Source organism: Pristiophorus japonicus, chromosome 5, assembly GCF_044704955.1.
Source record: "Pristiophorus japonicus isolate sPriJap1 chromosome 5, sPriJap1.hap1, whole genome shotgun sequence".
NCBI lineage: Eukaryota > Metazoa > Chordata > Chondrichthyes > Pristiophoridae > Pristiophorus > Pristiophorus japonicus.
In genome coordinates, this window is record NC_091981.1 from 210687531 (window position 1) to 210759619 (window position 72089).

At 45.2% G+C, this 72089-nt stretch overlaps 1 protein-coding gene across 2 annotated transcripts; it reads right to left on the reverse strand.

Moving 5' to 3' along the window:
* Nucleotides 1–9129: 9129 nt before the first annotated feature.
* Nucleotides 9130–54891, reverse strand: LOC139263953 (protein phosphatase 2C-like domain-containing protein 1). 2 transcript variants are annotated; one of them, XM_070880043.1, is made up of 3 exons: nt 54188–54891; nt 33264–34357; nt 9130–10590 (listed from the first exon to the last, which is right to left on the reverse strand). In XM_070880043.1, exons 2-3 carry the CDS (start codon nt 34261–34263, stop codon nt 9308–9310), a joined length of 2283 nt encoding a protein of 760 aa, XP_070736144.1. In that variant the 5' UTR covers nt 34264–34357; nt 54188–54891; the 3' UTR covers nt 9130–9307. The 2 variants fall into 2 exon arrangements, with proteins under 2 accessions (XP_070736144.1, XP_070736143.1); XM_070880042.1 differs by lacking the exon at nt 54188–54891 and having other exon boundaries at nt 33264–34411.
* Between the last annotated feature and the right edge of the window lie 17198 nt (nt 54892–72089).

Genomic DNA, 72089 nt, shown 5'->3' on the forward strand with positions numbered 1-72089 from the left:
GCCGTACGCGATGCGGGAAAAGATAGAATGCGAATTGGACCACCTGCTGAGGGAAGGCATCATCTCGCCAGTCGAATTCAGTGACTGGGCGAACCCGATCGTGCCGGTGGTCAAGGCGGATGGGTCGGTCAGGATATGTGGCGATTACAAGGCCACCATCAATTGGGTGTCACTCCAAGACCAGTACCCGCTACCGAGAGCGGGGGACCTCTTTGCGACGCTATCCATTGGCAAACTTTTTTCAAAATTGGACCTGACCTCCGCTTACATGACCCAGGAGCTGGCGAGTGAGTTGAAGAAGCTGGCCACCATCATGACACACAAGGGGTTGTTTGAGTATAACAGATGTCCGTTCAGGATTCGTTCGGCCGCCACGATCTTTCAGCGAAATATGAAAAGCCTCCTCAAGTCGATTCCAAGGACGGTGGTTTTTCAAGACGACATCCTCATCACAGGTCACGATACTGAAGAACACCTCCACAACCTGGAGGAGGTGCTACGCAGACTGGACCGGGTAGGGCTGCGATTGAAAAAGGCGAAGTGCGTCGTCTTAGCTCCAGAGGTAGAATTCCTGGGGAGGAGGGTAGCAGCAGACAGGATCAGACCTACTGCATCCAAAACAGAAGCGATCCAGAGAGCACCCAGACCCCATAACACGACAGAGCTGCGTTCATTCCTGGGGCTCCTGAACTATTTTGGTAACTTTCTTCCCAAATTGAGCACGCTGTTAGAGCCACTACACGTGCTCCTACGCAAAGGTTGCGATTGGGTCTGGGGGGACAGCCAGGAAAGGGCTTTTGATGGATCATAACAAATTGCGTGCCCTAACAAACTGTTAACGTTATATGACCCGTGTAAGAAACTAGTTTTAACGTGTGATGCGTCGTCCTATGGGTTCGGGTGTGTGTTGCAGCATGTGAATGCCAATGGTCAGTTACAGCCGGTAGCTTATGCCTCCAGAAGTCTGTCCCGGGCAGAAAGTGGCTACGGAATGGTAGAAAAGGAAGCGCTTGCATGTGTATATGCAGTAAAAAAAATGCACCTGTACCTGTTTGGCAGGAAAATTGAGCTGAAGACAGATCACAAACCCCTAACGTCCCTTTTGGCCGACAACAAGGCCATAAATGCAAATGTATCGGCCCGCATACAGAGGTGGTCACTTACGTTAGCCGCCTATGACTACACTATTCGGCACAGACCGGGCACTGAAAACTGCGCCGATGCACTCAGCAGGCTCCCACTAGCCACCACTGAGGGGGCAACTGAGCATGATGCTGAGATGGTCATGGCTGTTGAAGCTTTTGAAAGCGAAGGCTCACCTGTGACAGCCCGTCAGATTAAAGTCTGGACAAATAAAGACCCGCTACTGTCTTTAGTTAAGAAATGTGTCCTGAATGGGGACTGGGCAGCCACGTACGGGGCATGCCCTGAGGAATTTAAACCATTTCATAGGCGCAAGGATGAACTCTCGATTCAGGCCGATTGCCTACTGTGGGGAAACCGAGCAGTCATGCCCCAGAAGGGCAGAGAGATGTTTATCAGAGAACTTCACAATGAGCACCCGGGCATTGTCATGATGAAGGCAATTGGCAGGTCACACGTTTGGTGGCCATGGATAGATGCAGACCTGAAACTTTGTGTTCGCAGGTGCAACGCATGTGCTCAGCTGAGCAACGCACCCAGGGAAGCCCCCCTTAGCCCCTGGTCCTGGCCCGCCAAGCCATGGTCATGCATCCATGTGGACTACGCAGATCCTTTCATGGGAAAAATGTTTTTGGTTGTAGTCGACGTCTACTCCAAATGGATTGAGTGTGCCATTTTAAATTCAAGCACATCTTCTGCCACGGTAGAAAGTCTACGGGCAATGTTCGCTGCCCATGGTCTACTGGATTTCTTGGCCAGCGACAATGGCCCGTGCTTCACAAGCACTGAATTCCAGAACTTCATGGTAGGCAGTGGAATCAACCATGTCAGAACGGCACCGTTCAACCCGGCCTCAAACGGCCAGGCGGAATGAGCAATGCAGATAATCAAACAGGGGATGCTCAGAATCCAAGGTGTTCCCTACAAGCCACTTATCACGCCTCCTGTTGGTCAATAGATCCCGACCACACTCGCTCACAGGGGTTCCACCCGCAGAGCTGGTAATGAAAAGGACGCTCAAAACCAGGTTATCCCTTCTACACTCTCCTATGAAAGAAATTATTGAGAGCAGGCATCAGTCACAATGTGACTACCATGACAGGAATGCGAGGGCGCGATGTATTGATGTCAATGATCCCGTTTTTGTCCTTAATTACGCTGCAGGGACCAAATGGCTTGCAGGCACTGTGATTGCCAAGGAGGGGAATAGGGTTTTGGTAGTTAAACTTACCAATGGACAAATCTGCCGCAAACACGTGGATCAAACTAAAAGGAGGTTCAGCAACCCCATAGAAGAAGCAGAGGAAGAACACGACATAGCGTTTACTCCACCACAGGTGACCGAACACTGGAACCAAGTGGAGGAGAGCCCAGTCACTGTGGGCAGTCCGGACAGGCCTGAGGCACCACAAACAGCAGACACTCAGGCCAGCCCAACAACCGGAGCCCCAACTCAGGTGCTCTACAAGGGAGCGTAAACCACCAGAGAGACTTAACCTGTGATCCCAATAAGACTTTGAAGGTGACCAGTTAGCTTTATTACCAAGGCCTCAAGTGATGAAGGTGTGTGGAGCTTCCCCTTTTACACCTGAGAGTCCAGGTTAGGAGTGTCTCCCACAAGTTTGCCTCTTGTGGTCAATGTTCTCAAGGTGTACAACTTAGGTCAGCTTATACATGGGTTACAATGATAATTGAATACATGACACTCCCCATCAGTCTCTCTCTCTCTCTCCGTGCCATCTCTTCCTCCCCCCCAGTCTCTCTCCCCCCTACAAGATTCTTTGTCTCTCTCCCCAGTTTCTCACCCATCCAGTCTCTCTCTCTCTCCATCTCTCTCTCTCCCCACCCAGCCACTCATCCATCTGTGTCTCTCTCGCTCACCCCTCCCTCTCCATTCTCTTTCCACCCCCAGTCTCTCTCTCTCCCTTCCCCACCAGTCTCTCTCACCCCCCCCCAGTCTCACACCCTCTTTCCCCCCCCCTGTCTCGCTCCCCTCCCCAAGCCTCTCCCCGCCCCCAAGTCTCTCTCTCCCCCCCCTCTCCAAGTCTCTCTCTCTCCCCCCTCTCCAGTCTCTCGCTCTCTCCCCCCCAGTCTCTCTCTCTCCCCTACCATAGTCTTTCTCGCTCTCCTACCCCAGTCTCTCTCTCTCCCCCTCCCCCCAGTCTCTCTCCCTCCCCTACCATAGTCTTTCTCTCTCCTACCCCAGTCTCTCTCTCTCCTACCCCAGTCTCTCTCCCCCTCCCCCCAGTCTCTCTCTCTCCCCCTCCCCCCAGTCTCTCTCTCTCCCCCTCCCCCCCAGTCTCTCTCTCTCCCCCCCAGTCTCTCTTCCCCCCCCAGTCTCTCTTCCCCCCCCCAGTCTCTCTTCCCCCCCCCCCCAAGTCTCTCTTCCCCCCCCAGTCTCTTCCCCCCAGTCTTTCTCGCTCCCCGTCTCTCTCTCTTCCCCCCTAGTCTCTCTCTCTCTCTCCCCAGTCTCTCTCGCTCTCTCCCTCCAGTCTCTCTCGCTCTCTCTCCCCAGTCTCTCTCTCACTCTCCCTCCTCAGTCTCTCTCTCTCCCCAGTCTCTCTCGCTCTCTCCCTCCAGTCTCTCTCGCTCTCTCTCCCCAGTCTCTCTCTCTCTCCCTCCTCAGTCTCTCTCTCTCTCACTCCCGCTCCCCAGTCTCTCACTCTTGCTCCCCAGTCTCTCACTCTCGCTCTCTCCCCAGTCTCTCGCTCTCGCTCCAGTCTCTCGCTCTCGCTCTCTCCCCAGTCTCGCGGTCTCGCTCTCGCTCCCCAGTCTCTCGCTCTCGCTCCCCGCCTGCCCCAGTCTCTCTCCAACCCCCCTCTCCGTCTCTCTCGTTCACCCCAGTCTCTCTCTCCCCAGTCTATCCAATCCCCCAATCTCTCCCCTCCCACAGTCTCTCTCTTCCTCCTCCCCAGTCTCTCTTCCCCCCCCAGTCTGTTTCCACCCTCCTCTACCCCACGGTCTCTCCAACCCCCCCGCCCCCCAGTCTCTCTCTCTCTCTCCCTTCCCACCCCCGCGGCCTCGCTCTCCGTTTCTCTCTCCCCCCCACCAGTCTCTCTTTCTCTCCCCACTCTCTCTCACTCCCCAGTCTATTCCCCCGTCTCTCTCTCCCCTCCCCCTCTCTTCCATCCCTCTCTCTCCAGCACACCCCCAATCTCTCTCTCTAACCCCCTTCTCTCTCTCCCCAGTCTCGCTCCTCCCCCATCTCTCAAACCCCCCAGTTTCTCTTCCCCCCCCCCCCACCACAGTCTCTCTCCCCAGAGTTTTCTCTCGCCCCCCCCCCCCCACCACTCCAGACTTTCTCTCCACCTCCCCCCCTCCCCCCCCCCAGTCTCTTCTCTCACCCCAGTTTTTCTCTCCCCTCACCCCCGGTCTCTCTCTTCCCCACCCCGTCTCTCTCTCTCTCCCTCACCCTCCAGGCTCTCTCTCTCCCCCTCCCACTCTCTCCCTCCAGGCTCTCTCTCTCCCCCTCCCACTCTCTCCCCGCCAAGTCTCTCTCTTCCCCCCCACCACCAAGTCTCTCTCTCTTCTCCCCCCTCAAACTCTCTCCCCCCCCCCTCCCCGCCATCTCTCTCCTCCCCATCTCTCTCTCTTCACCCCTCCCATCTCTTTCTCTCCCCCGTCTCTCTCTCATTCTCCCATCTGTTTCTCTCTCTGTCTCCTCAGTCTCTCTCTCCCGTTTATTCCCCCCCCCCAATCTCTCTCTCCCCCTCCATCCCTCTCCCCTCCCCTAGTCCCCCTCTCCCACCCCCCCAGTTTGTCTATCCCCCGTCTGTCTGTCCCCCACCCCTCTCTCTCTCCACCCCTCCCAGTCTCTCTCTCTTTTCTCCCTCCCAATCTTTCTCCCCTCCCACCCAATCTCTCTCCCCTCCCACCCAATCTCTCTCCCCTCCCAGTTTCTCTCTCCCCTCCCACTCTCTCTCTCTCTCTCTCTCCCCCAGTCTCTCTCTCTCTCTCCCCAGTCTCTCCCTGCAAGTCTCTCTCTTCCCCCCCCCACCCCCAGTCTCTTTCTCTCCCCCACCTCCCCCACCCCCCCCAGTTGGAGAAACTAGGGGAATGGAATGGATGCAGGATGCGGGGTGGGAGGAAGTGTAGTCCAGGTAGCTGTGGGAGTCAGTAGGCTTATAGTGGATGCTGGTTGAAAGTTTATCCCCAGAAATTGGGACAGAGAAATCGAGGAAGGGAAGAGTTGGAGATGGACCATGTGAAGGTGAGGGAAGGGTGGAAATTGGATGCAAATTGAATGAAATTTTCCAGTTCAGGACGAGAGCAGGAAACGGCATATATCATATTTTTAAAAGGATACATAATCAGGGCAATACATTAGAAATCCAATGCTACATAATTGGTTTCTTCTCCCAAGCAAGCCAAAGGGTTTCATTCCTCTTCCATAATCATTCTCCATTCGTATCTTTGGGAGGGAAAAGGAGAGCAGCTTTCTTCTTATTCAATATCTTAAGGGCACAATACTGTTTTATCAAATGAGAAACATCCATAATGCTGTCCCTGGGAAACATAGAATGTTATAGTTTAGAAATAGACTATTTAGTCCATGAAGTCTGCTCGTATTTTTCTCCACATGTGCCACCTAGTCTGATCCCACTATGCTACTCACTCCCAGCACCTTTTAATATTCCTCATTTTCAAGCAACTATCCAATTCTATTTAAAATAAATATGGACTGTGCTTCTGAAGTATTGAAAGAACATAACCAATTCCTATGAGGGTGGAACATTCAAATAAAAGGCAGTTCAAACAGGACATCATACTTAATACTACAACATTTTGAACTTGTGTAGCACAACCTCATAAGACATTTCACAAGAGGAATCAGACACCCAGATGTTGGGAGAAAAGTTAAGGAAGGTGACTGAAGGCAAGGTTAAAGGGGTAGGTCTTTGAAACTGATAAGGGGTGAATGAAGCAAGGCAGACTCAGTTAGACGAAGAGTTCCAGAGTGTTGAGGCATTATGGCTGAAGGCTCTCCCACTGATGATAGGGTGAGGTGTGAGAACTTAGTACCTAAGTCTAAGGGGGTAATTTTCACATTTGGTGCAGTTACAGATTGGCCGTCCATTAAATAGCACACCTGATGTTCCTTCTCATTGACATCACTGGAACTGATAATCAGGCGGGGCATGTAATGATCAACTGCTTGTTTACCACCTATGCAGCAATTCCTTTAATATCTTCTATCCATCAACTGCTCCTTTTAAAGAAAACATTACAATTTTAAAATTAATATTTGAAGCAGAGTTCTAAATATTGAAGTATTTCGAATAACTTAACTGCTTGTGAGTTACACAGTTCGTTTCATATGGAGAATAAATTACTATTCCCTACTTTATATCCATTCCACTTTTTCCGATCATCTTCTCCGACCCTTTCTCAAGACAGTGACTCACAGCAGATTTCCACAGGTGGCAGCAATCCTCCAGTACCTCACTCAAGCAGCCAATCTTCACATGGATTTAACACTCGATTTTAAACTCTCCACCCCCACCCCCGACAGGCGGGACAGGGTGCTGGGGGTTTAAAATATCAGGATTGAACAACCCGACCCCATCCCCATCACTTTCAATTTTAACATACGGAAATCAGGCCATTGATGAGGCTCCCGCAAAAGGCTTGATGACATCATCGGCACCACAGCTTAAATTTATCTGGAAGTGATGGGGAATTGTAGGCTGCACGGCAGCTGATCCAAGGTAGGAACAGCCAATTCCCGAAGGCAAGTGCTAAAGATCTGCTCTTTTAGCACGCCATGTGGGCCAGGAGTAGCAGGAGTGCACACCCCAGGCCTCACAAGAAAGCCTTCGGCCTCCCCAATCCAGATCACTGCCTGAAGACTCTCCTCACCCCCCATCCGCCCCACCTAAATCTCAGCTTCCCCTCCACCCCCTGCTCCCAATCACAGTCTTGACCTGATGCAACCTTCCGAGTGCCGAGGATAGTCCCCATGGGTCCCCAGCTGCGGCCCCCTAATGCTAGTTTTCCCTCCTACCCGCCGGCCAGGCTGTCAATTTGTCTGCTACCGAAAGAGAGGCGGCCCAGCAATTTTTAAATAAAGCCATGCTGTTAAGATCATCAGGGCCTTCACGTCCCTGGTTTTGCCGGATTCTTTGTCTGATTATGGGCTTCCCCCGCACCTTGCCCTACTCCCTGTTAATATCAGGGCCTATATGTGAACTATTTTATCAGGAGGTTATCACAGCCAACTCAGATCTGCACTTAGACACATTTGTCATAGATGCACTTTGTGTGATTAATGCGTAACAATAAAAAGCAGAAATCCTGCCTGAATTGTTTATCTCTCGATGCTAAAGACACTGAGGTCTGCTACTAAGCCAGACGGAATCAGCCCATTTAACAAAGACTTGGATTGAATTTGCTGAACCTTTACTGGCCAGAATTGCAATAATTGGAACACAGCCCAGAGTGTCAGCCAATGAGATGGAGGCCAGGCGGTACTTACATCAAACAATGTAGTTTACAGTAAACAAAGTCTATTCACAGAGTCTAAACAGCGCACTGCAGCAAACAGTCTACAGAGTCTATTTAAAGTGAGTTTCTACCAACAACAGCAAACAGAACTCATGACCGAAACTACAGCAATGTCTCCTGATAAAAGCAAAATGATTCCTGCAATAAATTTCAGAGAGAGGAGGATAGTTACATATAAATTATGTGCGTAAAGTCAATCCTAGTCACTTACAGCAGTGCGATCTCCAGGCGTGATCGACAGAGGAATTACCCGATCATCTCCATTCTGGTCAGGAATAATGCCAGCCCACTTACCCACTGATCCATCAACATATGTTCCCTGTATTTTACAGGGCTTTTGGTAAACTATTCCTCCTCATCCTTCTAGGTAAATTATCCCTCCTTGTCCTTTTTTACTTGTCTGCAGCCTGACACAGTTGACCACTCCATCCTCCTCCAAAGCCTCTCTGCCATCAGACTGCACTTGCCTGGTTCCATTCTTATCTATCTAATTGTAGCCAGAGAATCACCTGCAATGGCTTCTCTTCCTGCTCCCGTGTCGTTACCTCTGGTGTCCCCCAAGGATCTATCCTTGGCCCCCTCCTATTTCTCATCTACATGTTGCCCCTTGGCGACATCATCCGAAAACACAGCATCAGTTTCCACATGTACGCTGACGACACCCAGCTCTACCTCACCACCATTTCAGTCCCCGCCACAAACTCCGTTCCTTAGCCACTGATTCCATCCCTCTCCCCAACTTGTCTGAGGCTGAACCAGACTGCTCGCAACCTTGGTGTCATATTTGACCCTGAAATGAGCTTTCGACCTCATATCCGCAGCATAACTAAGACCACCTATTTCCACATCCGTAACATCGCCCAACTCTGTCCTTGCCTCAGCTCATCCACTGCTGAGGCCCTCATCCATGCCTTTGTTACCTCTAGACTTGACTATTCAAATGCACTCCTGGCTGGCCTCCCACGTTCTACTTGAGGTCATCCAAAACTCAGCTGCCCATGTCCTAACTTGCACCAAGTTCTGTTCCCCCATCATCCCTGTGCTTGCTGACCTTCACTGGCTCCCGGTTAAGCAACAACTCGATTTTAAAATTCTCATCCTTGTTTTCAAATCCCATGGCCTCGTCCCTCCCTATCTCTGTAATCTCCTCAAACCCCACAATACCCCCCACTACCTCTAATTCTTCTCTCCTGAGCATCCCTGATTATAATCGCTCAACCATTGATGGCCGTGCCTTCTGGTGCCTAGGCCCTAAGCTCTGGAATTCCCTCCCTAAACCTCTTCGCCTCTCTAGCTCTCTCTTCTCCTGTAAGACGCTCCTTAAAACCTACCTCTTTGACCAAGCTTTTGGTCATCGGTCCTAAATTCTCCTTATGTGGCTATATGTAACATTTTTTGTTTTATAATACTTATGTGAAGTGCCTTGGGATGTTTTACTACATTAAAGGTGCCATATAAATACAAGTTGTTGTTGTATTTTGGGTAACATTTACATTGTGGATTGAACAAACAATTTTTTGTGTACAGTGGTATACTTAGCCAATAGCTTTCTTTGAAATTAACAAATGTATCACAGCTGGCAATGACCAGTTTAATGTTTAGATAGACTTGAAGTCGAAGTTTCTTTCAACGTACCATTTCTGGACTGAATGAGCTTACATCATTTCTGCTCTTTTAGAGACTGTGATTTAGCACAACCTGGAAGCAACAATATGAGCACTGTTATGTTATCACAAGCTCCTGCTTGTTTAGCAGTTTCGACTAATCTTTTGCTGATGGTATTTGCTAACATTTCATACTGATTTTCTTGCGGCACTGCAGTGGTTTCCTGAGTTGTTGCTTCTATGTTTTCTCCCAGATTCATAATATAAGTTTCATCATATGGTATTTCAGTGGAAACCCTTTCTGGCAAAGATGTTCCACTTTGCTCAAAATTCAAGGACACTGATATTTGATTCTTTGATTCTTTGGTTATATTCTCTTGGCTATAATGACCATTTAGTCCCTCAGTCCGTGAAAGCTCCTCAGCAACATGAGTCACTAATATTCTGTCATCATTATATTCCTCCTTTGTTAAATATTCCTCAGAAATGTATTCTTTGGAAGTCCTGTTGTCATTCGCTACATTTTCTGGTAGAGGTTTCTCAGAAAAACTGACCACAGATGTCCTATTCTTGCTGTCCCTCACATTTAAAGAATCTTCAAGAAAACTTTGCACAGATGTGTTGGTGTCATGTTTCTTGTTCGAAAAAAAATCATCATGAACAACTTCAATTTGATTTTTGGATTCCTCCTTTTCTGCAACGTTCTCAAGTAAACGATGCATGAGTTGCCAAACAGAATTGTGGTCCTTCTTTGCTGAATAATAATCGAGTATAATTTTCACAAACTCCTTTTTTCTACTGCGTTCCTTACTTATTACAAGCTCCTCAAATAAACGTCCAACAGACTTTTTAACATCTTTATGCCCCTGCTGTGAAAACTCCTCCAGCAAATGCATTATAGAGGACCGCCTGTCAATCCTTCGCTCATCTGAATCCACAGCATGTATTGAATGAAATATTGAGCTAATCACTCTGGAGTCTGTGTCAGCAGGTGTAAAATATAAAGAAAGCATTTCCAATGAGATTGAAACTACTTCATGTCTTTTCAGCACGTTCCAAAATCCACTTGAAGCTAGAACAAGAAACTGGCATGTGGAGTCAATAGGGACAGAGACAGTATGTGGTATTGGTACAATAGATCTTTTAAGCTTGGGGTCTCCATGGTATCCAAGCCCTCGTGTTGATTGAATGAATCCTTCTACAAGCCCATGTCGTTCATTTTTACTGATTGTTCCACCAGTCTGCAGAATACGTTTACATTCATTACGGTTCGAGGTGCTGTGGTTTCCAGTTAAACAGTAACCTCTTCCATTTTTACACAAGACAACATGTATATCACCTGCAGAAAGACACATTTACAGTTTAAGCAATACTAAGTTATTGATTGTGACTGAACTTAAAAATATCTAGCCACTAATACTTTTTTTTAATCATGTGCAGTAAACAACTGTGAATTAATTCTTTGTACACACTTTAAAAAAATGATCAAGGTTTTTTTTTAAATCATGATACAATAATTAACAGCATTTCATGTTCAATTCTGATCGGTTACTTGAGCAGTAATTTTTATGAAATCACACTCCCAGTGGGAAGCCTCTTTCATTCTTAGGAATTCAGACACACGTCATCACAATTTTCCATCCATTAAGGCTGCATATTACATTTACAAATTACCTGCGAGGGTTAGTTAACTGTAAATGAACTGAAGTTGATATGACCTGGGGATAGGGGGAGCAGAACATTTGCCTTAAAAGATGAGTTGGAATTACCTTATCTTAAATGGGGAGATGAGAAAAGAAGCAGGTAATTTCTTCTGGGACTAAGATCACACTGATAACAGTCCCTTGTGGTGGGGGTAAATGATTGGCACTGCTGATGCCAGACCCAATGTCCATTCAACTGTGGGAGCTGGGTTTGAATCCAGCCTGTCTGATCTTTCATTTCAGCTGTTAAGAATGTAGACGCCCTTCAGCTAGTCAAGGAAGAGGGGTGCAGCCTTCTGGAAAATGCACCATCACTCGATCTGACTTTCGCAGGCACCAGCTCAGATAGTCACACCACACAGACTTTAGAGGCTAGGGTAGCTGAAAGACTGGAGTTTGTAGAGAGACTAGAGAAACTTGGTTTGTTCTCTTTAAAGCAGAGAAATTTAAGGGAATATTTGACAGAGGTGTACAAAACCATGAAGGGTTTTGATAGCATAAATAAGGAGAAACTGTTTCTAGTGATAGAAGATTTGTGAGGAAACAAAATTTATACAGCAAGTTGTTATGATCTGGAATGCACAGCCTGAAAAGATGGTGGAAGTAGATTTAATAATAACTTTCAAAAGGGAATTGGATAAATACTTGAAGGGGGAGAATTTGCTATGGGGAAAGAGTAGGGGCATGGACTAATTGGATAGAAAGGCTGAAAGAAGGGCAGTAATTGCAGCTCAACATTCCTGGTTACAGGGTTTTCAGATGAGATAGAGAGGCGGATAAAAAGGGGGGGGGTCACAGTATTGATTAAAGAAACAATTACAGTTGTGAGGAGGGTTGATATATTGGAAGGATCATCAAATGAGGCCATACGGGTTGAGCTGAAGAACAACAAAGGGGCAATCACACTGCCGGGAGTGTATTATAGATCCCTTAACAGTCAGAGGGAGATAGAAGGGCAAAAATGTAGGAACATTTCTGAAAAGTGCAAAGATAATAGGACATTAATAGTAGGGGTTTTCAACTACCCTAATATTAACTTGGATAGAATTAATGTGAAAGGTATAGAGGGAGCAGAATTCTTAAAATACATTCAGGAGAACTTATTTAGCTGGTACGTAGCAAGCCCAAAAAGGGAGGGGGCAGTTCTGGACTTAGTTTTAGGGAATGAAGCTGGGCAGGTGGAAAGGGTATCAGTGGGAAGGCATTTTGGTGGTAGTGATCATAATTCAGTTAGATTTAGGGTAGTTATGGAAAAGAATGATAGACCAGGAACAAAAGTACTCAATTGGGAAAAAGCCAATTTTACTAAGCTGAGATATGATTTTGCAAAGTGGACTGGAAACAGCTACTGGAAGGTAAATCAGTGTCAGAGCAGTGGGAGGCATTCAAGGAGGAGATAGTAAGGGTTCAAAACAACTATGTTCCCTTAAAGAAAAAAGGTAGAACTAACAAATCTAGAGCCCCCCAGATGTCAACTGGCATACAGGATAGGATAAAGAAGAAAAGGGAAGCTTATGACAGATACCGAGAGCTCAATACTGCAGAAGAGTATACAGAGGAGTATAGAAAGTGCAGGGGTGAAATTAAAAAGGAAATTAGGAAAGCAAAGAGAGAGCATGAAAAAATATTGGCAAGTAAAATCAAGGAAAACCCAAAGATGTTTTAAAAATACATTAAGAGCATGAGATTAACTAAAGAAAGAGTAAGGCCTATTAGAGACCATAAAGGTAACCTGTGCGTGGAGGCGGAAGATGTGGGTATGGTTCTTAATGAATACTTTCTGTCTGTTTTCACAAAAGAGAGGGACGATGCAGACATTGCAATCAGAGAGGAGGAGTGTAAAATATTGGATGAAATAAACATAGTGAGAAAGGAAGTATTAAGGGGTTTAGCAGCTGTGAAATTGGATAAATCCCCAGGGCCGGATGAAATGTATCCCAGGCTGTTAAAAGAAGCGAGAGAGGAAATGGCAGAGGCTCTGACCATCATTTTCCAATCCTCTCTGGTGACAGGTGTGGTGCCGGAGGACTGCTAATGTTGTACCGTTGTTTAAAAAGAGAGAAAGGGATAGACCAAGTATATACAAGCCAGTCAGCCAAACTCGGTGGTGGGAAAATTATTGGAAAATATTGTGAGGGACAGGATAAATCTTCATTTAGAAAGACACGGATTAATCAAGGAAAGTCAGCATAGATTTGTTAAGGGAAAGTCATGTCTGACTAACTTGATTGGATTTTTTGTGGAGGTAACAAGGAGGGTCAATGAGGGTAGTGCATTTGATGTGTTGGACATGGATTTTAGCAAGGCTTTTGATACGGTCCACATGGCAGACTGGTCACGAGGCAGTGACAAGTTGGGTCTAAAATTGGCTCAGTGGCAGGTAGCAAAAGGTAGTGGTCGATGGGTGTTTTTGTGACTGGCAGGCTGTTTTCCGTGGGGTTCCGCAGGGCTCAGTACTAGGTCCCTTGCTTTTTGTGGTATATATCAATGATTTAGACTTGAATGCAGGGGGTGTGATTCAGAAGTTTGCAGATGATACAAAAATTAGCCGTGTGATTGATAATGAAGAAGAAAGCTGTAGACTGCAGGAAAATATCAATGCACTGGTCAGGTGGGCAAAACTCAATTCAATCCGGAGAAGTGTGAGGTAATGAGCCTGAAATTCCAATGTCCCGGGTCCATACGAAGTTTCTACGGACCCGGGAAGGCATCGGAAAAGTCGGTTTTCAGCGTGCAATGCGCATGCGCTGAAAACAGGCTGTTCCGATCTGTCAAGTTTCTGGCTTGACAGATCTCGCGCATATCGGGAGCGAGGACACTTCAGGGCAAGTTGCGATATTTACGCATATCTTGCCCAGCAAATGTCCTCAAAAATCTTGCGCCTGAAAAAGCAGGCTTATAGCTTACAGTTACAGGCGCAAGTGTTTAAAAACATACATAAACATTAAAATTAAATTAAATAAACACATATGAAAACATATTTTATTGTTAAAAACCCTCCCCACTTTGGTAAGTTTATTTTAAGGCATAATTAAAAAAACTTATAAAAAAATATATTTTCCCGACTTTAAAAAAAAAAGAACTTTAATTTAAATGAATCTTAAATATGTAGTGTAGTTTTAGAAACATAGAAACATAGAAAATAGGTGCAGGAGCAGGCCATTCAGCCCTTCTAGCCTGCACCACCATTCAATGAGTTCATGGCTGAACATGAAACTTCAGTACCCCCTTCCTGCTTTCTCGCCATAACCCTTGATCCCCCGAGTAGTAAGGACTTCATCTAACTCCCTTTTGAATATATTTAGTGAATTGGCCTCAACTACTTTCTGTGGTAGAGAATTCCACAGGTTCACCACTCTCTGGGTGAAGAAGTTTCTCCTCATCTCGGTCCTAAATGGCTTACCCCTTATCCTTAGACTGTGACCCGTGGTTCTGGACTTCCCCAACATTGGGAACATTCTTCCTGCATCTAACCTGTCTAAACCCGTCAGAATTTTAAACGTTTCTATGAGGTCCCCTCTCATTCTTCTGAACTCCAGTGAATACAAGCCCAGTTGATCCAGTCTTTCTTGATAGGTCAGTCCCGCCATCCCGGGAATCAGTCTGGTGAATCTTCGCTGCACTCCCTCAATAGCAAGAATGTCCTTCCTCAAGTTAGGAGACCAAAACTGTACACAATACTCCAGGTGTGGCCTCACCAAGGCCCTGTACAACTGTAGCAACACCTCCCTGCCCCTGTATTCAAATCCCCTCGCTATGAAGGCCAACATGCCATTTGCTTTCTTAACCGCCTGCTGTACCTGCATGCTAACCTTCAATGACTGATGTACCATGACACCCAGGTCTCATTGCACCTTCCCTTTTCCTAATCTGTCACCATTCAGATAATAGTCTGTCTCTCTGTTTTTACCACCAAAGTGGATAATCTCACATTTATCCACATTATACTTCATCTGCCATGCATTTGCCCACTCACCTAACCTATCCAAGTCACTCTGCAGCCTCATAGCATCCTCCTCGCAGCTCACACTGCCACCCAACTTAGTGTCATCCGCAAATTTGGAGATACTGCATTTAATCTCCTCGTCTAAATCATTAATGTACAATGTAAACAGCTGGGGCCCCAGCACAGAACCTTGCGGCACCCCACTAGTCACTGCCTGCCATTCTGAAAAGTACCCGTTTACTCCTACTCTTTGCTTCCTGTCTGACAACCAGTTCTCAATCCACGTCAGCACACTACCCCCAATCCCATGTGCTTTAACTTTGCACATTAATCTCTTGTGTGGGACCTTGTCGAAAGCCTTCTGAAAGTCCAAATATACCACATCAACTGGTTCTCCTTTGTCCACTTTACTGGAAACATCCTCAAAAAATTCCAGAAGATTTGTCAAGCATGATTTCCCTTTCACAAATCCATGCTGACTTGGACCTATCATGTCACCATTTTCCAGATGCACTGCTATGACATCCTTAATAATTGATTCCATCATTTTACCCACTACTGAGGTCAGGCTGACCGATCTATAATTCCCTGTTTTCTCTCTCCCTCCTTTTTTAAAAAGTGGGGTTACATTGGCTACCCTCCATTCCATAGGAACTGATCCAGAGTCAATTGAATGTTGGAAAATGACTGTCAATGCATCCGCTATTTCCAAGGCCACCTCCTTAAGTACTCTGGGATGCAGTCCATCAGGCCCTGGGGATTTATCGGCCTTCAATCCCATCAATTTCCCCAACACAATTTCCTGACTAATAAAGATTTCCCTCAGTTCCCCCTCCTTACTAGACCCTCTGACCCCTTTTATATCCGGAAGGTTGTTTGTATCCTCCTTAGTGAATACCGAACCAAAGTACTTGTTCAATTGGTCTGCCATTTCTTTGTTCCCCGTTATGACTTCCCCTGATTCTGACTGCAGGGGACCTATGTTTGTCTTTACTAACCTTTTTCTCTTTACATACCTATAGAAACTTTTGCAATCCACCTTAATGTTCCCTGCAAGCTTCTTCTCGTACTCCATTTTCCCTGCCCTAATCAAACCCTTTGTCCTCCTCTGCTGAGTTCTAAATTTCTCCCAGTCCCCAGGTTCGCTGCTATTTCTGGCCAATTTGTATGCCACTTCCTTGCCTTTAATACTATCCCTGATTTCCCTAGATAGCCACGGTTGAGCCACCTTCCCTTTTTTATTTTTACGCCAGACAGGAATGTACAATTGTTGTAATTCATCCATGCGGTCTCTAAATGTCTGCCATTGCCCATCCACAGTCAACCCCCTAAGTATCATTCGCCAATCTATCCTAGCCAATTCACGCCTCATACCTTCAAAGTTACCCTTTTTTAAGTTCTGGACCATGGTCTCTGAATTTACTGTTTCATTCTCCATCCTAATGCAGAATTCCACCATATTATGGTCACTCTTCCCCAAGGGGCCTCGCACAATGAGATTGCTAATTAATCCTCTCTCATTACACAACACCCAGTCTAAGATGGCCTCCCCCCTAGTTGGTTCCTCAACATATTGGTCTAGAAAACCATCCCTTATGCACTCCAGGAAATCCTCCTCCACCGTATTGCTTCCAGTTTGGCTAGCCCAATCTATGTGCATATTAAAGTCACCTATTATAACTGCTACACCTTTATTGCATGCACCCCTAATTTCCTGTTTGATGCCCTCCCCAACATCCCTATTACTGTTTGGAGGTCTATACACAACTCCTACTAACGTTTTTTGCCCTTTGGTGTTCTGCAGCTCTACCCATATAGATTCCACATCATCCAAGCTAATGTCTTTCCTAACTATTGCATTAATCTCCTCTTTAACCAACAATGCTACCCCACCTCCTTTTCCTTTTATTCTATCCTTCCTGAATGTTGAATACCCCTGAATGTTGAGTTCCCAGCCCTGATCATCCTGGAGCTACGTCTCCGTAATCCCAATCACATCATATTTATTAACATCTATTTGCACAATTAATTCATCCACCTTATTGTTTTCTATTTTTTATTAGTGTTTTGTGTGTTACGGGGGGGGGGGGGGGGAGGGAGTTCTCATAATAATGGGAACTTCAACTTACGGAATTTCCATTATTATGAATGAGAAAATACTGTCCCTTGATTGGCTGCCCAGAGCCATGCGACTCCAGCTCCAGCATACGGACATCCCAACGTGCACGCGCTCCAATGCGCAGTGAGTGAAGGCCTCAGGATCGGAAGTTCGAGCGAGCGCAGCACCTTCAAGTAAGTGCACATTTTTTTTCCTTTTTTCAGTAGTTTGCCCATGGGAAGACCTCGATCGGAATTTCTGGGCGAATACATTTGTGGAGGGCTAACAAGGCAAGGAAATACACAATAAATGGAAGTGTAGAGGAACGGCGGGACCTTGGAGTGCATGTCCACAGATCCCTGAATGTAGCAGGGGAGGTAGATAAGGCATTTGGGATACTTGCCTTTATTAGCCGAGACACAGAATATAAGAGTATAAAGCACTAGTTAGGCCACAGCTAGAGTACTGCATGCAGTTCTGGTCACCACATTACAGGAAAGATGGGATTAAACTAGAGAGGGTACAGAGGAGATTTACGAGGATATTGCCAGGACTGGAGAATTTTAGCTATGAAGAATGATTGGATAGGCTGGGGTTGTTTTCTTTGGAACAATGGAGGCTGAAAGGAGACCTAACTGAGATGTATAAAATTATGAGAGACCTAGAGTGGATAGGAAGGAGCTGTTTCTCTTAACAGAGGGGTCATCAACCAGGGGACATAGATTTAATGTAATTGGTACAAGGTTTAGAGTGGATTTGAGGAGACATTTTTACACCCAGATGGTAGTGGGGATCTGGAACTCACTGCCCGAAAGGGTAATAGAGGCAGAAACCCTCATAGCATTTAAAAAGTACTTGGATGTGCACTTGAATTGCCGTAACCTACAAGGCTATGGATGACAAGCTGGAAAGTGCGATAGCTTTTTGTCGGCCAGCACAGACATGATGGGCCGAATGGCCTCCTTCTGTGTTGTCAATTTCTATGATAGCTCTTTCAAAGAGTCTGCACAGGCACGATGGGCTGAATGGCTTCCTTCTGTGCTGTAACATTCAATGATTCTAAATGCAGAGGAGCTCGGACAAGGGGGTAGGATGCTACAGGTACAGCTCGCGAGAGTACGAAGTCGCATACCAGTTCTGCTGCAGAGGACTCAGATGCAGAATTCGAGGAGTCAGGCTACTGAAGAAGGCTGATGAGCATTTTCCAGCAAATGTTAGGTGCACTGGGCAGCCTGCCAGAGAGCTGGCGCACAATGCCGCGGGGCATAGAGGAGTCCAACTCCAAATTGTCTCAAGGCTTTGCACAGAGCATGGAGACCATTCTTTCTAACATGAACCGAGTGGTCAGATCCATCAACACCACTCTGGTACCCACCATGATAGAGTCTATTATGACAATTCTGACAAGGCTCAGATGGCTACTCTGGCAGCACAGACTGCTGTCATGGAAGCTCATAGGGCTACAATGGCAGCTCTCACTGCTGGCTTGGAAATTCATCGACTGCCACCTTTGCTTTAGGGGCCACTGTTGCAATGGGCTTCCAGCGGCATTGGCTCCACAGCAGATGCACCGACTGTCCTTTCTCAGGGCACGTGTACGCCTGCTCCCCCACCAGCCAATCCGCCAGTACCCTTGATAGTGCCATACAGCCAGCCAGCTCAGACTGATGCAGCCCATGACAAGATGCTAGAGTCTGGAGCAGAGCCGTCCAGGCCTAGAACTGTTCACAATCGTCCTTCAACGCCATCTGAAGTGTCCTCAATGGGAGCTCAGTAGCCTTCCACCTCACCAAGCTGTAACCATCAGGGAAACACTTCGTAGGAGCAGTAGGCTAGGAAAACAAGCACACAAGACAGGAACAAAGAGCTTGCACAAGAGTGAGTTGTGGTTTCTTTTGGGAACATTGTCAGAATACTTGTTTGATACATTTAGTTTTTGTTCTGAATTTGCTGCTGGTGTTTATCCTTGTAGTGAAGTGAGGGCAAGACCCATAAGTGTGGAGTGAAGGAAGATGATTGTAAGCAAAGTGGTAAGGATTGTGCAGCTGTTGCTGTCTGAGGAATGGAAGGTGAATATTTAGTTGAAACGCTCCTCAATGAGCTGGTTTCTGAGAGCTCGGGCAGCTAGGAGCACTGCTGGCCGCTTCCTCTCCTCCTCTTTCTCCTCCTGCATTTGTTGCTGCCTAGATGGTGGAAAAGTTTGGGCCCTCATGATGGCTAAGCAGGTGACATCAAATCCAGATAACCACTCAGGATAATACTGCAAATCTCCTCTGGAACAGTCCAGACAGTAGAAACATTGCTTGAACATGCAGATTGGCTGTTTGATAATGTTCCTTATTATGGCTCTTGTCGGCATGATCTGCCAGCTGTGGCAGGCTACTAACAGGAATCATGAGCCATGTCTGAATGGCATGGCGCTTGACGCCCAATATCCAGCCTTTTTTGGTGGCCTGGTTGGAATACAGGTGGCACAGAGGACTGGCATAGGATGAAAGAGTCGAGAGCTGAACAGACAGTGGGCACAGACCTTGCATGATGCGCTGCCTGTGATGGCAAACCAGCTGTATGTTGAGGGAGTGGAACCCCTTTCAATCGCTAAAAGCTGGTGATAAGGAGCACGCATGGCAGTATGTGTGCAGTCTATGGCACCTTAAACACTGAGGAAGCCTCACATAAGAACATAAGAAATAGGAGCAGGAGTAGGCCTTATGGCCCATCGAGCCTGCTCCACCATTTAATAAAATCATGGCTGATCTGATCTTGGGCTCAGCTCCATTTCCCTGCCCACTCCCTATAACCCTTCACTTGCTTATCATTCAAAAATCTGTCTATTTCCACCTTAAATATATTCAATGACCCAGCCTCCACAGCTCTCTGGGGCTGAGAATTCCACAAATTTATAACTCTCAGAGAAGAAAGTCCTCCTCATCTCCGTTCTAATGGGCGACCCCTTATTCTTAAATATGCCCCCCCCTAGTTCTAGGTTCCCCCACGAGGTGAAACATCCTCTCAGCATCTACCCTGTCGAGCTCCCTCAGTATCTTATATGTTTCAATAAGATCACCTCTCATTCTTCGAAACTCCAACGAGTATAGGCCCAACTTGCTCAACCTTTCTTCATAAGTCAACACCTTCATCTCAGAAATCAACCTAGTTAACCTTTTCTGAACTGACTCCAATGCAAGTATATCCCTCCTTAAATAAGGAGACCAAAATTACATGCAATACTCCAGGTGTGGTCTCACCAATACCCTGTATAGTTGTAGCAGGACTTCCCTGCTTTTATACTCCATCCCCTATATTGACAGAATCAAAAGCTGTAGCTCTCTCGTCCTGCTTTGCTCTGTCCATTGGGAAAGAGATGTAGGTTTTCCCCCTGACTTTTCGAGCCTAGGAGACCTCCCTGATACATTAGTGTACTCAAAAGTATTTACAGCACAGAAACAGGCCATTCGGCCCAACCGATCCATTCTCCACATGAGCCTCCGTCCACCTTTCTTCATCTAACCCCATCAATATATCCTTTTATTCCTTTCTCCCTCAAGTGCTCATCAAGCTTCCCCTTAAATGCATCTATGCTATTCACTTCAATTATTTATGGCCCGCAAGTGGAAATTGCTTCTCTTTGTCTATCCTTTCATAATCTAAAAGATCTCTATCAGGTCACCTTTCAGTCTTCTCTTTTTGCGAGAGTCCCAGCCAATCATTCCTAATAGGTATAACCTCTCAGTTCTAGATTCATTCTAGTAAATCCTTTTTGCACTTCTCCAGAGCCTCTATATCCTTTTTAGAATATGGAAACCAGAACTGTGCACAATACTCCATGTGGTCTAACCAAGGTTCTATATAAGTTTAACATAACTTCTCTGCGTCTCAATTCTATCCCTCTAGAAATGAACCCCAGTGCTTGGTTTGCTTTTTTATGGCCTTATTAACCTCCATCGCTACTTTTAGTGATTTGTGTATCTGTAACCCCAACTGTACTACCATCTGAGCGATGTGGCTGATATCACCTGGTGCAGCCTGAAAGGAACTCGTGGGATAAAAGCTAAGGGCCACGTTGGCCTCAACAGCCACAGGCACACTGTCCATCAGCTGATTTGAGGCTCGCATTGTGGCTGCAGCAAGTAACATAGCTTGGTGCCAGATTCTTTGGTAAAGGGAAGGCATATCATACATTACTCCTCGATAAAGTTAATGTAGGAGAAACATTCCCTGAAGACACTCTGTGGAATTGGCCTCCTGTGCAGTGTCTTCCGCCTCCTCCTTTTGGCTGCCGCTCCTTCTCTATGGTGTCTTCTCCTCATCTTCCAGTCCTGAAGGCAGCCCTATGAGAGCACCCGTGTCTGCAGGCAGATTATTTCTGAGGCAAACAACAACAGTGCAACACCTGCCAAATCATTCTGTTTAGACAAAGCACTCTTTCTTGAGTGATAAAATATACAAAAGAATACCCAGAAGTCAACCAGCAGTCTAAAGTGATAAACCAGCAACTACCCGTTAAGTACAGCATTTTCCCTTTAAATAGCGCTGGTTAGAAGGGCCTTCACATTATGCTGTGCAAGTTCAGCAAGTGGCGAGTGACGCGCAAGAAAATCGAAAACAGGTTCTCCAGGAAGCACAAGATTCTAATTTGAATCATTATTGTGAGTTTTAAATGTTCCCAATGTGCGCTCATACCGCCATCGCATCTACATTATCCAATATGGCAGAAGGCGGACTTCCGACTGAATGTGTGCATGCACTTCAGCCTGCAATATTTGGAGCTTAGTGGGCCCGTTAATCAGATTGTCTTGAAATCTACTAATGTTGTACTATATTAATTCCTCTTTATATTGTATTAATGTTAACCTTTAGTCTTTGCTGTTAAGCAGAGAAGTATAAGCCAATTTAAAGTACGACTGGACTTTTGGGCCAGGGCTGATCATGCAGCAATGATCACTTTCAGAATTATCTAATAAGAGACTTAATAAAAGAGGTGAATATTGCATACTGGTTCCTAAAGTTTAGAGAAATTAATCATTTGATAACAGTGTTAATATTGCAAAGGAAAACATCTGGGCATACATACACCATCCTTTTTAATTGATACCAATGATACAGAAATAAAGACAACATAATTAAAGGGGTTAGCCCAATGGAAAGAGCTTGTTAAGTAAAAAAAATAAAGTTATTGATAAAGTATAAATCAATTAAATTCTTCTTGTATGAGTTTTATTTTAACTTTTATATAATTATGCAATGCAGAATTGTGTGGATTGTCACAGAGAGAGAGAGAGAAATGTATAAAAACTGGTAATTTGTAAATTAGTTTGTAATGAGTATTTGGATTTGTGAAAATCTAAGATATTGTGCTCAGAATTGTAACACATTGATTCCCCAATCAATCATCATCATAGAAAGTCGTACTTACAACTATACAAGTGTATGTTTAAGTACTACTGCATCTACTGTATGCTTAATAAACCTACGACATCTAACTTCAATGTTCAAGAGCCTTATTGAAAACCTTACACGAACAACACAAAGACTTTTGCAAGTGTTAGGACTGTGGATGAGAATAAATTACTCCAAGTGGATCTTGATATGATAGAAGAATGTAGCCATACTTGGCAAATAGTAGTTAACTTAGATAACTGTTGGAAAACTGTAACTAGTGGGGTGCCACAGGGATCAGTGCTGGGACCTCAACTATTTACAATCTATATTAATGACTTGGATGAAAGGACCGAGTGAAATGTAGCCAAATTTGCTGATGATGTAAAGATAAGTAGGAAAGCAAATTGTGAGGAGGAGGCAAAGAATCTGCAAATGGAATATAGATTGTCTAAGTGAGTGGGCAAAAATTTGGCAGATGAAGTCGGAAAATGTGAGGTTATCCACTTTGGTAGGAAAAATAAAAAAGCAAATTATTATTTAAATGTGGAGAGATTACAAAATGTTGCGATACAGAAGGATCTGGGGGTCCTTGTACATGAAACACAAAAAGTTAGCATGCAGGTAAAGCAAATAATTAGGAAGGCAAATGGAATGTTGGCCTTTATTGCAAAGGGGATGGAGTATAAAAGTAGGGAAGTCCTGCTACAACTGTACAGAGCATTGGTAAGACCACACTTGGGGTACTGTGTACAGTTTTGGTCTCCTTATTTAAAGGAGGGATTGACTTGCATTGGAGGCAATACAGAGAAGGTTCACTAGGTTGATTCCTGAGATGAAGAGATTGACTTATGAAGAAAGGTTGAGCAGGTTGGACCTATACTTATTGGAGTTTAGAAGAATGAGAGGCGATTTTATTGAAACATATAAGATACTGAGGGAGGCGCGACAAGGTAGATGCAGAGAGGATATTTCCACTCGTGGGGAAATCTAGAACTAGGGGGTATAGTTTCAGAATAAGGGTTGCCCATTTAAAACGGAAATGCGGAGGAATTTCTTCTCTCAGAGGGTCGTGAATCTGTGGAATTCTCTACCCCAGAGAGCTATGGAGGCTGGGTCATTGAATATATTTAAGGTACAGATAGACAGATTTTTGAACGATAAGAGAGAGTCAAGGATTATGGGGAGCGGGCGGGGAAGTGGAGTTGAGGCAAAGGTCAGATCAGCCATGATCTTATTGAATGGCGGAGCAGGCTCGAGGGATCAAATGGCCTACTCCTGCTCCTATTTCTATGTTCTTATGTTCTTATAGATGTGGTGTTATGCATATGGGCAGAACTAACACGAAGACTAAGTATACTTACACTCTACAAGGTACAGAACTGTAGTCTGTTGAGAAGAAAAAAATCTCATTGTTATAGTACATAATTCATTTGATAGACTGGATTTTCGCCTTTTGTGATTGCCAGTTTTCCGGCGCTAATCGTGGCAAAATCAAAATTTTGGCGCCGGGTTAGCACTAGAGCATGCAACTTTCGCCAAATGAAAGATCACGACGGACATCAGTGCTAACTCCAGCATTGCACGACAGAATTTGTGCACCGGAGCCAAAAGTACCGACTGGAAATAAAAATTAGCCGTTCTGCGCATGTGCAAATTTTTTTTTTGCCGCGCTTCTGGTATGCTGTCTGATCGCAAACACTAATGCAGGGCACAGTTGCCATGCACATGCGCAGTACACCCGGAGCTGAATCAACCATTTTATTATTTGATTTTCATGATGGAGGAGGACGATACCAGGCACGAAGATTCACACAGGAGGCCAACAAAGCTCTTGTGGGGCTGTGGAGAGGAGATGGCAAGAACTCCAAAGGAGGGGTGGATCCAGACCCCTACCAATGATTTTTAACAAGATCTGGAGAAAGATCGCTGAGGAGGTCTCTGCCTCAGATACAATAAAAAGGACTGCCGGAAAAAGTTTAACGATCTTTCCAGGGTCGTTCAAGTGAGTAAAATTTTTATTCATTCCTTCTTTTGTTACTTAAATTATAAATCTCATTCGTTCTGATGTGGTTGCTGTATCTAAGCACTCTGTGGATTGCCTCCTAAAATGCCTGACACATAGGTAAGCTTAGTGTGGCACCCTATTTGACATGAATGATCTTTACACATTATTAAGATTGCTTTCTGAGATCTGATAAGATGGTTCCACACTTCGACGTCCTCCTGATGAACCACGTGCAACTTCCAAGGCCATTGAACAGAGGACTCTATTACATTCAGACTATATGGTATAAGTGCTTTGGTGGCTATCTGTGTGTGTGCCAGAAGAGCAGATGGACTTCTGGTAACCATTCCCATTTACACCTTTGCAAGGAAAGAAGTCCCACAACCGCCGGAAACAGCTGTGGACAGGCGGTGATCCACCTTAGACCCTGCCACTTACGGACCTGTAGGAGTGAGTGGCAGGCCTAATCGGAATCTCAGGTCGGGCAACTGCCATTGGTGGCGCTAACCCCTGCTTGCGTCCTGAGGGTAAGTCCTGCACACTCCCTGGGCTGGGTTGGGGCAATGTGATGCAGTGTCGGTGGACTAGGGTTGGGGCAATGTGATGCAGCGTCTGTGGAATAGGGTTGGGGCAATGAGAAACAGTGTCTCTGGACTAGATCTAATGGAGTCGCGGCAGTCCTTCAAATGAGCTTGTGCTATGTGACCTTCCTCATGTCACCCTGCCCCCTCTCCTGCTGCTAACCACTCGTCTGTTGCTTTCTACTTCCAGATGATCAGTCACAGACGTCGAATCCTTGGGGTTAACCCTCCACGTCAGCCCAACATATGGAGGAGAAATTTGACGAAGAGAGTTGACGGAGACTGATCAGCTAACTCCAGGGAGGGTACAGATGCAGTCTTTTAACCTCTTTTATACCTCTTTTAACACCGGTAAACAAGTCGTCCGAGGAATATCAAACATTCCCAGGCTCTGACAACTCCAAGGCTCCTTGGACTATTAGTGTGCAGCAACGCAGTTCTGGGGTCGAATCCCATATGCTGTCTCTCCGGAGGGTGAGTCGGCAAAGCTGGTCTGCTGACAGACAGGCAGACACACATTTGGACATGATGGCACTGTCCAGGGAGAGCATCGGGCTCGCCCGTCAGCTCCTTGAAGTCCTGGGTAGGATTACCATGAGTATTGACAGTCTGAAAGTGACCATAACGGAGGTAGGGTCGCAGATTGTTAGTGCGAGCCACAAAACCTGCGAGGCAAACAACACCCACCAGTCAAGTCCCGGAAGTGTTGGGAGCAGCCTTTCCGAGTTCCCCAGTGTGACACCCAGACACACTCCCACACCACCTGTGACTGACGACGCTGATGAAGAGGCTCGCCAGTCACAAGCCGGGCCATCCACACCACGAGCTGGTCCAGTGTCTCCCCAGGAGGCGTCTCCAATGTCTCTCCCCCCAACACAGCAGCGCTCTGACAACGTTGCTGCATGCTATCGTGGCGCCACTTTGGGTACGAGGAGCAGGCGAGGGAGGGGGAAAGCCAGTGTTAAAAGACTGTGAGGCAGGGATGTTGTTATCATGTTATTGTTATTGTATCACAGTTTGATTACAATTTGTTATTTTATTAAAGTTTCAACTTTTTCAAGTTATGTTCACAAAGTTATAACATCTTACAATGTTTGATAAATTCTTTTGTTCACCTTAACCATTCCAGTGTAGTGTCTCATTTGCAGGACAAGAGGGGGAATAGTCAACATGGTGGGATAGAGTGGCCAGGCAACGGTGAAGCGTGCTGTTCACTCCAAGCAAAGTGTTGAATTATGAGCTGCTGATGTAAGGCTTTTGCAGCATCAAAATTTCCACAATTCCTCCCCTGTGGTTGTGGTGGTGCCATGGGTTCTCGCCAAGCTCCTTTTCCTCATCCTATTCCTCTTCCCCACTCTCCTGAGGTGGTTCTGCAATCCCAGTGGCAAATCCTGTCCCCTCATGATGACTAAGTTGTGTAGCATGCAGCACACCACAATGAACTCAGAGACCTGCTGAGGGGAGTATTGTAGGCAGCCTCCAGAGTGGTCCAGGCATCGGAAGCGCTGCTTGAGTACTCCAATTGCCCGTTTGACGATGTTGCTTGTGGCTGCATGGCTCCCATTATAGCGATGCTCGGCTTCTGTCTCAGGGTTCTGGACGGGTGTCATGAGCCAGATGGCGAGGCCGTAACCTTTGTCCCCCAGCATCCAGCTCTGGCCTTGTGGTTGAAGCTGGAACAGGCCTGAGATAGTGCTCTCATGCAAGATGAAAACGTCATGGATACTCCCTGGATATTGGACATTTACTGCCATGATACGCTGAGTATGGTCGCAGATTAATGGAGTGGAATCCCTTTCGGCTTTGGTATACCTCTGGATTATGTAAAGGTGCTCGCAGGGTGATGTGCACACAGTCAATGGCACCCTGAACCTTGGGGAAGCCAGCAAATCGTCCAAAACCTGCAGCCCTCTCATTTTGGCCATCTTCGGTCATTGGGAAGTTTATGAAGTCCATCCTGAGTGTGTGCAGTGCATTAGTCACCTGGCGACTGCTGTAATGTGTAGCATGCTGCGAGATGGAGCATATGTCCCCCGCTGATGCCTGAAAGGTACCGGAGGCATAGAAGGCAAATGCCACAGTCACCTTCACCTCAACAGGCAGTGCAGTCCTGATGCCGCTGGTAGGCTGTAGGTCTGCCTGTATGAGCTGGCATATCTGTGTCAGCGTTTCCTTTCGGAAGAGATATAGACAGGCTAAGTGGGCAAACATTTGGCAGATGGAGTACAATGTGGGAAAATGTGAGGTTATCCACTTCGGCAGAAAAAATAGAAAAGCAAATTATAATTTAAATGGAGAGAAATGCAAAGTGCTGCAGTACAGAGGCACCTGGGGGTCCTTGTGCATGAAACACAAAACGTTAGTATGCAGGTATTCAGGAAGCCAAATGGAATGTTGGCCTTTATTGCAAGGGGGATAGAGTATAAAAGCAGAAAAGTCCTGCTACAACTGTACAGGGTATTGGCAAGGCCACATCTTGAGTACTACGTACAGTTTTGGTCTTATATTTAAGGAAGGATATATTTGCATTGGAGGCTGTTCAGAGAAGGTTCACTAGGTTGACTTATGAAGATAGGTTGAGTAGATTGGGCCTATACTCATTGGAGTTTAGAAGAATGAGAGGTGATCCTATCGAAACGTATAAGATTATGAGGGGGCTCGACAAGGTGGATGCAGAGAAGATATTTCCACTCATAGGGGAAACTAAAACTAGGAGGCATAGACTCAGAATAAGGGGCTGCCCATTTAAAACTGAGAGAAAGAGGAATTTCTTCTCTCTGAGGGTCGTAAATTTGAGGAATTCTCAGCCCGAGAGCTGTGGAGGCTGGGTCATTGAATATATTTAAGGTGGAGATAGACAGATTTTTGAGAGATAGGGGAATAAAGGGTTATGGGGAGCAGGCAGGGAAGTGGAGCCGAGTCCATGATCAGAACAGCCATGATCTTATTAAATGGCGGAGCAGGCTCGAGGTCAAATGGCCTACTCCTTCTCCTATTTCTGAGATTCTTAGGTTCTTGTTCTTATGAAGCGCAGTTTTCTAATGCACTGTGCCTCCGAGAGCTGCAGGTATGAGCGCTGTTCCCTGTAAAGCCGTTGGGGGTAAGGTCTCCTCCCCATACGTCTGCGATCTCTTCGATTACGTTCAAAATGATCTTCAATAAGCCTTCTTGCAGCTTGGTGCTGTATAAATACAGCAGCCAGGAATAATGGTTGACATAGTATAGCCCCCAACTTTTAAAATGTCCTTTAAAATGAACTATAAACTCACATAAAACTTCAGTATGAAAAACGCAGCCTTCTTCTCCCAATCCTTTTATGCACTCAACTTATGCTCCGTTTTCAAAATGCTGCCGTTGGCGCCAGGTGCACCCTGGGTCCGACCTGGATGCGACTGCTTTTTGCTGGCGGGTTCCCGGGCGGACGCTAAATCGGGCGATATGGCTGAAAGTTCCACCTGGGGCGCTAGCGCAGTGTTGCACGTGAATTAATGTCATCCAAACGGTGAAAACATCGGCCAGGTGCAAAATTTTAGCGCCATTGCAAAACCACTGCTGAAAGTTCCACCCGAGCTCAAAATGTTTCGCGCCAAAAAAAATGTTGCGCCGCACCCAAGTGCTAAACAAGGTGCAAATTAGTCGAAAATCCAGCCCAAGGTTCACAAGCAATGCCATGAAGTGATAGACAAAGCAAATATGGTATTAGGTTGCATTATCAGAATGATTCATTATAAAACAAAATACCCCAGTTTTGGTACCCTCACATGGTGGCTGATATGGAGGCTTTCTAAAAGATTCAGAGGGGACACGAGAATGATACCCACCTTGTTACCCAGAAAGGCTTAAAAAGCTGGGTATATTTACACTAGAGATGCATAGACTCTGGGGTGATCTGACAAAAGTGTGTATAATAAGGAAGGGACTAAACTGTGTTCCTATTGAGAGATTATTTCAATAACAGGTTAGAGAGGACCAGGGATTGTGTGTACGAGTAATGCAATGGGTGAACTAGATTTCAAGAGCTTTTTCCTTTGCCAGAGGATAGCAGACCTATGGAATGAATTGCCAGCTTGGGATGCGAGTGCAGATTCACTGCATATTTTCAAAAGAAAGCAGGACCAATTCCTGACTGGGACGCCAATCACAACATATAAAAAGTAAGCTGGAATACTAACTAAGGTAAATCACAGTCACTGTGATCTTCTAGACTAGTTTTGTTTGCTTAAGGGGGGTCAATGAGGGATTTTCCAGACTTTTCCCCTCAAATGGCCATGGGTTCTTATCTGTTTTTTTTATCTTTCCCAGGATATTACATAGCTGCAGGAGGGTTGACTGTATGGGCAGGCTTGGTGAATCAGCTGGTCTTGAATTTCATTTTCTTGACTGTCCATCATTTCCGATGGCAAGATTAGGCTGAGCGTGGTTGGAACAGTTCAGGAGGCTATAGAGAGAAAGTTCAGGGTGGGATTTATCTAGTGAGTCACAGAAAGGTGAAGGCAACCCTTGTGAGCAGAACGGAGGCATTCAGCAAAGCAATTGTCTAATTTGCATCTGATCTTCCCAGTGTATTGTAAGGTTTACACACTTTCACAAAAAGGCACAAGAAGAGGCCACAAACTAAAAATGGTTTAGAACAAACTTTTGGGACTGACTGGGTGGGGGAGAAAAAGGCGCCAGCCTGGGGCAGGTGGTGACTCATCACCGATTAGAAACAATCTCTGCGGTCAGGAGCTAGACCTGATTATGCATCAAAACAAAGGGATTGATACAATCTAACCAAGGAGCCCCTGGATTGATGGGCCGGAGGGGGAAAAACAGTCGCCTATAGCGACTACAAGTCTGCAAGAAACCAGGACAACAAAGGATCCCACAAGGCGTGCATTTTTGGATAACGGGGAACTAAAGATAAGGAGTTATCTTTTGCCCCTGTCGACTCCGTGTGCAAATTGTGGACATCCAGACCCATCACCACAACCAGTCAAACACATCACCACAAACAACAAAACCGATCCAGACGCATTAACGGAAAACCCAGCCCAGCAAGACATTTATTCATAAAATGGATATATATGTACGAGCTGGAAGCAGCTCAAGACGGAAAAAGGAAAAGAAGAAAGAAGGGAACAGAAGGAAGAAAACGACCAGAAAACGGGAACATCGGAACCGGTCACGAAACCAACAACCACGAGCCTACAATCGACGCCAACAGCAAATAACTGGACGGGTGATTGTATGTCTTCGGTCAATTCTCTCAGAAGTCTTGTTCTGTAATTTTTAGTTGCTTTTTGCGTAATAAAACTAACAATTGGGTTAAGCCTAAACTTTGCGTTACGTGTAGTTCTTTCCTGTAATTTCCCAGGTCTACAAATCAAGGTAGAGTGTAAAACGAACACCCTACAGTATAGGGAACCACACAGTGAGCAACAAATACAGTGCAGAAGATTGGAGGAAGTACACTAAATTGCTACCTTGCACAAAGGAGTGAATGAACAGATATTGTATCTGCCACAGTTACGCTGCAAGGAGTGGTGGAAGAGGAAAAATAAAACAAAAAGCAAAGTACCGCAGATGTTGGAAATCTGAAATAAAAATCAGAAAATTCTGAAAGCACTCAGCAGGTCAGACAGCATCAAGTTAGGTTAACATTGCAGGTCTATGATCTTTTCCCCACTGAGGCTGCCCGACGTGCTGAGTGTTTGAAGCATTTTCTCTTTTAATCCCAAAGGAAATCATCCCTTCAAAAAGTGGAGATGAAAGGAAGATGCGCTTGGTGGTGGAATCATGTAACTGGTGGAAGGTGATCTGACAAATATGGGCGATCGTGGTATGGAAAGTGAGGACAAAGGGAAACCTGTTTCAGTGGAAGGAGAAGGAAGAATTGAGAGCAGAGGGACGGGGAAAAGAGCAGACACAGTCGAGTCATATCGACCAATGCAAGAACTCACCTCAGCTGAGTAAAATGGACATTTCCGAAGCTCCGATACAAAAAGTCGAGTTAGCAACCCCTCTTTTACCAACAATACAGACATGCTTGCTTAACTTTCATTTTTCTGCTCTAACAAATGGTCACATCTGAAACATTAAATTGTCTTTATATTACAGGTGTTAATTGAGTTATGGCCAGCACTTCCTGTTTTTGTTTAAAGTTCCCACCAGTTGCAGTTTTTAATTCTTTTTATTTTGAATTAGCTAAAGTTTATGAAGGGTGGAGATGGGGAGGCTAGTATGGCCAGTATTTGAGAAATTGATCTTCAAAGTGATGAAGGGATAATGGGACCAATAGCAATGTAGATGAAGTTCTAGAAATCGAACAAGACAGTCATGGTCATTATATAAGGCTCAGTTCATGGTCAAATAGAAAGTACAGGTTGCACACCCCAGGTTCAGCCAAGCAGGAAGGTTGATCCAGTGGGAGTCGAATGTACATAATTGCTGATTACAACCAAATAATATGATTTCAATTTTGTCATATAGTCTTAAAGTCATAACGGTACAGAATGAGGCCATTCGACCTATCAAGTCCATGTCAGCTCGCTGTAGAGCAATCCCAGTCAGTCCCATTCCCCCGCTTTATCCCCTTGGCCGTGCAAGTTTATTTCCCACAAGCGCCTATCCGATTTCCATTTGAAATCATTGATTGTCTCCGCTTCCACCACCTTCATCGGCAACGAGTTCGAGGTCATTACCACTGCACATCCTCACAAAACCTTAAATCTGTGTCCCCTAGTCCTTGTATCATCAGCTAATAGGAACAGCCTTTCTCTGTCTACCTTATCTAAACCCGTCTTAATCTTGTACACTATCAAATCTCCCCTCAACCTTCTTTGCTTCAAGGAGAACAACCCCAGCCTCTCCAATCTAACCTTGTAGCTAAAATCTCTCATCCCTGGAACCATTCTGGTAAATCTCCTCTGCACCCTCTCAAGGACCTTTACATCCTTCCTTAAGTGTGGTGACCAAAACTGGACACAATACTCTAGTTGTGGCCTAACCAGACTTTTATAAAGGTTCAGCATAACTTCCCAATGCCTCTATTTATGAAGCCCAAGATCCCATATGCTTTGCTAACTATTCTCTCAATATGTCCTGTCACCTTTGAGGATCTATGTACATGTGCCCCAGGTCCCTCTATCCCTGCACACTCTTTAGAACTGTGCTATTAAGTCTATATTGCCTCTCCCTATCCCTTCTGCCAAAATGCATCATCTCACACTTCTCTATATTAAATTCCATCTGTCACTTGTCTGCCCACCTATCTATGTCCTGTTGCAGACAATTGGTTACCCTCACTGTTTGCCACACCTCCAAGTTTGATATCATTGGCAAATTTTGAAATTTTACTCTGTATTCCAATCACCAAGTCATTTATATATATAAAAAAAGCAGTGGTCCTTGCACTGACCCTTGGGGAACACCACTGTCTACCATCCTGCATTCTGAAAAACAACCATTTACCACGACCTGCTGTTTACTGTCCTTAGGCCAATTTCTTATCCAAGTTAACAGTGACCCCCACTATTCCACGTGCCTCAATTTTGTTAACCAGCCTTTTATGTGGTACTTTGTCAAACGCTTTCTTAAAATCCATACAGAAAACATCCACTGTATTCCCTTCATCAACCTTCTCTGTTACTTCATCAAAAAATTCAATTAGATTAGTCAAACATGATCTGCCTTTTACAAATCTGTGCTGGCTCTCATTAATTAACTTAAACCTCTCCTGTTAATTTTTTCTGTGATTATTGTTTCTAAAACCTCACCCACCACTGATGTTAAACTGACCGGCCTACAGTGACTAGGAATGTCCTTTCACCCTTTCTTGAACAAGGGTGTCACTTTCCAATCCTCTGGCACCTCCCCCGCATCTAGGAAAGATTGGAAGATTATGGCAGCCCTTCTGCTATCTCCACCCCAACTTCCCATAGCGAGGCTCCAGTGAGCTCCATTTCTTGGGATGCAAGCCATCTGGACCAGTATATGTCTTCTCGTATACATGCACAGAAAGTGAATGGTCACAGCAGAATATTGTCTGAGATGTTTTAGAGTGAAGAATTACCAGTTGTGAGAACCAAGCGCAATGAAGTCCCTTTGAGACCAGTCAAAAGTTGCCAAATCTCATTTCATACAATGCAGCTTATAAATGTTAGTTATTGAGCTAGATTAACAGCATGGGTATACAAGGCACACATTAATTGATCTGTTGCAACAGCAACAATTGACTGGATGTGTTACAAACCAGCCTCTTTTAATAAAAAAATTCAAAAGCGACCAGCCGGCTATTTGTTCAGTTACCATCTTACCTGCATTAGCGATGTGCAATGTCCCCATTTCACACATACTGTCTTCCGAGGTGCGCTCAGCACTGCCCTCACTTGCTTCAGTTGTGTTCCGGGATTGGGAAACTGCGGGTTCGAGTAGACAGGTGGTAGCTGTACAGCCACTCCATCGGACCTTTGAACTTTCATTACGCCCCAGCCGCAATATTCTGTCCATTTTCAAAAAGGCTTTAGCAAAAGCCACGTGGATCGATCGATAAAGGTGGTCTTTTGTGCCTTTGCTCTTGGCTGTCGCTGAAGAGAGCGGAGCAATGTGCGAATCCTCAGCGATGCTTTCAGAAAAGAGCGGTTTGTACCCGGAGAGATGCGCTCGTTGTTTGTCGGACAGCGCATAGGAATGTCCGGCCATTGCCAGTTGTTGTAGGATCAGAACAGGCAGATCCTGGGAAGCGAACTGTGCCGCAGACATTCCATGATAGCCATCGAAGAGTCCGATGAACCACGCATTGCCGCGGCCACCGTAACAATCATTAAAAACATAAGTTTCTTCCATCTGGGATTTCCAAAGAGCATTCCTGTCCTGACAGATCCCGAGGGATTTTATGCAGGCATGCCTAGACGGTCTTAGGGACAGTGGGACTTCATCAGTACACACGATGGGCTTTTCACTTAGAAACGGCCACGTTGACGTCTGGTGTGACTTTACCATCTCGTACGCGAAATTGATCTTCTGCAGCTCCAGCAGGCTCCATTTCTTGGATTGCATCCTCTTGGCAATGATGCTGCGCCGGCGGAGTCGGAGGGAGAGCAGGCTGATTGGGTGGTGGCCCGCACTGTACTGCAGTATGCCAAGTGTGCGATGCAGGGCCCTATGGTGACGGACATTCTGTGCCTGCAGTATCTTGTCACAGTTTAAGCATGGCACTGTCAGCACGGCGCACAGAAACACATCTGTGGCGGTAGATACTCGCAGGGCTGAAGGTGTGTTATCGGGTGATTTAGGAGGAATTGTAATCTCCTGCATGGAGGTATAAGCAGAGACTAGACAGTAACTGTAAAGGCAAAGTAGGATGCTGCAGTGGAATCGCGCTACTGTCGTATATAGTCGTTGGCACAAACTTGAATGAAGTGCAGAACGGTGTTGCAGAGACATGTAAGAAGACATAAAATGAAAATAAAATGGTTATATTTCAACTAGTCATTAATATATAAAACAAACATTCCCAATGCAATAGGCATGTTATTACAAGAGAGTTTGAGAAACCTATCAGAAAAACACTGCTAAATGCACTATGCAAATGTTTGACAGAATTTTTCAAAAAGTAACGTAGGTACCAAATTACAATTATTTAACAATATTTTTAATCTTATCAAACCAGTACCTAGAAAAAGAACTTGCATTTACTCACAACATTTTAGAATAGCAACTTGCGTTCAATTGTTCTGAAGATCTCACTTCGGAAAGAAAAGAGCAGCAGAATCATTTGACAAACAGGTCAGCCATCAGAAGTCTATGTTCAGTTACTTGGGGCCCAAAATTGGCCAGGAGTGGCTCCGTTCTTTTTTGGAGCACTTGATTTTTCTGGAGTATCTTAAAAACCTCCATTTTGCACATTCAATTTGCGCCAGTGTAAGTGAGTTAATTAGGATTTTTTTCATTTAGTTTTTTTCAAAGGGGGCGTTACCAGCCACCTATGCCAGTTTTGGCCATTTAAGCCACTTTGGACAGCTAATAGTTGCTCCAAACTAACAGGCCAGCATATGTGGCCACTTGTGGCTGCACAGAAAACCCTTGCGGAGAATTAAGAAATCAGCGCAGGTAGCCAGAGATAGGGACGGGAAGGGAAGCGGAGAAGACCTTACAAAGCACTAAACAAAGCACAACAACATTCAAGAAGCATAAAAACCATCAAGAAGAAATAAAAAATAAAACTTAAGTCCTACCTTCCTAACTCGGGCCCGGGAAGTCAGTGGGCTGGCCGGTGCGAGAGGCCACTCAGCCGGGGATAGGTGCGGGCGGGACGACCGTGCGGGAGAACACAGGGAAATGACTCTCTCCCTGACTGACCATCACTCTCTATTGCAGCGGTCTGACCCTCACTCTCTATTCCGGCGGTCTAACCCTCACTCTCTATTCCGGCGGTCTGACCCTCACTCTCTATTCCGGCGGTCTGACCTTCACTCTCTATTCCGGCAGCCAGCCCGGTGCGTATCTTGAGGCAACTCGGCCTGGGATAGGGGCGGGATGCATCAGGTCCCACGCTGCAGCATGGCTGGGGGCAGGAGCTACTGCGCATGCGCAAAACCTCCAGTGCGCATGCGTTGAGCTGCCGGCACTGTTTTTCACTCAAGGCCCTAGCTCCGCCCCCTAATGGACAGACCACGCCGCGCCATGCCATGGGAGAGGCCACAGAGCGGCCAGAATCCGGGAAGATCTTTTCAGTGCCGTTTTCACCCTAGGAAGTCGGCGCATCTCCGGTAAGTGCGCCGAAAAAAACGGGTGGGCCAAATTTGGGCCCATGGTATCTGGAGCATGTACAGCAGGCACCTCAAAGCACTGGAGAAGCACCATCTAGGCTGCCTCTGCAAGATCCTGCTAAATCCATTGGCAGGATAGGCGCATCAACGTCAGTGTTCTCGTTCAGGCCAACATCCCCGGCATCGAAGCACTGACCATGCTCGATCAGCTCCGATGGACGAGCCACATCATCCGCATTCCCGATATGAGACTCCCAAAACAAGCACTTTAGTCGGAGCTCCTACACGGCAAGTGAGCCCAGGTGGACAGAGGAAATGCTTCAAGGACATCCTCAAAGCCTCCTTGAAAAAATACAACATCTCCACCCACACCTGGGAATCCTTGGTCCAAGACTGCTCAAAATGGAGGAGAAGCATCCGGGAAGGTGCCAAACACCTCGACTCTCTTCGCCGGGTGCAAGCGGAAGCCAAGCGCAAACAGCGGAAGGAGTGCACGACAACTGAAGCACCCCACCCACTGGCCCCGTCAACCACCATCTACCCTACCTGTGACAGAGACTGTAGGTCCTGCATTGGACTCAGTCAGCTGAGAACTCATTTTTAGTGTGGAAGCAAGTCGTCTTCGACTCCGACGTACTGCCTAAGAGAGAGACATGTTCAGATATTAATTTAATCTTATTCATTCAGAGAAACAAAATATTTACTTTGCAGGAATTTGATGTGTTACCAGTAATATATTTTATCCCAGAGGGAATTATCCCCTCAGAAAGTGGTGAGGGAGAGAAGACGTGCTTGGTGGCGCAATCATGTTATAACTGGTGGAAGGTAATCTGGCAAATATGGGTGATTGTGGGATGGAAGGTGAGGACAAAGGGAAACCTGTTTACGTGAAAGGAGAAGGAAGGACGGAGAGCAGCGGGACAGGAAAAGGGGCAGACACAGTTAAGAGTCAGTTTGATCAATGCTCATGGGAAGCTCAGCTGAAGGAAAAGGAGGACATTTCAGAGGCTCTGATACATAAGAATAACAACAACATAAGAAATGGGTGCAGGCCATTTGACCCCTCGAACCTGCTCCGCCATTTAATAAGATCATGGCTGATCTGATCTTGGGCTCAGTTCCACTTCCCTGCCCACTCCCCATAACCCTTTAATCGCTCAACAATCTGTATATCTCCACCTTAAATATATTCAATGACCCAGCCTCCACAGCCGTCTGGGACAGAGAATTCCACAGATTTACGACCCGCAAACAAATTCCTCCTCATCTCAGTTCTAAATGAGCGACCCCTTATTCTTAAACTATGCCCCCTAGTTCTAGATTCCCCCATGAGTGGAAACATCCTCTCTGCATCTACCTTGTTGAACCCCCTCAGTATCTTGTAGGTTTCAATAAGATCACCTCTCATTCTTCTAAACTCCAATAAGTATAGGCCCAACCTGCTGAACCATTCTTCATAAGTCAACCCCTTCATGAGAACATAAGAAATAGGAACAGGAGTAGGCCATACGGCCCCTCGGGCTGCTCTGCCATTCAATAAGACCATGGTTGATCTGATCATGGACTCAGCTCCACTTCCCTGCCTGCTCCCCATAACCCCTTATCCCATTATTGTTTAAGAAATTGTCTATTTCTGTCTTAACTTTATTCAATGTCCCAGCTTCCACAGCTCTCTGCATCAGCGAATTCCAGATTTACAACCTCTGAGAGAAGAAATTTCTCCTCATCTCTGCTTTAAATGGCGGCCCCTTATTCTAAGATCATGCCCCCTAGTTCTAGTCTCCCCCATCAGTGGAAACATCCTCTCTTCATCCACCTTGTCAAGCCCCCTCATAATCTTATACGTTTCGCTAAGATCACCTCTCATTCTTCTGAATTCCAATGAGTAGAGGCCCAACCTACTTAACCTTTCCTCATGTCAATCCCCTCATGCCCAGAATCAATCTATTGAACCTTCTCTGACCAGCCTCCAAAGCAAGTATATCCTTTCGTAATTATGGAAACCAAAACTGCACGCAGTATTCCAGGTGTGGCCTCGCCAATATCTTACATAGATGTAGTAAGACTTCCCTGCTTTTATACTCCATCCCCTTTGCAATTAAGGCCAAGATACCATTGCCCTTCCTGATCACTTGCTGTACCTGCATACTAACCTTTGGTGTTTCATACACAAGTACCCCCAGGTCCCGTTGTACTGCGTCTCAGGAATCAATCTAGTGAACCTTCTCTGAACTGCCTCCAATGCTAGTATATCCTTCCTTAAATAAGGAGACCAAAACTGTACACAGTACTCCAGGTGTGGTCTCACCAATGCCCTGTACAATTGTAGCAAGACTTTCCTGCTTTTATACTCCATCCCCCTTACAATAAAGGCCACCATTCAATTTGCCTTCCTGATTACTTGCTGTACCTGCATACTAAATTTTTGTGTTTCATGTATAAGGACCCCGGATCCCTCTGTACTGCAGCACTTAGTAATTTTTCTCCATTTAAATAATAATTTGCTTTTTTATTTTTCCTGCCGAAATGGATAACCTCACATTTTCCCACATTATACTCCATCTGACAAATGTTTGCCTACTCACTTAGCCTGTCTATATCCCTTTGCAGATGATTTGTGTCCTCCTCACAACTTGCTTTCCCACCCATCTTTGTATCATCAGCAAATTTGGCTACATTACATTCTGTCCCTTCATCCAAGTTATTAATGTAGATTGTAAATAGTTGAGGCCTCAGCACCAATCCCTGTGGCACCCCACTAGTTACAATTTGCCAACTAGAAAATGACCCATTTATCCTGACTCTCTGTTTTCTGTTAGTTAGCTAATCCTCTATCCATGCTAATATATTACCTCCAACCCCGTGAGCTCATATCTTGTGCAGTAACCTTTTATGTGGCACCTTATCGAATGCCTACTGAAAATCCAAACACACATCGACTGGTTTCCCCTCATCCACCCTGCTCATTACATCCTAAAAGAACGCCAGCAAATTTGTCAAACATAATTTCCCTTTCATAAAACCATGCTGACTCTGCTTGACTGTATTATGCTTTTCCAAATGTCCTGCTATTGCTTCCTTACTAATGGACTCCAGCATTTTCCCCAATGGCATATAATTTCCTGCTTTCTGTCTGCCTCCTTTTTTTTTTTAAATAGAGGCGTTACATTTGCAGTTTTCCAATCAGTTGCGACTTCTCCAGAATCCAGGGAATTTTGGTAGATCATAACAAAAATATATTCCAGTGAGAAGGAAAGACTTTAATGGAAGTGGCTAACTAAGAAACTAAAGGATGGTATCAAATTGAAAACAAGGACATACAATGTTGCCAAGATTAGTGGGAGGCCAGAGAATTGGGAATTCTTTTTAAACCGGCAAAGCACGACTAAAAAAATAATAAAGAGAAGATCGATTATGCGAGTAAACTAGCAAGAAATATAAAAACAGATGGTAAGAGCTTCTACAGGTATATAAAAAGGAAGAGAGTAGCTAAAGTAAACATTGGTCCTTTAGAGGATGAGACGGGGGAATTAATAATGGGGAACAGGGAAATGGCAGAGACTTTGAACAAATATTTTGCATCGGTACTGGGCTAAGAGGGAGCTATTCTGTCGGGACGGACTCCACTTGGAACGTGCTGGGTCTAGTGAACCAAATAACTAGGTCTGCAGAGGGAGCTTTAAATTAATTAGTGGGGGGGAGGGTTCAGGTGAGCAGAAATCTAAAAGCTCAAAGAACAAGGTGTAGGCAATAGAGCATTGTGGGAAACGAAAACCAGGAAGGGACTAGAATCTATAAACATAAGAATGTATCAGAAACTGGGGCGGTTGATGAACAGTGGTGTACATTTAAGGAGATATTTCATAACTCTCAGAAAATTATATTCCAGTGAGGAGGAAAGGGTGTAAAAGAAAAGATAGCCATCTGTGGCTAACTAAAGGAATAAAGGGTGCAATCCAATTAAAAACAAGGGCATACAAAGTGGCCAAAACTAGTGGGAGGACAGAAGATTCAGAAGCTTTTAAAAGCCAACAAAGAATGACTAAAAAAATAATTAAGAAAGGGAAGTTAGACTATGAAAGTAAACCAGCACGAAATATAAAAACAGATAGCAAGAGTTTCTATAGGTATATAAGAAGCAAAAGAGTGGCTAAACTAAATGCTGGTCCCTTAGAGGACAAGACCAGGGAATTAGTGATGGGGAACCTGGAGATGACAGAAACTCTGAACAAATATTTTTTAATCAGTCTTTACGGTAGAGGACACAAAAATATCCCAACAGTGCATAGTCAAGGGGCTATAGGGGGGGAGAAACTTAACACAATCACAATCACTAAGGAGGTGGTAATAAGATAATAAGACTAAAGGTGGATAAATCCTCTGGACCTGATGGCTTGCTTCCTAGGATCTTAAGAGAAGTAACGGGAGGGATAGTGGATGCATTGGTTGTAATTTACCAAAATTTCCTAGATTCTGGGGAGGTCCGAGTAGATTGGAAAACTGCAAGTGTAATGCCCCTATTTAAAAAAGGAGGCAGACAAAAAGCAGAAGACTATAGACCAGTTAGCCTGACATCTGCCGTTGGGGAAAATGCTGGAATCCATTATTAAAGAAGCAGTAGCAGGACATTTGGAAAAGCATAATTCAGTCAGGCAGAGTCAACATGGATTTATGAAGGGGAAGTCATATTTGACAAATTTGCTGGAATTCTTTGAGGATGTAACGAACAGGGTGGATAAAGGGGAACTAGTGGATATGGTGTATTTGGACTTCCAGAACGCATTTGACAAGGTGCCACATAAGAGGTTACTGCATAAGATAAAAGTTCACGGGGCTGGGGGTAATATATTAGCATGGATAGAGGATTAGTTAACTAACAGAAAACAGAGAGTCAGGATAAATGGTTAATTCTCGGGTTGGCAATCAGTAACACAGAAATATAGAAACATAGAAAATAGGTGCAGGAGTAGGCCATTCGGCCCTTCGAGCCTGCACCGCCATTCAATGAGTTCATGGCTGAACATGCAACTTCAGTACCCCATTCCTGCTTTCTCGCCATACCCCTTGATCCCCCTAGTAGTAAGGACTACATCTAACTCCTTTTTGAATATATTTAGTGAATTGGCCTCAACAACTTTCTGTGGTAGAGAATTCCACAGGTTCACCACTCTTTGGGTGAAGAAGTTTCTCCTCATCTCGGTCCTAAATGGCTTACCCCTTATCCTCAGACTGTGACCCCTGGTTCTGGACTTCCCCAACATTGGGAACATTCTTCCTGCATCTAACCTGTCTAAACCCATCAGAATTTTAAACGTTTCTATGAGATCTCCTCTCATTCTTCTGAACTCCAGTGAATACAAGCCCAGTTGATCCAGTCTTTCTTGATATGTCAGTCCCGCCATCCCAGGAATCAGTCTGGTGAACCTTCACTGCACTCCCTCAATAGCAAGAATGTCCTTCCTCAAGTTAGGAGACCAAAACTGTACACAATACTCCAGGTGTGCCCTCACCAAGGCCCTGTACAACTGTAGTAACACCTCCCTGCCCCTGTACTCAAATCCCCTCGCTATGAAGGCCAACATGCCATTTGCTTTCTTAACCGCTTGCTGTACCTGCATGCCAACCTTCAATGACTGATGTACCATGACACCCAGGTCTCGTTGCACCTCTCCTTTTCCTAATCTGCCACCATTCAGATAATAGTCTGTCTCTCTGTTTTTACCACCAAAGTGGATAACCTCACATTTATCCACATTATACTTCATCTGCCATGCATTTGCCCACTCACCTAACCTATCCAAGTCACTCTGCTGCCTCATAGCATCCTCCTCGCAGCTCACACTGCCAACCAACTTAGTGTCATCCGCAAACTTGGAGATACTACATTTAATTCCCTCGTCTAAATCATTAATGTACAATGTAAACATTTGGGACCCCAGCACAGAACCTTGCGGTACCCCACTAGTCACTGCCTGCCATTCTGAAAAGTACCCATTTACTCCTACTCTTTGCTTCCTGTCTGCCAACCAGTTCTCAATCCACGTCAGCACATTACCAGCAATCCCATGTGCTTTAACTTTGCACATTAATCTCTTGTGTGGGACCTTGTCAAAAGCCTTCTGAAAGTCCAAATACACCACATCAACTGGTTCTCCCTTGTCCACTCTACTGGAAACATTCTCAAAAAATTCCAGAAGATTTGTCAAGCATGATTTCCCTTTCACAAATCCATGCTGACTTGGACCTATCATGTCACCTCTTTCCAAATGCCCTGCTATGACATCCTTAATAATTGATTCCATCATTTTACCCACTACTGATGTCAGGCTGACCGGTCTATAATTCCCTGTTTTCTCTCTCCCTGTAACTAGTGGGGTACCGCAGGGATCAGTGCTGGGACCCCAACTATTTACAATCTATATTAACGACTTGGATGAAGGGACCGAGAGTAACGTAGCCAAGTTTGCTGATGATACAAAGATGGGAGGAAAAGCAATGTGTGGGGAGGAAAAGCAATGTGTGAGGAGGACACAAAAAACCTGGAAAAAGTTCGTAGACAGGCTGTGAGTGGGCAGAAATTTGGCAGATGGAGTATAATGTTGGAAAGTGTGAGGTTGTGCTCTTTGGCAGAAAAAAAAGTCAAAGAGCAAGTTATTATTTAAATGGGAGAAAAATTGCAAAGCGCTCCAGTACAGCGGGACCTGGGGGTCCTGGTGCATGAAACACAAAAGGATAGTATGCAGGTACAGCGAGTGATCAGGAAGGCCAATGGAATCTTGGCCTTTATTGCATTGGGGATGGAGTATAAAAGCAGGGAAGTCTTGCTACAGTTATACAGGGTATTGGTGAGGCCACACCTAGAATACTGCGTGCAGTTTTGGTTTTCATATTTAAGAAAGGATTTACTTGCTTTGGAGGCAGTTCAGAGAAGGTTCACTAGTTTCATTCCGGAGATGAGGGGATTGACTTATGAAGAAAGATTGAGTAGGTTGGGCCTCTACTCATTGGAATTCAGAAGAATGAGAGGTGATCTTATCGAAATATATAAGATTATGAAGGGGCTTGACAAGGTGGATGCAGAGAGGATGTTTCCACTGATAGGGGAGACTAGAAATAGGGGGCATAATCTTAGAATAAGGGGCCACCCATTTAAAACTGAGATGAGGAGGAATTTCTTTTCTCAGAGGGTTGTAAATCTGTGAAATTCGCTGCCTTAGAGAGCTGTGGAAGCTAGGTCATGGAATAAATTTAAGACAGAGATACAGTTTCTTAACCGATAAGGGAATAAGGGGTTATAGGGAGTGGGCAGGGAAGTGGACCTGAGTCCATGATCAGATCAGCGATGATCGTATTAAATGGCGGAGCAGGCTTGAGGGGCCGTATGGCCTATTCCTGCTCCTATTTCTTATGTTCTTATGAATTATTTAACCTAAGGGGTGTGACTGCCTCCAGGTAACTGTCCCCCTCCCTGATGTGTCGCAGTGTATGAAGCTCAGATTCCAGCTCATCAACACAGAGTCAAAGTTCTTTGAGCGGCCAATACTTACTGCAGATGTGGTCGCCGTGGATCTCATGTCCGCCAGGGTTGTCCCCCTCTCAGGTCGGCTCCGAGCTCCTGGCGGCTAGCTCCTTTTATCCCTGATGCTTTGCAGATCCCGCTCTGCTACAAAAAGTGGAGTTGACACCCCCTCCTTTCCTACCAGTATGGAAATGCTTGCTTACCTTTCAGTTTTCTGCTCGAACAAATCATCACACTTGAAATGTTAAATTGTCATTTATTTTTACAGATGTTGACTGAGTTGCTGTGTTATTTCCCGCACTTTCTGTTTTTGTTTCAAATTTCCAACAGTTGCACTTTTTTTCTTTTAAGTTTGTATTAGTTAAAATTTATGAAGGGTTGAGATGGGGAGGCTAGTAAGGACGGCATTTGAGAAATTGATCTTCAAAGTGATGAAGGTGTGGATAATGGGACCAACAGCAATGTAGGTGAAATTCTAAAAATGGAACAAGGCAGTCTTGGTCATTGTATAAGCCTCAGTTCAGGGTCAAACAGAAAGTACAGGTTCAGCTTGAACAGGAAGGTTGATCAAGTGGAGCTCAAATGTCATCATCATATGCAGTCCCTCGAAACGAGGATGACTTGCTTCCATGCCAAAAAGGGATGAGTTCATAGGTGTTTCAATGTTCCAGATCCCAAACTATATGTTGAAGGGTGGAAGATGCCTGTACGTGGATTTTTTTTAACGTGTGGTGGCCATTGCACACCAGCCACCACACGGGCTTGACAGAGCTCGGTCTTGGTCCAGTGGCAAGGATTACCCAAGACTAACTGGAGACCAGCTCTGGTGCACGGACCTAGCGCGCACACATATCGCAGTGTGGGCTGGTCCATGCTGCCCCAGGGCCCTCACCTGAGCCCCAAACTCACGCTTCTCCTGCCTCTCAAATGTACACAACTGCTGATTACAGCCAAATATGATTTCAATTTTGACTTCTCATAGACATCCACAAACAGTTGATGGTCACATCAGAATATTGTCTGGGATGTTTTAGAGTGAAGTGAGCAAGTACCATTTGTGAGAGCTAAACAAAATTAATTCCTTTTGAGATCTGTCAAAAAGTGCCAAATCCCATTTCATACAATAGTACTTTTTCTAATGCAGCTTATATATGTTTGTTCTTTGAAACTTATTTTAAGTTATTTACAGTAGTTATGGAAAGGGACAAGGAACAATGGAAGGTGAAGATACTCAACTGGAAGAGGACTAATTTCAGTGATCTGAAAAGGGATCTGACCCCAGTGGATTGGAAACAAAGATTAGTAGCTAAAACAGCATATGAGCAATGGGAGGCCTTCAAAGAGGTGATAGTTTGGCTACAGACTATATACATTTCTATGAGGGGGAAAGGAAAGGCATTCAAAGTTAGAGCTCCTTCGATGGCTGAGGATATAGAGATTAAAATTAAACAGAAAAAGGAGGCTTATGATAAATGTCAGATTCAAAATACAGTAGAGAATGAAGCAGAATATAGAAAGTGCAGAGGAGAACTGAAAAAGGAAATAAGAGGGTATATGAGAAAAGATTAGCAGCTAACATAAAAGTGAACACTAAATAAAGTCTGTTATAAACATATAAATAATAAAAGGGTAGTCAAAGGAGGGTGGGTGGATTAGAGACCAAAAAGGAGATCTTCTCATGGAGGCAGAGGGCATGGCTGAGGTACTAAATGAGCATCTGTCAAGGGAGTCAAGGGTTATGGGGAGCGGGCGGGGAAGTGGAATTGAGGCCATGATCAGATCAGCCATAATCTTATTGAATGGCAGACCTGGCTCTAGGGGCCAAATGGCCTACTCCTGTTCCTATATTTTATGTTCATTAAAGAAGAGGATGCTGCCAATGTCACAGAAAAGGATGAGATAGTAGAGAAATTAGATAGAAAAAAAAATAAAAAGAGAAATTACTTTAAAGGTTGGCTGTGCTCAAAGTAGAAAAGTCACCCAATCCAGATGGGATACATCCTCAGTTGCTGAGGGAAGTAAGGGTGGAAATGGCGGAGGCTCTAGCCAATCTTTCAATCCTCCTTGGATATGGGGCTAGACAACTGGAGGGTTGCAAATGTTACACCCCTGTTCAAAAAGGGGAGAGTGATAAACCCAGTAACTACAGGCCAGTTAGCCTAACATTGGTGATGTGGAAACTTTTAGAGACAATAATCTGGGTCAAAATTAATCGTCACTTGGTAAAAGCATGGGTTAATAAATGACAGCCAGCGTGAATTTGTTAAAGGCAAATCGTGTCTGACAAACTTGATTGAGTTCTTTGATGAAGTAACGGAGAGTTGATGAGGATAGTGCAGTTGATGTTGTGTAGACAGGACATAATTGTTAAAATTTGCAATGACACAAAATTCAGAAATGTAGTAAAGAGTGAGGAAGTTAGTCACAGACTTCAGGTGGACATAGACAGACTGGTGAAGTGGGTATACATATGGCAGATTACATTTAATGCAGATAAGTGTGAAGTGATGGATCTTGGAAGAAAGACTGAGGAGAGACAATATAAACTAAATGGTACAATTTTTAAATGGGGCGCAGGAGCAGAGAGATCTGTGGATTTATGTATACAAATCTTTGAAGGTGGTAGGACAAGTTGATAAAGCTGTTAAAAAACATACGGATTTATTAATGGAGGCATAGAGTACAAAAGCAAATAAGTTATGGTAAATTTTACAAATTACTGGATAGCCCTCAGCTGGTGTCGTCTGATCAGCACTTCAGGAAGGATGTAAAGGCCTTGTAGAGGGTGCAGAGGAGATTTACTAGAATGGTACCAGGGATGATAGGCTTCAGTTTGTGGAGAGACTGGAAAAGCTGAGATTGTTCTCCTTGGAGCAGAGAAGATTAAGGAGAAATATAATAGAGCTGTTCAAAATTATGAGTGGTTTTGATAGTAAATAGGGAGAAATTGTTTCTACTGGCAGGAGGGTCAGTAACCAGAGGACACAGATTTAAGATAATTAGCAAAAGAACCAGAAAAGAGATGAGAACTTGTTTTACACAGCGAGTTGTTATGATCTGTAATGCACTACCTGAAAGGGTAGTGGAAGCAGATTCAATAATAACTTTCACAAGGGAATTGTACATATACTTGAAGATAAAAAATTGCAGGGCAATGGGGATAGAGCAGGGCAGTGGGACTAATTGGTAGCTCTTTGAAAGAGCTGGCACAGCCACGATGGGGCTAATGGCCTCCTTCTGTGCTGTATAGTTCTATGATTCCATGGGTGCGCAGTGTGGGTATACAAGACATTAATTATTTGATCTGTTATTATTTGACAGGATGTGTCACAAATCATAAGAACATTAGGAACAGGAGTAAGCCATTCAGCCCTTCAAATCTGCTGCACCATTTAATTAGATCATGGCTGATCTGTACCTCAACTCCATTTACCTGCCTTTGCTTCGTACCTTTGCTGCCCTTACATAATAAAAAACGATCAAACTCAGTCTTGAAAGCTCCAAATGTTCCAGCAGCCTTTTGGGAAAGTTCCAGATTTCCACTACCACTGTGGAAAAAATGCTTACTGCTTTCCTTCCTGAATGGCCCGACTCTAATTTTAAGATTATGGCCAGAAATTTGCAGCCGGTGGCGAGCTGACCTCGAAGAAAGCTGCCGACAAAGATCTAGTGATCTCTGCAGCATGAATTTCAGCTCTCCTGAATCTGGTGCCAAATCAAGCGAGTCTCTAGCATCCAGCAACAGGGTTGTCATCAAGCAGGTAAAGCTGCCAAACACATTGAAGAATTCTCACAGACAGCAAACCAGTAAGTAAAATACACAGATTATAATGTAATTTTGTATAAATTTTACAGAGAGCAAAATAAGGATTGGGACATACACATGGGATTAAGGTAAAAGCTGAAATACCATGAACAATTTTTTAAATTAAGCATATTTTTTTTTTAAATTAGTTTTTCAGGCCAGAGCAAGTGTTCAGCAGTCAATACAGTGTAATAGGGAAAGTTTTCGTCTTTCAGTGTGATTTGAATTGATTGCTGGCTCTGGGGAGTTCCATGGAGAAGCCTGTGGAGGAGCAAGGAATGATTGACAACTTCTGGATTTCCACGCTTATCTGTGCATTCCTTGACTCCAGAAGTTGTTCTCACTTTCACAGGAGCACTGACAGTGAACATAGAAACATAGAAAATAGGTGCAGGAGCAGGCCATTCTGACCTTCGAGCCTGCCCCGCCATTGAATATGATCATGGCTGATCATGCAACCTCAGTACCCCACCCCTGCCTTCTCTCCATACCCGCTGATCCCTTTAGCTGTAAGGGCCACATCTAACTCCCTTTTGAATATGTCCAAAGAACTGGACTCAACAACTTTCTGTGGCAGAGAATACCACAGGTTCACAACTCTCTGGGTGAAAAAGTTTCTACTCATCTCGGTCCTATATGGTTCACCCTTTATCCTTACGACTGCGTCCCCTGGTTCTGGACTTCCCCAACATCGGGAACATTCTTCCTGCATCTAACCTGTACAATCCTATCAGAATTTTATACGTTTCTATGAGATCCCCTCTCATTCTTCTAAATTCCAGTGAGTATAAGCCTAGCCGATCCAGTCTTTCCTCATATGTCAGTCCTGCCATCCCGGGAATTAGTCTGGTGAACCTTCGCTGCACTCCCTCAATAGCAAGCACATCCTTTCTCAGATTAGGAGACCAAAACTGCACACAATACTCCAGGTGTGGTCTCACCAAGGCCCTGTACAACTGCAGCAAGACCTCCCTGCTCCTATACTCAAATCCCCTCGCTATGAAGGCCAGCAAGCCATTTGCTTTCTTTACTGCCTGCTGTACCTGCATGCCTACCTTCAATGACTGATGTACCATGACACCCAGGTCTCATTGCACCTCCCCTTTTACTAATCGGTCACCATTCAGATAATAATCTGCCTTCCTGTTTTTGCCACCAAAGTGGATAACCTCACATTTATCCAGATTATACTGCATCTGCCATGCATTTGCCCATTCAACTAACCTGTCCAAGTCCCCCTGCAGCCTCTTAGCATCCTCCTCGTAGCTCGCCCTGTAACCCAGCTTAGTGTCATCTGCAAACCTGGAGATATTACATTCAATTCCTTCGTCTAAATCATTAATGTATATTGTAAATAGCTGGGGTCCCAGCACTGAACCCTGCGGCACCCCACTAGTCACTGTCTGCCATTCTGAAAAGGACCTGTTTATTCCCACTCTTTGCTTCTTGTCTGCCACCCATTTCTCCATCCAAGTCAATACATTACCCCCAATACCGTGTGCTTTGATTTTGCACACTAATCCCTTGTGTGGGACCTGGTCAAAAGCCTTTTGAAAGTCCAAATACACCACATCCACTGGTTCTCCATTATCCACTCTACTAGTTACAGCCTCAAAAAACTCTAGATTTGTCAAGCATGATTTCCCTTTCATAAATCCATGCTGACTTGGACCAATCCTGTCACTGCTTTCCAAATGCATTGCTATTACATCTTTAATAATTGATTCCAGCATTTTCCCCACCACCGATGTCAGGCTAACCAGTCTATAATTCCCTGTTTTCTCTCTTCCTCCTTTTTTAAAAAGTGGGGTTACATTAGCTACTCTCCAATCCATAGGAACTGATCCTGAGTCCATGGAATGTTGGAAAATGACCACCAATGCATCAATTATTTCTAGGGCCACTTCCTTAAGTACTCTGGGATGCAGACTATCAGTCCCTGGGGATTTATCGGCCTTCAGTCCCTTCAATTTCCCTAACACCATTTCCTGACTAATAAAGATTTCCCTCAGTTCCCCCTTCTCACTAGACCCTCGGTCCTCTTGTATTTTCAGGAGGTTATTCGTGTCTTCCTTAGTGAAGACAGAACCAAAGTATTTGTTCAATTGGTCTGCCATTTCTTTGTTCCCCATTATGAATTCACCTGATTCTGACTGCAAGGGACCTACATTAGTCTTCACTAATCTTTTTCTCTTCACATATCTATAGAAGCGTTTGCAGTCAGTTTATGTTTCCAGCAAGCTTACTCTCATACTCTATTTTCCCCTTCCTAATTAAACCCTTAGTCCTCCTCTGCTGAATTCTAAATTTCTCCCAGTCCTCAGGTTTGCTGCTTTTTCTGGCCAATGTATATGCCTCTTCCTAGGATTTAACACTTTTCCTAATTTCCCTTGTTAGCCACGGCTGAGCCACCTTCTCTTTTTTATTTTTATGCCACAGGGATGTACAGTTGTTGAAGTTCATCCATGTGATCTTTAAATGTCTGCCATTGCCTATGCACCGTCTACTCTTTAAGTATCATTCGCCAATCTATCCTAGCCAATTCACATCTCATACTGTCGAAGTTTCCTTTTTTTAAGTTCAGGACCCTAGTCTCTGAATTAACTGTGTCACTCTGCACCTTAAATGAAGAATATAGTCACTCTTCCCCAAGAGGCCTCACATGACCAGATTGCTAATGAATCTTCTCTCGTTGCACAAGACCCAGTCTAGGATGGCCTGCTCTCTAGTTGGTTCCTCGACATATTAGTCTAGAAAACCAGCCCTTATACACTCCAGGAAGTCCTCGCCACAGTATTGCTACCAATTTGGTTAGCCCAATCAATATGTAGATTAAAGTCACCCATGATAACTGCTGTACCCTTATTGCATGCGTCCCTAATTTCCTGTTTGATGTCATTCCCAACCTCCCTACTACTGTTTGGTGGTCTGTACACAACTCCCACTAACATTTTCTGCCTTTTGGTGTTTCGCAGCTCTATCCATATAGATTCCACATCATCCACACTAATGTCCTTCCTTACTATTGCATTAATCTCCTATTTAACCAGTAATGCTACCCCACCTCCTTTTCCTTCCTGTCTATCCTTCGTGAATATTGAATACCCCTGGATATTGAGTTCCCAGCCTTGGTTACCCTGGAGCCATGTCTCCGTAATCCCAATTACATTATATCCGTTAACATCTATCTGTACAGTTAATTCAACCACCTTATTACAAATGCTCCTCGCATTGAGACTCAGAGCCTTCAGGCTTGTTTTTTTAACACTCATTGGGCCCAAGCTTCCACATGATTTGCGCCTGATTTTTAGGAGCAACTGGTGGAGAACGGACTATCTTAGAAATCGCAATTCTCCATATTTTTTTTTCTGCAGTTCTCGTCAGGTAGAACAGTTCTACTTTGGAGCAGAATTTTTTCTTCAAAAGGGGGCGTGTCCGGCCACTGACGCCTGATTTCAAAGTTTCCACAGTGAAAACGTACTCCAAACTAACTTAGAATGGAGCAAGTGAAGATTTTTGTAGAACTGAAAAAACCTGTTCTACACATTAAAAAATCAGGCGCAGGTTACAAATTAGGCGTAGGGAACGAGGGGGGGGGGAAGGGAAGTCATTAAATTCTACAATAAATCCTTATTTATACTTCTACAAATATTATACAAATAAATCCAACCTGAATAAACATTTATAAGCAAAGAAAAGATTAAATAAACCATCTTCCTACCTGTGTGAAAGTGCTTCAGCTACGGAGAATGCTGCAGTCAGCCTGAGGCGCCCGTTCTTCCCACGGGGGGGGGGGGGGGGGAGGAGGAGGCGCCCGTTCTTCCGCGTGGGGGGGGGAGGAGGCGCCCGTTCTTCCCGCGGGGGGGGGGAGGCACCCGTTCTTCCCGCCGGGGGGGGGGGGGAGAGGCGCCCGTTCTTCCCGCGGGGGAGGGGGGAAGGAGACAGTGAGAAGGCTGCAAGAAGCCTCAGTGCTGATGGCAATGTGCTTTTATTAAAAAATGTTCAAAAATTAAACAGCTACAAAGAACTACAAAAATGGCCGAGTGTCAATGTTTCCTTCACACTGCGCGTGCGCGAACGCTCCAACGCGCACGCGCAGCGTTGGCAGGAAAACAACTAATTTAAATAGTACCCGCCCCCTCCCACTTACAAAATCGGCGCGAGTGTAGGCTCCGCCCCCCTGGGTGCCGCGCCAAACAGACAAGGAGCTGCAAAGCGCTCCAGAATCGCACATTTTTTTTCCGCCGCCGTTTTAGGTGTGAAAAACAGGCGCCCAGCTCAGAGGGGCGCCCGTTTTTTATCGTGTGGAATCTTGGGCCCTTTGTCTTTTTAGAATTCTGTTGTAATGTGGCCCTTTTTGATTTTTGCCCTTGTTTTCCCTGCCCTCCATTCTTGCTTTTCTCCTTCCTACCTTTTGCTTCTGCCCCCTTTTTACTTCCCTCTGGCCCCCTGCATAGATTCCCATCCCCCTGCCATTTTAGTTTAAACCCTCCGCAACAGCACCAGCAAACACTCCCCCTAGGACATCGGTCCCAGTCCTGCCCAGGTGCAAACCGTCCGGTTTGTACTGGTTCCACCTCCCCCAGAACCGGTTCCAATGTCCCAGGAATTTGAATCCCTCCCCCTTGCACCATTCCTCAAGCCACGTATTCATCTGAGCTATCCTGCAATTCCTACTCTGACTAGCACATGGCACAGGTAGCAATCATTAGATTACTACCTTTGAGGTCCTACTTTTTAATTTAGCTCCTAGCTCCCTAAATTCAGCTTGTAGGACCTCATCCCATTTTTTTTTACCTATATCATTGGTACCTATATGGACCACAACAGCTGGCCGCCCTCCCCCTCCAGAATGCACTGCAGTCGCTCAGAGACATTCTTGACCCTTGCACCAGGGAGGCAACATACCATCCTGGAGTCTCATTTGCGGCGCAGAAACACCTATCTATTCCCCTTACAATCAAATCCCCTATCACTCTAGCTCTCCCACTCTTTTTCCTGCCCTCCTGTGCAGCAGAGCCAGCCCTGGTGTCATGGACTTGGCTGCTGCTGCCTTCCCCTGATGAGCCATCTCCCCCAACAGTACCCAAAATGGTATATCTGTTATGGAGGGAAGTGACCGCAGGGCACCCCTGCACTATCTTCCTTCCACTGCTCTTCCTGATGGTCACCCATTACCTATCTGCCTTTGAAATCTTTACCTGCGGTGTGACCAACTCACTAAACGTGCTATTCACGACATCCTCAGCATCGCGGATGCTCCAGAGTGAATCCATCCGCAGCTCCAGTGCCGTCATGCGGTCTGTCAGGAGCTGCAGCTAGATACACTTCCTGCACTGAAAACGTCCCTGATTTCCCACATAGTACAGGAAGAGCATGACATGGGTCTGGGCTCTCCTGCCATGACTTAACCCTTAAATTAACCTAAAGGTTTCTTACTGATAAGAAAAAGATCAAATACTCACCAACCAGCCAACGTTGAGAGTTTAGCTATCATTACTGACACCGCATAATCCGGGTCTATATACCTGTCTCCTTGTTCTTGATTTACCACCAGAAGAAATAGTTTTGCAAATCCCTTAAACATCTCCATCTGATTACCCTCAATCTTCAATTTAAAAAAGGAGGCAGACAAAAAGCAGGAAACTATAGATCAGTTAGACTAACATCTGTGGGTGGGAAAATGCTGGAGTCCATTCTTAAGGAAGCAGTGGCAGGGCATTTGGAAAAGCATAATTCAATTAAGCAGAGTCAGCATGGTTTTATGAAAGGGAAATCATGTTTGACAAATTTGCTGGAGTTCCTTGAGGATGTAACGAGCAAGGTGGATAAGGGGGAACAGTGGATGTGTGTATTTGGATTTCCAGAAGGCATTCGATAAGGCACCACATAAAAGATTACTGCACAAGATAAAAGTTCACAAGGTTGGGGATAATATATTAGCATGGATAGAGGATTGGCTAACAGAAAATAGAAAGTCGGGATAAATGGGTCATTTTCCGGTTGGCAAACAGTAACTAGTGGGAGCCTCAACTACTTACAATCTATATTAATGACTTGAATGAAGGGACTGAGTGCAATGTAGCCAAATTTGCTGATGATACAAAGATGGGTGGGAAAACAAATTGTGAGGAGGACACAAAGAATCTGCAAAGGGAGATAAAGAGGCTAAGTGAGTGGGCAAAAATTTGGCAGATGGCGTATAATGTGGGAAAATGTGAGGCTATCCACTTTGGCACAAAAAAAATAGAAAAGCAAATTATAATTTAAATGGAGAAAAATTGCAAAGTGCTGCAGTATATAGAGACCTGGAGGTCCTTGTGCATGAAACACAAAAAGTTAGTATGCAGGTACAGCAGGTAATCAGTCAGGCAAATGGAATGTTGGCCTTTATTGCAAGGGGGATAGGGCATAAAAGAGAAGTCCTGCTACAACTGTACTGGTGAGGCCACAGCTGGAGTACTGAGTACAGTTTTGGTCTCCATATTTAAGGAAGGATATACTTGCATTTGGAGGTTGTTCAGAGAAGGATCACTATGTTGATTCCGGAGATGAGGAGATTAACATGAATATAGGTTGAGTAGGTTGGGCCTCTACTCATTGGAGTTCAGAAGAATGAGAGGTGATCTTATCGAAACATAAGATGAGGGGGCTCAACAAGGTGGAAGCAGAGAGGATATTGCCACTCATAGGGGAAACTAAAACTAGTCATAGTCTCAGAATAAAGGGACGCCCATTTAAAACTGAGATGAGGAGAAATTTCTTCTTTCAGAGGGTTGTAAATCTGTGGAATTCTCTGCCCTAGAGAGCTGTGGAGGCTGGGTCATTGAATATATTTAAGGCGCAGATAGACAGATTTTTGAGCGATAAGGGAATAAAGGGTTATGGGGAGCGGGCAGTGGAGTGGAGCTGAGTCTGTGATCAGATCAGCCATGATCTTATTAAATGGTGGAGCAGGCTCGAGGGGCCATGTGGGTACTCCAGCTCCTATTTCTTATGTTCAATACTCAAGGAAACACAAGGCAAGTTTATGCAACTGCATAATTTAACAATTAAGCCTCGGTATTAATCTGGTGAATCTGCTCTGCCTCTTTTACTAAAAATTCAAAAGCGACCAGTTGGCTATTTGTTCAGTTGCCATGTTACCTGCAATTTGCAACGTTCCCATTTCACACAAACTGGCTTCCGAGGTGCTATTCGTTGTGTTCGGGGATTGGGAAGCCGCGGTGTCTAGTGGACAACCGCTCCATCCGATCTTCGACCTTTCATTACGCCCCCAGCCGCAATAGTCTTGTCTATTTTTCAAAAGGCATTAGCAAAAGCCACGTGGATCGATCCATAAAGGCGATTTTGGGTGCTTTTGCTGTGGGCTGTCGCTGGAGAGGGTGGAGCGATGTGCGACTCCGTTCCAGAGCGGATGGAACTTGGAGATAGGGAAGAACGCGCCGGACAATGCAAAGGAACGTGCGGCCATTGTCAGCGGTTCCAGAATCAGAACGGGCAGACCTTTAGAAGGCAGGTGCGCGCGGACGTCCCAGGTCCGGTCCGATGAACACGCACGGCGCACCGGCCGCGCGACAACCCAGAAAAAACAGCACCTGGAATTTCCAGAAGACGTTTTTGTCCTGACCAGATGCCGAAGCAGTTTATGCAAGCATTCCCAGGCAGAGGCTCCGGGGATAGTGGGACTTCTTCGCTTCACAATTGTAAATGGCCATGTTTGATATCCAGGGTGACTTTTCCAGCTGGTGCACGAAGTCGATCTTCTTGCAGCGCCAGCGGGCTCCAAAGCTGGAATGGCAGGCTGCGCGCTGCAGCGTCGTGTGCGGGCAGTCGGCGCGACAGGTGCACTTGCCTGCCGCAGGTTGAGCAGGACGCGGGAAAGGTGCAGTGCCCGGGGCGGGAGGTTCGGCACTGTGCTCCTCGTGCGCCGGGATCTGTCAGCAGAGACCGGCCAGTGAAGTGCACAAAGCAAGTTTAGCCCGCTGCAATGGAATCGCGCTACTGTCGTACACAGGAGGAAGACTCTCTGTTGATACTAACTGGAACAAGGTGCCGAACGAGTGTTGCAGAGACATGTAAGAAGACATACAATGGAGGGGAAAAATGGTTATATTTCAAACGTCAATTACGTAATCAAATGTATGACAGCGTTTTTCAAAAAGTAACGTGAACATCGAATTAGAATTGTTTCAAATAATTTTAATCTGACCAAACCAGTACCGAGAAGAAGAACGTGCACGAGGCTTTAGAGTAGCAACTTATATTCAATTATTCTGAAAATCTAATTGAAAAAAAAATAGCAGCAGATCTATTTGACACAGGTTAGCCCTCAGAAGTGCATGTTCAGATATTTCTTTGAAATGATTCTGTAATGGGACACAAAATCCCTTTACTTTGCAAGAGTTTGATGTGAAATAAAGTCTTATGGCTTAACCTTAATTATCTGTTGGATGCCCTCTTTATTTTATGAAAGAGTACTTTGTTACTAAACATTGTATTGGAAACAATTTCTTAGAAACTAGAGTAAGGAGGAATTTTACCTAAATTTGATTATTATAATTATGAAATATACAGGGATAAAAAAATAACAGTTTCGGTAGTCAGAGTTCTTTCCTGTGTAAACAGAGTTCTTAGTGAATTGACCTGGATTCTGGGGAGGTCTCAGCAGATTGGAAAACTGGTTCTGGGGGAGGTGGGACCAGTACAAACCGGACGGTCTGCACCTGGGCAGGTCCGGAACCAATGTCCTAGGGGGAGTGTTTGCTAGTGCTGTTGGGGAGGAGTTAAACTAATATTGCAGGGGGATGGGAACCTATACAGGGAGACAGAGGGAGACAAAAAGGAAGCAAAAGCAAAAGACAGAAAGGAGATGAGGAAAAGTGGAGGGCAGAGAAACCCAAGGCAAAGAACAAAAAGGGCCACTGTACAGCAAAATTCTAAAAGGACAAAGGGTGTTAAAAAAGCAAGCCTGAAGGCTTTGTGTCTTAATGCAAGGAGTATCCGCAATAAGGTGGATGAATTAATTGTGCAAATAGATGTTAACAAATATGATGTGATTGGGATTACGGAGACGTGGCTCCAGGATGATCAGGGCTGGGAACTCAACATCCAGGGGTATTCAACATTCAGGAAGGATAGAATAAAAGGAAAAGGAGGTGGGGTAGCATTGCTGGTTAAAGAGGAGATTAATGCAATAGTTAGGAAAGACATTAGCTTGGATGATGTGGAATCTATATGGGTAGAGCTGCAGAACACTAAAGGGCAAAAATCGTTAGTGGGAGTTGTGTACAGACCTCCAAACAGTAGTAGTGATGTTGGGGAGGGCATCAAACAGGAAATTAGGAGTGCATGCAATAAAGGTGCAGCAGTTATAATGGGTGACTTTAATATGCACATAGATTGGGCTAGCCAAACTGGAAGCAATACGGTGGAGGAGGATTTCCTGGAATGCATAAGGGATGGTTTTCTAGACCAATATGTCGAGGAACCAACTAGGGGGGAGGCCATCTTAGACTGGGTGTTGTGTAATGAGAGAGGATTAATTAGCAATCTCATTGTGCGAGGCCCCTTGGGGAAGAGTGACCATAATATGGTGGAATTCTGCATTAGGATGGAGAATGAAACAGTTAATTCAGAGACCATGGTCCAGAACTTAAAGAAGGGTAACTTTGAAGGTATGAGGCATGAATTGGCTAAGATAGATTGGCTAATGATACTTAAGGGGTTGACTGTGGATGGGCAATGGCAGACATTTAGAGAACGCATGGATGAATTACAACAATTGTACATTCCTGTCTGGCGTAAAAATAAAAAAGGGAAGGTGGCTCAACCGTGGCTATCTAGGGAAATCAGGGATAGTATTAAAGCCAAGGAAGTGGCATACAAATTGGCCAGAAATAGCAGCGAACCTGGGGACTGGGAGAAATTTAGAACTCAGCAGAGGAGGACAAAGGGTTTGATTAGGGTAGGGAAAATGGAGTACGAGAAGAAGCTTGCAGGGAACATTAAGGCGGATTGCAAAAGTTTCTATAGGTATGTAAAGAGAAAGAGGTTAGTAAAGACAAACGTAGGTCCCCTGCAGTCAGAATCAGGGGAAGTCATAACGGGGAACAAAGAAATGGCAGACCAATTGAACAAGTACTTTGGTTCAGTATTCACTAAGGAGGACACAAACAACCTTCCGGATATAAAAGTGGTCAGAGGGTCTATTAAGGAGGAGGAACTGAGGGAAATCTTTATTAGTCGGGAAATTGTGTTGGGGAAATTGATGGGATTGAAGGCCGATAAATCCCCAGGGCCTGATGGACTGCATCCCAGAGTACTTAAGGAGGTGGCCTTGGAAATAGCGGATGCATTGACAGTCATTTTCCAACATTCCATTGACTCTGGATCAGTTCCTATCGAGTGGAGGGTAGCCAATGTAACCCCACTTTTTAAAAAAGGAGGGAGAGAGAAAGCAGGGAATTATAGACCGGTCAGCCTGACCTCAGTAGTGGGTAAAATGATGGAATCAATTATTAAGGATGTCATAGCAGCGCATTTGGAAAATGGTGACATGATAGGTCCAAGTCAGCATGGATTTGTAAAAGGGAGATCATGCTTGACAAATCTTCTGGAATTTTTTGAGGATGTTTCCAATAAAGTGGACAAAGGAGTACCAGTTGATGTGGTATATTTGGACTTTCAGAAGGCTTTCGACAAGGTCCCACACAGGAGATTAATGTGCAAAGTTAAAGCACATGGGATTGGGGGTAGTGTGCTGACGTGGATTGAGAACTGGTTGTCAGACAGGAAGCAAAGAGTAGGAGTAAATGGGTACTTTTCGGAATGGCAGGCAGTGACTAGTGGGGTACCGCAGGGTTCTGTGCTGGGGCCCCAGCTGTTTACATTGTACATTAATGATTTAGACGAGGGGATTAAATGTAGTATCTCCAAATTTGCGGATGACACTAAGTTGGGTGGCAGTGTGAGCTGCGAGGAGGATGCTATGAGGCTACAGAGTGACTTGGATAGGTTAGGTGAGTGGGCAAATGCGTGGCAGATGAAGTATAATGTGGATAAATGTGAGGTTATCCACTTTGGTGGTAAAAACAGAGAGACAGACTATTATCTGAATGGTGACAGATTAGGAAAAGGGAAGGTGCAACGAGACCTGGGTGTCATGGTACATCAGTCATTGAAGGTTGGCATGCAGGTACAGCAGGCGGTTAAGAAAGCAAATGGCATGTTGGCCTTCATAGCGAGGGGATTTGAGTACAGGGGCAGGGAGGTGTTGCTACAGTTGTACAGGGCCTTGGTGAGGCCACACCTGGAGTATTGTGTACAGTTTTGGTCTCCTAACTTGAGGAAGGACATACTTGCTGTTGAGGGAGTGCAGCGAAGATTCACCAGACTGATTCCCGGGATGGTGGGACTGACCTATCAAGAAAGACTGAATCAACTGGGCTTGTATTCACTGGAGTTCAGAAGAGTGAGAGGGGACCTCATAGAAACGTTTAAAATTCTGACGGGTTTGGACAGGTTGGATGCAGGAAGAATGTTCCCAATGTTGGGGAAGTCCAGAACCAGGGGTCACAGTCTAAGGATAAGGGGTAAGCCATTTAGGACCGAGATAAGGAGAAACTTCTTCACCCAGAGAGTGGTGAACCTGTGGAATTCTCTACCACAGGAAGTAGTTGAGGCCAATTCACTAAATATATTCAAAAGGGAGTTAGATGAAGTCCTTACTACTCGGGGGATCAAGGGGTATGGCGTGAAAGCAGGAAGTGGGTACTGACGTTTCATGTTCAGCCATGAACTCGTTGAATGGCGGTGCAGGCTAGAAGGGCTGAATGGCCTGCTCCTGCACCTATTTTCTATGTTTCTATGTTTCTATGTTTTAAATGTAACGCCCCTATTTAAAAAAGGAGGCAGACAAAAAACAGGAAACTATAGACCAGTTAGCTTAACATCTGTGGTTGGGAAAATGTTGGAGTCCATTATTAAAGAAGCAGTAACAGGGCATTTTCAAAAGCATAATTTGGTCAGGCAGAGTCAGCATGGATTTATGAAGGGGAAGTCTGACAAGTTTGCTGGAATTCTTTGAGGATGTAACGAACAGGGTAGATAAAGGGAAACCAGTGGATGTGTATTTGGACTTCCAGAAGGCATTTGACAAGGTACTGCACAAGTTTAAAAGTTCACAGGGTTGGGGGTGAAATATTTAGCATGGCTAGAGGATTGGCTAACTAACAGAAAACAGAGTAGGGATAAATGGTTCATTCTTGGGTTGGCAATCAGTAACTAGTGGGGTGCCGCAGGGATCAGTGCTGGGACCCCAACTATTTACAATCTATATTAACGACTGAGTGTAATGTAGCCAAGTTTGCTGACGATACAAAGGTGGGAGGAAAAGCAATGTGTGAGGAAGAAAAGCAATGTGTGAGGAGGACACAAAAAACCTGGAAAAGGACATAGACAGGCTAAGTGAGTATCAAAAATTTGGCAGATGGACTATAATATTGGAAAGTGTGAGGTTATGCATTTTGGCAGAAAAAATCAAAGAGCAAGTTATTATTTAAATGGAGAAAAATTTAGTGCTGCAGTACAGCGGGACCTGGGGGTACTTGTGCATGAAACACAAAAGGTTAGTATGCACGTACAGCAAGTGATCAGGAAGGCCAATGGAATCTTGGGGCTAAACTTTCCTATCATTTTCGGCGCATTCTCGCCGATTTTCTCGGCGGTATAGTTCTTTTTCTGCCCGGCGAAAGTTTCCTCATTTTTTTAATGGTATCGCTTAAATATGAAAACGCTCACCGGGACCAAACCGCCGATGTGCAATGCCGAGAAAATTGCCAGGGCGTAAGTGGAAGCTCATCCAGATCGCCAAGGGAACTGCCCTGTAAAAGCTGCTTAAACAGGGCGGTAGGTGAGTACTCTGCAAAGAAAGGTAAGCTAAAGGTTCTTTATTTATTTTTTTTTAATTTTAAAACGGCAATTAGTTGTAAAACTGTCTTGGGAATGCTTTTTACGTTTTTTTTTAGTGACATTTTTTTTAAAGTTTTCCCCCTCCCTAGGCCCAACCGCAGCCTCGGAGTAAATTTTTTTTTAAACGCCTGTTTTACTTAGTTTCCCCTTAACCGCCAAGAAAACCGCCTAAAATAAAGTTGCAATGCCCATTTTCTCATCGGCGATTTAGTTTTAACATAAAAGTGTAAATTTTCGCCTGGGTTACCAAACGTTAGCAATTTTTCTCAGCGAGCAATCGGGTATTGAGGGGCTCTCAGGAAAGTCTAGCCCTTAGCCTTTATTGCAAAGGGGATGGAATATAAAAGCAGGGAAGTCTTGCTACTGTTATACAGGGCATTGGTGAGGCCACACCTGGAATACTGTGTACAGTTTTTGTAGAGTCCTTACTCAACGGCACAAAACCCACACGAGGCACATTCTATGGACAAGGTCACTCTATGACCTGAACCTTTATTCACAGGACCAAGAAGTGATGACCCTACTTGGGACCTCCCTTTATATACCTGGATGACCAGGTAAGGAGTGTCTCCCACAAGTTCACCCCCTGTGGTTAAGTATATACAGTATTGCAGTGGTTACATAGAGGTTACATACATGACATCACCTTCCCCCCCCCCCCCCCCAAAGTCTTATTGGGATCATAGATTAAGTCTTTCAGGTGGTCTACGCTCCCTCGTGAAGCGCCGCAGTTGGGGCTTTAGTTGTTGAGCCTTGGCGTGAGTGTCTTGTCACCTGTGGTGATTCCGGCCTGTCCGGGCTGACCGCCAGGACTGTGCATGCTGCTGAATGTTCTTGTTGCTTGTTCACTGGCGGTGGTGTGAGCACCATCTCATGATCTTCCTCAGGTTCCTCAGTGTCTATGCTTTACCTTTTTTTTTACTTGGTCCAGGTGCTTACGGCATATCTGCCCATTGTTAAGTTTAACCACGATGACCCTATTCCCCTCTTTGTCTATTACAGTACCCTCAAGCACGTGAGCCCCACGGCGTGATTGAGGACAAATACGGGGTCATCAATTTCTATGCATCTCCCCCTTGAGTTTCGGTCATGGTACTAGTTTTAGGACTGGCGCTTGCCCTCAACTATGTCGGTCAGGGCTGGGTGAATGAGGGACAACCGAGTTTTGAGTGTTCATTTCATAAGTAGCTCAGCGGGCGGGACCCTTGTGAGCGAGTGCGGTTGGGACCTATAGGCCAGCAGGAGGCGCGATAGGCGGCATTGAAGGGAGGGCCCTTGAATCCTGAGCATGCCTTGCTCAATGATTTGGACCGCACATTCCGCCTGGCCATTGGAGGCCAGCTTGAATGGTGCTGTCCTGATATGGTTGATGCCATTACCCGACATGAACTCCCGGAATTTGTAGCTGGTGAAACATGGGCTATTATCGCTGACAAGGATGTCCGGCAAGCCGTGGGTTGCAAAGACCACACGTAGACTCTCCACAGTGGTGGATGTCGTGCACAAATTCAAAATGATGCACTCGATCCATTTCGAGTACACATCTGCCACAATGAGAAACATTTTTCCCATGAACGAGCCCACGTAGTCTACATGAATACGTGACCATGGCTTGGTGGGCCAGGGCCACGGGCTGAGCGGGGCCTCCCTGGGGGCATTACCCAACTGGGCACATGTCGTGCACCTGCGAACACAGTGTTCCAGGTCTGAATCAATTCCCGGCCACCAAACGTGACCGGGCAATGGCCTTCATCAGAACGATGCCAGGATGCTCACTGTGGAGTTCCCTGATGAATGCCTCCCTGCCTCTCTGAGACATGACTATCCGGCTGCCCCATAGTAGGCAGTCAGCTTGGATGGAGAGCTCATCCATCCGCCTGTGAAACGGTCTGACCTCCTCAGGACATGCTCAGTGTGCGGGCGCCCAATCCCCAGTCAGTACACATTTCTTAATCAGAGATAGGAGGGGATCAAAGGGACAATCAGCGAGGAATGCCGGGTCATAGCTCCTTTGTTCACAACAATGGGAATCTCAGCTCATGCTGGAGGTGTGGGGGCAAACACTCTGCCAGGACTTGCAGGTTTCAACAATTCGTCTGCAGAAATTGCAACCTCAGTGGCTATTTAGCTCGAATGTGCAGGAAGCCTGTAACCAGGCTAATTTACGAGGCGGATGGACCAGAAGATGGGTCTGTGATGCAGGATGACTCTTGGGGCAAATCAATGGACGCTGAAGTTCAGCGGGTTCATGTGGCAAACATTCACAACTCATATACCAAAACGCCACCAATGATGATGAAGGTTTTATTAAACGGCATCCATGCATGGAGCTGGACACGGGGGCCAGCCAGTCACTCATGAGCGTTCAACAATTCAAAAAGCTATAGCCACACAAAGCCAGTAGGCCCAAACTAGAATGCATTGAGACACAACTACGGACGTATACCAAAGAAATCATTCCAGTACTAGGTAGTGCAATGTTGGCGGTCACACACAATGGATCAGTGAACCGGCTGCCGCTCTGGATTGTCCTGGGCAATGGTCCCTCACTGTTGGGAAGGAGCTGGTTAGCTGAGATGAAGTGGAAATGAGGGGGATGTGCACGCAATGTCATCTGTGGAGCGAAGTTCATGCTCACAAGTCCTACAACAATTTGAGTCACTATTCCAACCTGGCGTCGGGACGTTCAAAAGTACCAAAGTAGTGATACACATCACCCCGGACGCCAGACCAGTGCACCACAAAGCCAGAGCTGTGCTGTTTGTGAAGCGGGAGAAAATTGAGAGCGAATTGGACTGTTTGCTGAGAGAGGGCATCATTTCGCCTGTTGAATTCAGCGACTGGGCAAGCCCCATCGTTTCCATCCTAAAAGCGGATGGTTCTGTCAGGATCTGTGGCGACTACAAGGCCACTATCAATCGGGTGTCCCTACAAGACCAATACCCGCTCCCGAGAGCAGAGGATCTTTTCGCCACGCTGGCAGGCGGCAAGCTGTTTACCAAGTTGGATCTCACTTCAGCATACATGACAGTTTTGGTTTCCATATCCACGAAAGGATATACTTGCTTTGGAGGCAGTTCAGAGAAGATTCACTAGGTTGATTCCGGAGATGAGGTGGTTGACTTATGAGGAAAGGTGGAGTAGGTTGAGCCTCTACTCATTGGAATTCAGAATGAGAGGTAATCTTATCGAAACGTATAAGATTATGAGGGGCTTGACAAGATGGATGCAGAGAGGATGCTTCCACTGATGGGGGAGACTAGAACTAGGGGCCATAATCTTAGAATAAGAGGCCGACCATTTAAAACTGAGATGAGGAGGAATTTCTTCTCTGAGGGTTGTAAATCTGTGGAATTCGCTGCCTCAGAGAGCTGTGGAAGCTGGGACATTGAATAAATTTAAGACAGAGATAGACAGTTTCTTAACCGATAAGGGAATAAGGGATTATGGGAGCGGGCAGGGAAGTGGACCTGAATCCATGATCAGATCAGCCATGATCGTATTAAATGGCGGAGCAGACTCGAGGGGCTGTATGGCCTACTCCTTCTCCTATTTCTTATGTTCGAAGGTTTTGTTTGGGAAATTAACATCAAAGTGACAATGAGGGAGTGGTTGAGGTGATGGATGGCTGCAGATGTAGAGGCTCCATTTTCCTGGGTCATTTGCGGCGCTTTTTTGGCGTACGCTGTTTTTACTGGCATAATTATTTAATTTAAAGTTTCCCCCTGGAATCTGCGGCGGCATAAATGCTTTAGTTACGATTTTTTTAAGTTAGGTTTTTTTGACGTTCCCTCATGTCTGCGCCAATTTTCAGCATTTTTCGTAGTTTGTCCAAAAATGTTTTATCCTAGGTCGGCATATCTGGCCACTCCCCGAAAAACCTTCTGGTGAGTTAAAAGAAAGCAGCGCACATTGAAAAATCGTTGCTGAAAGATGCCATTGTTTTTCATCGAAGTTTTTGGACGGAGTCTCTAACACATGAAATATCCATAATAAAGTTCAACTTCTTTTACCTTTCAACGGAGTGCATGGAGATTTCTTGGATTTCTGAAGTTTTCAATTTTTTTCTTTACTCACGCCACCACTGAACATCTTCAAGTAGGGCTGGAGGGGAGTCGTAGCGTCGGCCGCAAGAATCGGTCCGGACACGGGCTCGGCTGGAAAACAAGCCCGAGGGGGGAGGAGGGCAGGTGTGAGAGGTGGCGATCGGAAGGCTGCTGCACTAGGCACAAGACTGCAATGAGTTTTCGGGAGTGGGGAGGGGAATGAGCTGGTGGGGGGTGGAGGGAGAGAAGTCAGAAGACTGCAATGAGTTGGGGGTGGGGTGGGTTGAAGTGGGAAAATGGGAAAAGTCAGAAGACTGCAATGAGGTGGGGGGGGGGGGTGGGTTGAAGTGGGAGAAGTCACAAGACTGCAACGAGTTGGAGGGGGGGGGGGGCGTGGAGAGAGAAGTCCATCCATACAGACCTTGGGGAGAGAGAACCTGACCTGCCGTGTTAATAATGGAACAAATAATGAAAATGATTCAGATTTAAATGTGAAATATATTTTATTCAAAAGTTTAACAAATAGTTCTTTGTACTTAACTTTAATAAAATTATTCTTGTATCAAACTTTAAAGTTTTCAGTTACAAACTTTAAGATCACTTACAAACTTTTCAACTTGTAAATTTACATAACTTACAAAATTCTTTTAATTTGAGAACAACAGTTACAACAGTAACAATAATAATAACAACAGCGGCAAAGAAAGACTGCACCTATCTCTCCTCCACCTTATTCTAAGGCCGCCTGCCGCGCTTGTTCTTGGTGACTCCACCACCCCTGCCCGCAGGCGGTGGCGCAGTGTTTCTGGGGTTGGTGCCAAGCTTATTCTTTCTAAAATCTCAGGTAGGGCACACCTAGTGGTGGTGGGGGGGGGGGCGTGGGGGCGGTCGGCTGGCAGGCGGCAATGTGGAGGACCCGGCTTGGGGCTCTTCAGAGGCTGGTGTTGGGATTGTAGTGAGAGTGGCACTGGATTCTGTCAATGGGCGCGGGGTCTTGGCGTGTTCCCTTATTGAAGCAGCTAACTCACACATGCCGTCCCTCATGCGCCCTGACAGTGTCTCAACGACCTGCAACATTCCCTCCTTTATGTTGAGCAAAACTGTCTCCACTACCTGTGACATTCCCTCCCTCATATTCAGTGATGGTGTTTGTACCATCTCTAACATTCCCTCCCTGATGTTCACTGACAGCGCATCACCTACCTGTTACATTCCCTCCCTCATGGTCACTGACCTCGTTCCCATTTCTCATGAGATTGCTGTTACTTCTCCCGACAGTCCCGCTACCTCATCATCCATCCTACTGATGGTGTCCAGGAGTGATCGCGTAAGGTCAGTGCTCTCCCCATTCATTGCCATCATGTGAACCACATCTGTTAGATCCTGCAGCTCAGGAGAGCGCGGTCAAGCTCTCCTCCTTTTCCCCACTGGTGTGGCTTGCACCCCACCACTGGGACCCACAGCCTTGGAAGGTGGGGCCCTGCGTATGCCGCACTACACCCCACGACTGGGACCCACAGCCTCGGAAGGTGGGGCCCTGGGTGTGCCTCGCTGCACCACACTACTGGGACCTGCAGCCTCGGACGTTAGGAAACCATGGAATGTCCCACCAACACTCAAACCATGAGTCACGGAAGGGGCTGGCACCTCAATGGGCGGCACCTGCACCTCCACCAAAGTCAGTAAAACGGTGGGGGCTTCATCCATCTCCATCCCCTCCCTCTCACCCCCATGCTCTTGGTCTGGAGGATGGGATTGGCAGATGTTCTCTTCAGGCTCGTCCTCGTTGGAATCATCTTCTGCATCGTCAGGGTTGGCCTCAAGTTCTGCAAAATCTAACAGAACGCAGAGGAGGGGGCAGGGTGAATGGCATGAGTAGGCTCACACAGCGCCAGCAGCAGGCTGATTTGAAGGACCACGATGAATGATAGCACGTTATATCTACCGAAGTGTAGCTGACGGAGCTGTGGTGTATGTAGCACACAAATCACTGACTCCACACGGTCTGGTGTTAATCTAACTTCTGTGACCTTCGTCCTTTATTGAACAGCCTCAGAGTGCCTCTCGGGTGTGGTGGTCAGCCTTTTATATTGCCTGTTGCAGGTACTTTCAGGTTTCCCACCACAGCGCCCTCTGTGGTGTACCATTGTGCTTATATTACATTTAAGGTACCAGGACGATACACACATCAATACATAACAGGAGCCATCCCCATGAACCGAAGCATAGCTAGCCCGCGCAGTACTTAACATTTAGCAAAGCCATGCTGTGGAATTTGCAGGACTTACCCTCTCCCTCGAGTGTGGGCCCAGCTTGTGCAGTGCTGGTTGCTTTTCTCCAGGCAGGACCCATCAAAGTAGCGACCCTCTCTTCCAAGGGTGTCAGTGGTTGCAGATTTGCCAGGCCTTCTCCTGTTCAAGTTCTTTCCCTTTCATTATATGCCACCTTCCTCTGCAAAGGTGAAAATGCAACTTTTTAGAGAGAGTGTCTTTCTGCTGGATGGGACATATACAGCTGGTCACATTTGCAACTCCATTGAATAAATGAAAATATGACTTACACTAACTACTTGACCAAGGCCCTGCCACTTTTTACACTGGCCTCCAGATCTCATGGTGGTCACCATTGAGCAGTAATCTTCTGCAGCTTGGTTCCAGCATTTCTTCATTTCTTTGGGTGGAATTTTTATGTGACCTCTGCTGGTGTCCAGCTCCTACCATCTGGTCTCAATCACAGTAACTAGTGCCTCCACTTCATCCTGTAAGAAATTCTTGTTCCTTGCACTGTGTTGAATCTTGTATTGCTACAGATCCGATTTTTCCAATGCTCTCACACAGCACTCCTTCTCACACACACAACTGGCTCTTTAGAAATGATGGCCGATTGCCAACCCAGAGCTGTACTGCACCTGTGCGTCCATTGAAATAACATCAAAAACGTCACTTTTTTTGTCGCGCATGCGCAGAAGGTGCAGCATCGTTTTTTCGGCACAGGCAGCTGGCTCCATCCCCCGAGGTGACTGAACACGCTGCGTGGCGCCAAATTTGAATTATGCATCGGGGAAACTTTGGCAAAATATTTCTGGTGCATATCTGGCCTAGAAAAACAGGCGTAACTCTGGCAATACGCCAGAAAATGGGCTTGGGCAAAATTGAGCCTGTATTGTGGGGAATAGACGACCAATGCCTAAACAGTTGGGAGTTTGAAAGTGCAGTTGTAAGTGCCTGGGGGAGAAGAGTTTTTTCCAGAAGGAATTATGGAAGGAATTGTGCATGGTAAGAGGTAGCGGAATATGGTGGTGAGGGAGAGAAAATGTTGGAGATGGTCTTGCATTGAGAGTCCACAAGAGAGAGATGCCAAGGTCAAGGGGTGATTGTGAATATGAGAAGGAAATTATATGGAGGGTGAATTTTAGGGAGCCCAGGGGTATTGTGAATTCAGAGGAGAGGAAAAGGGTCATTTGAACTTGAAATCACAGAGAATGAGGAGTTGCTCAGTGTAGAGGCTGAATGAAGATATCACGGTAAGAAACTTGCGGTGGAGCTTATGGGAGGGATAGACAATGAGGATTTTAAAGGAGAGATGAGATGGGTAAAATAAGGTGAGATGCTCAAAGGAGGAGAGGCCATGAGAGGAGTAGGGGATCAAATTGTGATTTGGTGATAAAGGCCACACTGCCACTACATGGTTTGGGCAGGGCAGGCTCTGGAAAGTATAGTCTGGGAGGGAGGCTTCATTAACAGGCAAGGCCAAGATTCAGTCAAAGCCAAGGTGTCAAAGTAGTCATCCACAATAAGATCATGGATGGCAAGTTTTTTCAAGTGAATGGACATTCTGGAGGGAAATGCAGAGAGAGCTATTGGCATGTCCATGGGAGCAGTAAGGTGAGTAGGATGGAAAGGAGGTTAATGAGGTTAGCCTTCAGCAGACACGTTGGCTGGGAGGCAGCGACAGGTGCCTTCCCTCAATCAACATAACAAAAAAAAAAGATTATCTGGTCATTATCACATTGCTGTTTGTAGGAGCTTGCTTGTGTGCAAAGTGGCTTCTGCATTTCCTACATTACAACAGTGACTACATTCCAAAGTACTTAATTGGCTGTAAAGCGCTTTGAGACGTTCGATGGTCGTGAAAGGCACTATATAAATCCAAGTCTTTCTTTTTCATGGGCCCTTCAGCGATAGCAGAGAAAGCATAGATGGCAGTCTCCGCCACCTCCTGTTACAACTCTCATACTTTATGGGAGGCTGCCCACAGAGCTTCTCGGTGTTTTTAATGCTCAGCCATTGCCGGACCATTTGATCGTCAGCCACTGTCTCATTCCCATCCATAACCCCCTCAACTTGGCACCTGGTACTTTATGATTCACCCAGTAAAATTCCATGATTTGTGCTATCTACAACCTCCTGTGTGCTTTGTTCTGTGAAAGTGTTTTCCACCAGATGTATCCAGAGAGGTGTCAAGGGATTTCTAGATTTATGTCCATTTCAGGGACCAGCTTGCTTTTCATCTTCTACCTCCTCATCTGCAATTTTTGGAAAGTAGTAGGACTTATGACATTTCCACATGAGACTGGTAAGATGTGCTGCATGGCTACAAAAATTATAAACATCTAATGACATTTTAGAGTTCCAATAAAAGCTTCTTAGTTATTTGGCTTTTGTATGACCCAGTCTGTTTAATTGGTATAGGATGACAGTCTCTCTGCTGTGTCAGTCATGTCTCAGTTGGTAGCACTCCTGCCTCTGAGTCAGAAGGTTGAGGGACTTGAACACAAAATCTAGGCTGACACAGTGCAGTACTGAGGGAGTGCTTCACTGTTGGCCGTGCTATCTTTCAAATGAGACAGTAAATTGAAGCTCCGTTTTTCCCCTCAGGTGGATGTAAAAGATTCCATGGCACTATTTCGAAGAAGAGCAGGGGAGTGCTCCCTAGTGACCAGCTCAATATTTATTCCTCAACCAACACTTTAAAAAAAACCCGAGATGATATGATAATTTATCCCATTGTGGGACCTTGCTGTGTGCATATTGGTTGCTGCATCTCCTACATTACAACAGTGACTACATTTGAAAAGAATTTAATTGGCTGTAAAACATTTTGGGATGACCTGAGGTCATGACAGGTGCTATATAAATGCAGATCTTTCTTTTTATGGTTTCTCCCATTTCTTAATCACCAATGTCATCCCTGGCCAGTTAACAAGAACGCAGTCTATTTTATATACCTCTAATTCACCACAAAGTCTACGCATCACTAAAGTGAATAGACCCAGCTTTTTAGGCCTATTTGACTAACTAAGTTTGTTTAAGTTGGGAATCATTATTGTGGTCCTCCTCTGAACCTTTTTAAAGCCTTTATATATCGCCCACCATATGAGGGGCTTAAAACTGGCTATGGTATTCTAAATTTGATATAACCAAGTCTTGTACAAGTACAAAATGATGTGCTTTGTTTTATAATGAATACAACTATTTGCTTTGGATATGGCTTCTTGGCATTGATCATGAACCTTGAGAGAATTATGAGCTATAATGCCAAGATCCTTTTCTTTCTCACCAATTTCAGTTCTGTTCCATATAAAGTACAAGTATATTTGTGTTGCAGAACACTGCACTTATCTAGGTTAAATACCATTTGCTAGAGTTTGACTCGTTCACCCAGAGCATCTAAATTTGCTTGCCGAAATTTGTTCCCTTCCACAGTCCTAATATTTACAGAAATATTCATATTACCTACAAACTTGCAGACCATTGCCACAACACCTATATCTAGACCATTTTTGAAGACAGCAAAAAGCAATGCCTGATGCCACTGAGTGCCAGCCTCCAAGCAGATCCATAGTCATGAATAAAAACTTTCTGCCTATGGGAATGCAGCCATTTCTTAATATATTATAGCAATTTTCCACTTATTTGACAAGATTTTGCAAAGTAGCCTATTGTGAGATACCAGAATAGATATTCGGGTACTATCATCCACTAACCTACTAACTTCTTGAAAAATTGAGCAAATTATTAAGACCGTTTCCAGAAGCCGTGTTGCATGTCTCTGATGACTCCTTCCATATCCAACTTCTGATCATTCCAGTGAGACCAATGGTGCACATGTCCCTGTGTGAAGGAAAAGTGCCAATGTACATATGGGAACATAGAAAATGCTGGACACAAAAAGACCATCTAGCTCCTCTTTTGCCATCCTGCATGATACAACAATAATGGAGTTGTTGACTAATCAATATCAATTAGTCTCCAACAGACCCAGACATGAGGCAAGGAACGAAACCCCCCTCTCCCCACCCCCCCCAGTCGTGAAAGCTTTGGAACCAAAGTCACGTGTTCATCTCAAGCATGCTACACTTACCTTGTGTCATGTCTCAAATTACTCAAATCTGTATCCCAAGATGTTATTTTCTGAGTGAAATCTCTCTAATATGCCACTGAATGAATCAACACTCTCTGCTTCCACCGTCCGTCTAGGGAGCCTGTTCCATAGATTTACCTCTCACTCACTGAAATAATGGGGGTAATTTTAACCCCCAAAAATGGGTGGGTAGCAGGTGGATGAGATGTTAAAATTTTAAAAATCTCAAACCCGACTCCAACTTGCACTATTGGGTTTAACAGAGGCGGGACGGGAGTGGGCAGCCAAACCACTCCCAGGAGGTGGGGTGACCATTTAAATATTATGAGGCTAAGAGCCTCCCATTTAAACTGCTTTACATGTTTAACCCTAGCTGGCTAGGTTTCCCAGGCCTCGGGAAGCCCAGCAGCTCATAGTCCCTGAGGACAGCTTTGGGGAAGAGGTAAATGCCCTTAGAGCACTGCTTGTGGGCCAGCAGGAGCAGGAGTGCTTCACCCCTGGCCCACCAAGCTTACTTGCTTCCCTGGAATTGGACCTCCTGTCCCTGTCAATATTGGGACCAATATTTTTGCAGATTAGTTTTAAATTTATCCCCCTTCAAGTCCAGACCATGTCCTCTGGTTGTACTGTTCTGGACAAAGTGAATGTTATGGTCTACATTATCTAGTCCCTTTAGAATTCTAAAAACAGCAATCATATCATCTCTCAACCATTTCTTTTCCAATGAGAGTATGCCCAATTTACATAATCGGTCCTCATAATTCAATCTCTCCATTCCCTGAATCATCCTGGTTTCCCTCTTTTATATCTTTTTTGTATTGCCGTGACCAGAACTGCACACATATTCTAGGTGTGGTCGCACCAATGATTTATAAAGTGGCAGGATTCCTTACTATTTTGTCTCAGTACCACCGAGAATTGTTGCAATAGCTTCAAGTTGTTGTCAATCAAGACCCCACGTTCTCTTATTTTTCATACACATTATTTATTTCCAATTTGAGTAATAGTTCTTTCCTGGATTTTTTGTCCCCATGTGAACAAGGTACTCAAATATTTAACATCCAGACATAACCATTTACTCATCTCAATGGCTGGAAGGCCCCACATTGTCCAACTGTCTCTTTTCGATCCAAACTTCCAATCTTCTTGTTTTTGAATCCAAACTTCAATCTTCCTGTTTTCTTAATCCAAACTTTTCTTAATGCAAAAGGGAGGGATTCAAATTCCTGGGACATTGGAAACGGTTCTGGGGGAGGTGGGACCAGTAGAAACCGGACAGTCTGCACCTGGGCAGGACCGGAACCAATGTCCTAGGGGGGGTGTTTGCTAGTGTTGTGGGGGAGGAGTTAAACTAACATGGCAGGGGGATGGGAACCTATGCAGGGAGACAGAGGGAAATAAAATGGAGGCAGAAGCAAAAGATAGAAAGGAGAATAGTAAAAGTGGAGGGCAGAGAAAGCCAAGGCAAAAAACAAAAAGGGCCACATTACAGCAAAATTCTAAAGGGGCAAAGTTTGTTAAAAAGACAAGCCTGAAGGCTCTGTGCCTCAATGTGAGGAGTATTCGGAATAAGGTGGACGAGAAAGCAGGAATGGGGTACTGAAGTTGAATGTTCAGCCATGAACTCATTGAATGGCGGTGCAGGCTAGAAGGGCCGAATGGCCTAC

What these genes read in the sequence shown, in the direction of transcription:
- LOC139263953 (XM_070880042.1), bottom strand. Translation starts at nt 34,404, where the DNA reads ATGTCTTCTTACATGTCTCTGCAACACCGTTCTGCACTTCATTCAAGT. An exon ending in ATTGCACATCGCTAATGCAG is followed by an intron (nt 10,591 to 33,263) that starts GTAAGATGGTAA and finishes GTCTTTCTGCAG; the next exon opens with GTGATATACATGTTGTCTTG.